The sequence below is a fragment of the Heptranchias perlo genome, chromosome 3 (genome assembly GCF_035084215.1).
Source record: "Heptranchias perlo isolate sHepPer1 chromosome 3, sHepPer1.hap1, whole genome shotgun sequence".
Lineage (NCBI taxonomy): Eukaryota > Metazoa > Chordata > Chondrichthyes > Hexanchiformes > Hexanchidae > Heptranchias > Heptranchias perlo.
This window is the reverse complement of record NC_090327.1, coordinates 11,859,300-11,931,388: the sequence shown is the minus strand read 5'-3', so window position 1 is coordinate 11,931,388 and position 72,089 is coordinate 11,859,300.

Genomic DNA, 72,089 nt, shown 5'->3' with positions numbered 1-72,089 from the left:
GCCTCCAAACCTCCACCCAGAGGACTCCCTGCCGGGAGTTCAAAGTGGAGCTTTAGAATTGCTAATTAAAGACAAACTAAGTAAGCAAATGCCTGCGTTAATCAAAGGTAGCCAACAAGGATTTATTAAAGTTAAGTTATATTTGACATATTTAATAGAGTTTTTTTTTTAAAGACATGACTGTTTGGGTTGATAAAGAGAATGCAGTAGATGTGGTGTGTATGGATCTTCTGAAAGTGTCTGTCTCACAAGAGGCTTGTTGAAAAATTCAGACGTACGGGGCTCAATTTTAAACTTAAACTGCGGGTGCGTTGGGGGCAGGGGGGGGCTGCGAAAATTGCAGAAATGCAGAGTGGGTTCAGAAGCCGGCTCCAACCCGCCGACTTCCGAGTTTCCCACAGACGCACCTGTGTACGTGCGGGGGTCCCGAACCTAGAGGTCCCGCCGGCAATTAAAGCCGGGTGGGATGGTAGTTAAAGAGCCTCCTTGAGGTACTTAAGGCACTTTACTTGTGACATATATTCGGTAGTTAGAATGATTTTTAACTTACCTGGGTGGCTTTCCCATGGCTTCTGATTCACACCCGGTGAAACCAGGCGTGAAGGGCTGGACCAGGCAAAAAGAAATAAAATAAATTAAGTAACAAGTCATTGCATAAAGTTAAAACGCAAATTCAACCTACCTTTCCACCCTGCTCCACTGTCCGATGTCTCCCTCTCCGATCTCCCCCTCTTTCCCCCACCGACGTCCCCCCATCTCCCCCCTTCACCACTGATGTCCCCTGATCTTCCACTCTCTCCCCGATCTTCCCCTCTCCCTCCGATCTTCCACTCTCCCTCAATCTTCCACTCTCCCCCCGATCTTCCACTCTCCCCCCGATCTTCCCCTCTCCCCACCCCGATCTTCCACTCTCCCCCCGATCTTCCACTCTCTCCCCCGATCTTCAACTCTCCCCCGATCTTCCACTCTCTCCCCCCCCCGATCTTCCCCACTCTCCCCCCGATCTTCCCCACTCTCCCCCCGATCTTCCCCTCTCTCCCCCCGATCTTCCCCTCTCCCCCCTGATCTTCCACTCTCCCCCCGATCTTCCACTCTCTCCCCTGATCTTCCCCTCCCCCTGATCTTCCCCTCTCTCCCCCCGATCTTCCACTCTCTCCCCTGATCTTCCCCTCCCCCTGATCTTCCCCTCTCTCCCCCGATCTTCCCCTCTCCCACCGATCTTCCCCACTCTCCCCCCGATCTTCCCCACTCTTCCCCCGATCTTCCCCTCTCTCCCCCCGATCTTCCCCTCTCCCCCCTGATCTTCCACTCTCCCCCCGATCTTCCACTCTCTCCCCTGATCTTCCCCTCCCCCTGATCTTCCCCTCTCTCCCACCGATCTTCCACTCTCTCCCCTGATCTTCCACTCTCCCCCTGATCTTCCACTCTCCCCCCGATCTTCCACTCTCTCCCCCGATCTTCCCCTCTCCCACCGATCTTCCACTCTCTCCCCCGATCTTCCCCTCTCCCCCCGATCTTCCACTCTCCCCCCGATCTTCCCCTCTCCCCCCGATCTTCCACTCTCTCCCCCGATCTTCCCCTCTCCCACCGATCTTCCCCTCTCCCCCCGATCTTCCACTCTCTCCCACCGATCTTCCACTCTCTACCCCGATCTTCCCCTCTCCCCCCGATCTTCCACTCTCCCCCCCGATCTTCCCCTCTCCCACCCGATCTTCCCCTCTTCCCCCAAATGTTCCCCCTCCCCCCCGATCTTCCACTCTTCCCCCCGATCTTCCACTCTCTCCACCGATCTTCCACTCTCTACCCCGATCTTCCCCTCTCCCCCCGATCTTCCACTCTCCCCCCCGATCTTCCCCTCTCCCACCCGATCTTCCCCTCTTCCCCCAAATGTTCCCCCTCCCCCCCGATCTTCCACTCTTCCCCCCGATCTTCCACTCTCTCCACCGATCTTCCCCTCCCCCTGAACTTCCCCTCTCTCCCCCGATCTTCCCCTCTCCCCCTGATCTTCCCCTCTCTCCCCCGATCTTCCCCTCTCCCCCTGTTCTTCCACTCTCTCCACCGATCTTCCCCTCCCCCTGAACTTCCCCTCTCTCCCCCGATCTTCCCCTCTCTCCCCCGATCTTCCCCTCTCTCCCCCGATCTTCCACTCTCCCCCTCGATCTTCCACTCTCCCCCCCGATCTTCCTCTCTCTCCCCCGATCTTCCCCTCTCTCCCTTCCGATCTTCCCCTCTCCCCCGATCTTCTACTCTCTCCCCCGATCTTCCCCCCTCTCCCCCATCTTCCCCCCTCTCCCCCCGATCTTCCACTCTCCCCCGATCTTCCACTCTCTACCCCGATCTTCCCCTCTCCCCCCGATCTTCCACTCTTCCCCCCAATGTTCCCCCTCCCCCGATCTTCCCCTCTCCCCCCGATCTTCCACTCTCTCCCCCGATCTTCCACTCTCTCCCCCGATCTTCCCCTCTCCCCCGATCTTCCCCTCTCTCCCCCCGATCTTCCCCTCTCTCCCGATCTTCCCCTCTCCCCCCGATCTTCCACTCTCTCCCCCGATCTTCCCCTCTCTCCCCCCGATCTTCCCCTCTCTCCCTCCCGATCTTCCCCTCTCCCCCGATCTTCCCCCCTCTCCCCCATCTTTCCCCCCACTCCCCCCCCGATCGTCCCCTCTCCCCCCCGAGCTTCCACTCTCCCCCCGATCTTCCACTCTCCCCCGATCTTCCCCTCTCCCCCCCGAGCTTCCACTCTCCCCCCGATCTTCCCCTCTCCCCCCCGATCTTCCACTCTCTCCCTCCCGATCTTCCCCTCTCCCCCGATCTTCCCCCCTCTCCCCCATCTTTCCCCCCACTCCCCCCCCGATCGTCCCCTCTCCCCCCCGAGCTTCCACTCTCCCCCCGATCTTCCACTCTCCCCCGATCTTCCCCTCTCCCCCCCGAGCTTCCACTCTCCCCCCGATCTTCCACTCTCTCCCCCCGATCTTCCCCTCTCCACCCGATCTTCCACTCTCCCCCCCCCGATCTTCCCCTCTCCCCCCGATCTTCCACTCTCCGCCCCGATCTACCCCTCTCCCCCCGATCTTCCACTCTCCCCCCCCCCGATCTTCCCCTCTCTCCCCCGATCTTCTACTCTCTCCCCCGATCTTCCCCTCTCTCCCCCGATCTTCCCCCCTCTCCCCCATCTTTCCCCCCACTCCCCCCCCGATCGTCCCCTCTCCCCCCCCGAGCTTCCACTCTCCCCCGATCTTCCACTCTCTCCCCCCGATCTTCCCCTCTCCCCCCCGATCTTCCACTCTCCCCCCCCAATCTTCCACTCTCCCCCCCGATCTTCCCCTCTCCACCCGATCTTCCACTCTCCCCCCCCCCGATCTTCCCCTCTCCCCCCGATCTTCCACTCTCCGCCCCGATCTACCCCTCTCCCCCCGATCTTCCACTCTCCCCCCCGATCTTCCCCTCTCCCTCCGATCTTCCACTGTCTCCCCCCGATCTTCCACTCTCCCCCCCGATCTTCCACTCTCTCCCCTCGATCTTCCACTCCCCCCCCGATCTTCCACTCTCCCCCACCCCCCCACCCCCACAATCTTCCGTTCCAGCACCGAATGACATCTCGTTCTCGCTCTCTCTCTTTCTCTCCCCCTCCTCAGTGTTGCAGCTCCTGTCAGTAGCCAGCCTGCCACCATTTCGAAATTGAGCCCACGGTGTCAGAGGAAATGTAGAAGCATGGATAGAACATTGATTGACAAACAGGAAAGAAAGAGTTCAGATAAATTGTTGTTGCTTGGATTGGAGAAGGGTTGGAAGTGGTGTCCACCAGGGAACAGTCCTTGGTCCCCTTTTGCTCCCTGTGTACACAGATGATATGGATTGGGTATAAGGAATGCAATCTTGTAATCTGCTGATGGATGATTGGTAAACAATGATGTGGATTGTGAAAGACCTTTTTTTTTATTCATTCATGGGATGTGGGCATCGCTGGCGAGGCCGGCATTTATTGCCCATCCCTAATTGCCCTTGAGAAGGTGGTGGTGAGCCGCCTTCTTGAACCGCTGCAGTCCGTGTGGTGAAGGTTCTCCCACAGTGCTGTTAGGTAGGGAGCTCCAGGATTTTGACCCAGTGACGATAAAGGAACAGTGATATATTTCCAAGTCAGGATGGTGCGTGACTTGGAGGGGAACGTGCAGGTGGTGTTGTTCCCATGTGCCTGCTGCCCTTGTCCTTCTAGGCAGTAGAGGTCGCGGGTTTGGGAGGTGCTGTCGAAGAAGCCTTGGCGAGTTGCTGCAGTGCATCCTGCGGATGGTACACACTGCAGTCACGGTGCACCGGTGGTGAAAGGAGCTTCTTGAGGACATAGGGTGAATTAGAGTCATATCAGGTACAGAAAGAGAATTAGAGCGAGGGAAAGAAAGATTGGATTAAGAGAGAGAGAAAAAAGAGACAGAAAGGAAAAGTAAGAAAGAAAATTAAATTTTAAATTTTTTAATTTTAAAACAATTTACTGCCTGTAGGAATGAGACTCCACAGTTCCAATTCTGAAAGAGATAAGCAGGTTAGTGGAATAGACAGACAGATGGAAGATGCAATTTAATGTGGATAAGTGTAAGGTAAACATTTTGGGAGGGCAAACAAGGAATGGGAATATGGTTTTCGCAGACTATTGGATAAGAGTCATGGAATTCAATCCCCAAAGCACCAGGGAAAATCCCAGTATACATTTAATAATAATCGAATTTGACTTATTCAGTCATTATAAATCAGTCACCCTGATAAACATTCTCATAAACATCTCGATTGTTATAAACTGATGTAGCCACTGACTCACAACGAGCAATGCCACAGGAGGTCTGCTCCAGTTATAAATGTTGTTTTGTAACTTCCATGAATCGCTTTCTACCATTATCAGGTACCTTGGATTCCACAGCTCGTTTGTGCAAGAAAGAGTTTGTATTTATATTGCACCTAATTACATCTCTCATGTTGTGCTGAAGTGCTTCAAATACGATGGCCCAGATTTTGCCGGAGCGGAGCATCTGGCGACATGCCCCAGTTAGTCAGACCTATTCCCTCACCCCTTCAGCTCAAAATTCTTTTGCCCTGTAAGTTGCTGGAAGTGCGAGCTGAGGGCAATGGGGCATCTGGGACCTTGGTGAACGACGGGACCAACAGTCTATCTGCTTCACCAGTGCGATTTAATGATTGAGAAATAAATAGGGGAACGATGGAGAAGGAAATAGGGTGAATTAGAATCAAATCAGGTACAAAAAGAGAAATATAGAGAGGGAAAGAAAGATTAAGAGAGAGAAAAAAAAGAGACAGAAAGAAAAAGTAAGAATAAAAATTTAAAATTTTAAAATTTTAAAAATCTCTAAGAACAATTTACTACCTGTAGGAATGAGACTCCACAGTTTCAAATGTTCCCTTTCTGGACCAGAGGGATTGAGTGGTATTGCAGGAAAATAAATCTCCTCATTAAAAGGGTCCTTATGTTGCTAAGTACCAGCTTTAACTTTCTGCGGCGACTTTAATTGGCAGTTAATGAGCAAATGCAGCAATTTCTTGAAACTCAGGGGGAGGCTGAGGGTCGAGCTTTGTCCTGGATTTCCACGTGGCTAACGGCGAAGCCGCGCAAATCGTCCAGCGACTCGTGGCGATTCGCAACTCACAGGGCATCTCTTCCTCGCCACAAATTGCTGGACAATTTACAACATTAATAACCGGCGAGCGCCATTAAACTCACCGTTACTTTACCAGCAAATTCTGGCCCAATGTTTCCCTTTTCTGATGAAGGATTGGTGGAAAATCCATTAACGTCTGGGGTTTCTGCCAATCTTCTGACAAAGCAACATCGGCCAATCAGGTGAAGTGCTGAGGAAATTCCCAGCACTTGAGTTGGAGGATTTACGCAGAATTTGAAGACAAAGATAGAAGTTGACATATTCAGATAAAGTGTTGACACGGGTAAGCAGATGAAAAAGGTTAATAATCTTGAACTATTACATTACCAACTACACTGACATCTTCTTTGACATTTTGAAAATGACTGACGGCAAAGGTCAATGCTAAAGCAGCCATCTTATTTAAGCAGACTTTGACATTCTGAAACATGATTATTAGTGCAGCTACAAACAAGCCTTTTATAGGAAATGACACAAAAAGTGTTGAACAACCGTCTCAAATTCCATCAGCTCTTATGCTTCTCTGTCATTTCTGTGCTTCACTGAGGGCCATTAATGACGAGGGGGTAATTTCCTCTGCGATGATCACAGTGGAGAATATCCGAACCTGCGGGAGGTGAGGCCGACCGCCACGAATTCCCTCCCCCTCGCCCCCTGCTCAGATTACCATTGACCACTCCTTCCCCACCTGCTAACAGGGCGAAGGGGTGGGGAACAGGTCCCCAGCTGATTTTCCTTTATTCTGCCCCACTTACCACTACTTGATGAGGCCACCAGGGACGGGCGGATCTGGAGGGATGGGCAGATGTGGAGGGACGGGCAGATATGGAGGGACGGGCAGATATGGAGTGACAGGCAGATATGGAGGATCAGGCAGATATGGAGGGATTGTGGATATGGAGGGAGGGCGGAAATGGAGGGATGGGCGGAAATGGAGGGACAGGCGGATATGGAGGGACTGGGGGATATGGAGGAACGGGTGAAATTTCAATCCTGCCGCAACTCCACCCCAGAAAGGAAACTCCCACCAAGATATCAATACTTGGGTCATTTACCTTTACACAAGTGTAACACAAGACATGTATGAAAGACTTCCCAGTGATTAATTTCTGACCGGTCATCTGCCTATGATCAAAACCTTTATGTTTCAAAAATGTCATTAGCCACATTCACTGTTGAGATCAAGTTGTGATCTAGCTACTGAAATGTAGGGATTTCTTTCACATTGTCATTGTTAAGATTTGTCCTGTGGGACTGGATTAAATAAGTTGGGAAATTTCAGTTGTCAATATTCAGAAGACAAATTTTTTAATCAATTGGTAATGATTAAATTAATAAATAAAAAGTATACAAATACAAAGTTAGGAAAGTCCACCCAATGAGACCTCTGATATCTGATTGTCCTTTGATAGTATTTGTTCAATTGTCAATGGTTTAAGCGTTAAAACAAATTGCAGCGAGAATGAAAAAGGCCATTCATCCCATCCATCCTTTGTCATACTGTGCAATCAACCCTATTACGGTTTCCACCCACCCACTTGATCTTCTGTGGAAGAAGTTTTAACATAAAACTACCCCTCTCAGCAGGTTTGTTAAACAAATTCTAGACAAGGTGCTACCTTAAAGGAGAAAGAAAGTCTGAGAGGAGTATTTTCTTGTTCAGATTCCAAAGCTTTTGTTCCATTGCATATTTGAAAACTATTTCATCAAAATATGGCCTGACATATTGAAAATGATTTTATTTTCTACGTTAGCTGAGACCTAGCATGTATTCTTTTGTCACTAGAAAAACACATTGGCACGATGGGCCGAACGGCCTCCTTCTGTGCTGTAGGATTCTATGATTCCGCTGTATCGGGTCTCTCACTCCCTGACTGCTCCAGTGATGTCACTGACGTGGGGGAATCCCATGGGCCCTGGAGAAGTCTCCATTGGTTGCTTTGAAGGTCACGACTTTGGATCTGCAGATCTGGGACCACCTGACCCCAAAGAAAAATGCTATTGGTCAAAAGGCGCTACTCATAAATGATGGCTTTCTTTACAAACCACTCAAACACCATCACTGTAACATTTTGCTTCAAACCTCATGAATAAAAATATATTTTAATGTATCACATTTTTAATGTGGAGGCCCTGGTTGATACAATCATCATACAACAACCATACAAAGCCTTTGATCCACTGGGGAAAAAATTGTACTTTGTTGTAGATATCATTTAACACTTGTGAAGGGGACGTGGAGAAGATATTTCCACTTGCGGGGGAGACCAGAATTAGAGGCCATAAGTATAAGCTGGTCACTAATAAATCCAGTAGGGAATTCAGGAGAAACTTCTTTATCCAGAGAGCTGTTAGAATGTGGAACTCACTACCACAAAGAGGCGACTAGCATAGATGCATTTAAGGGGAAGCTAGATGAACACATGAGGGAGAAAGGATTAGAAGGGTATGTTGATGGGAGGAGGCTCGTGTGGAGCATAAACACCGGCCTGGACCTGTTGGGCCGAATGGCCTGTTTCTGTGTGTACATTCTATGTAAAAGGATTTTGGATTTTTCAATACCAGTTTTAAGGAAACCAAATGATTGACTAAAACCCTGGATTAATAACCTGCTAAAAGAACTGAGTTTGGTTAAAAGAGCTGTTAAACTGACTGTTCAAGAAGGCATGCTAGGAAGATTGACCAATATCGAAAAGTGTTATGCTGACTGTCTGCAGGTTCTGGATAAGGAGGCTTTGAGAGACTGTGGGAAACCATCGTAAACACCGGGTGCTTTTTCTGTAGCATCAGTCTGTGTTAACCATGGGAAAGTGAGAGCATGGACAGTCACTCAAAAGCTTGTTTTTGTATGCAAGAATGGTATAAGGGCAGCCATTCTAAAGTGAAAAAGAGAGACAGTCCACGAGACAGACCAGAACAGAGTCCACGAAACAAATGAAAAGAACACCACGTGGGATGTCGATGGATTATTAACCTCTCAGTCTCCCAAAGCAGAAGAATTGTCCATTCTGAGTTTCGAGTTGTACCACTAACTAAGGTGGTATGAAATTCTATCTGTAAAACTTTGTATTTTAATATTAATAAAACCAATTCGGTAAAAGTTTAAAGTCTTGGTTGATCTCACCTCTGATTACCCTAAGGAACAAAGTGCATTAAAACAGAAACCCAACACTTGCTTACATGTATCTATACATCCTCAATCCTTTAATTTTCACAAACAAATCAATATAATAAGCCTTGACTTATAGATTCTTACACCCATTATCAGTGGTCAAAAGTTGTTGCTCACCGATGATACATTTCTTTATTAACCCAATCAAATACTAGAATTTTGAAATAATACTTAAAAAATCTTAAACTTGTCATCATTAGCAACCTAAATACCCTTTCAATATCCTTACCATTGCAAGCCTACAATTTTATCCTGTTACGGATATTCATGAACACTTCAATAATAATGATAATTATAACATACTAAGCCCAGCGATCTTAGTCTTTACCTGAAGCATGAAGATGAATATCGTAAAATAACTCTGCAGGATATAGGGAGCATCTTTATACCAAACTCCAAAGTGTTACTTTCCCACTACCTAATTTCTTGTCACCTCATCCTGTTCTTCTGTCCAGAACAGATGTTAGCCATGCCTCAGTGGTAGCACACTCGCCTTTGAGTCCTCTATACAAAGCTCTGGTTAGACCACACCTAGAGTACTGTGTTCAGTTCTGGGCACCACACCTTAGGAAGGATATATTGGCCTTGGAGGGAGTGCAGCGCAGATTTATTAGAATGGTATCTGGACTCCAACGGTTAAATTACGAGGAGAGATTACACAAACTAGGGTGGTATTCCCTGGAATTTAGAAGATTAAGGGGCGATTTGATCGATGTTTTCAAGATATTAAGGGGAACTGATAGGGTAGATAGAGAGAAACTATTTCCGCTGGTTGGAGAGTCTAGGATTAGGGGACATAGCCTAAAAAATAGAGCCAGGACTTTCAGGAGTGAAGTTAGAAAACAGTTCTACACGCAAATGGTGGTAGAAGTTTGGAACTCTCTTCTACAAGCGGTGGTTGATGCAAGCTCAATTGTTAATTTTAAATCTGAGATTGTAGATTTTTGTTAACCAAAGGTATTAAGGGAAAGGGGGCCAAAGCAGATATATGGAGTTAGGTCACAGATCAGCCATGATCTCATTTTATGGCGGAACAGGCTCGAGGGGCTAAATGGCCTACTCCTGTTCCTGTGTTCCTATGAATCAGAATGTCGTGGGTTCAAGTTCCACTCCAGAGACTTGAGCACAAAATCTAGGCTGACACTCCCAGTGCAGTACTAAGGGAGTGCTGCACTGTCAGAAGCCCTGTTTTCCCTCTTGGGTGGACAAAAAAGATTCCATGGCACTATTTCAAAGAAGAGCAGGGGCACTCTCTCTGGTGTCTTGGACATTATTTATCCCTCAACCAACATCTTTAAAAAAACAGATTATCTGGTCATTATCACATTGCTGTTTGTGGGACCTTGCTGTGCACAAGTCGACTGCTGCGTGTCCTACAATATGACAGTGACTACACATCAAAAGTACTTCATTGGCTGTAAAGCACCTTGGGATGTCCTGAGGTCATGAAAGGCACTATATAAATGCAAGATCTTTCTTTCTTTTACCATTTCTAGTCAAGGGAATGCAGTCACCTTGTACAGAGTGAAAAGGAATTTCTGAGACAAGTTTTCTTTGCCTGTGCAACACAGCCCTGGACAAGACGGAGTAGAAGTGGTACCAATGGTTCAGAACGATGCTGTCAGTCGCATTCTGGTGCACTGGTGCTGTAGCCACTTCTGATAAGCTTTAATATTTTTGTTTAGTCTGAGAATATTACACATAAAGAAATAGTCTGCTTTTTTATACTTCTACACCACCATTTAAATAAATCATAACCAATAAACAGAAAATCGCTTTGCAAATACCCACAGGGTTAAATAACAAAATGTAGCCATATAAGAAATTTCCATCAAATTGTAATGACTGTTTAAAAGTAGTACTTGCAGACATATTAGCTGATGTTGCAGATGTTTGATATCCACACAAACTCTTTATTTGCTAATTCGCTGCCTGAAAGAGATATGAAATGCAATATGCTTCATTCATTCTGACAACTACAAGCTGACTTTTTTTTTGCTGATAATCAGCAACAATAGATCTCTTGTGATGTTCTGCTTCCAAGAGCCAGGCTTTTCAATTTCTGCTGTTTGAAGTGTTTCTGACTGACATTCTCATCAATAGGGAGAAGCAAGCTGATAGCTTGAAGTCAGCTGGCACACAAAAAGGAAAGTGAGCTTTCTGTCTGTCCGTCTGTTCCTCCAAATATACTGTGTGGAAAGTGGCTACCCCCGGAGCAAAGGTGAAAGGTTACTATCAGAAGTTGTAAATAAGTAATAATTGCTTCCTTCACTGTCATAGCCTCGCCTCACCTCACCCAGCTTTAAGTGACAGCCTCATAAATCAACGACAGACACAAAAAAAAACAACAGAGCTTCTGGTCTAGTGAATTCATTGTGGGCTGAACCTTAATATGGTAAATGGGATCAAGCACCAAAGATCATAGGGTACATTGTGCTGTGTATGTTCTAAAAGCTTGCATATAAAGGAGCATTCTCTTCAAAGAGCTGTAAATCGGTTGACTTATATCGAATGAATAAGAAGCAGCAGGATAAAATGAACCTAACACATTGAACTTCCGAGTGCCATTATTGTGTTATGTTATTTAGAGCAGTTTCAATCTTTTTTCTGTTGCAGATATCCCATTTTAAATATCCCAGTCAGGGAGACTTTATGAAATTAATGTTTATTTCATTCCCATGTTTCAAATTGCAGCAACGGGAAAATGATGATGTTTAAAAAGTTCCTGCCTCCTTAAAAAGAAAACAGTAAAAGAGATTGATAGCACCTTATTTACAATGCATTTGCTATTGTTGGAGAATTACACAACTTTAATTAGAATGTCAAAAACTAATTAGTACACTATTAATTTAGAAAGGATGAATCATTTGAATACAGTAGAGCCACTTTTTTTGCTACAGATAATTTTGATTTACATTCTAAATATATGATTATATTAAAACCCCATTCCTTATATTTAACAAAATACTTGTAAACTAAATTTTAAAAATACAATTTTACTATCAATAAAAATTTATAGGGTTATATTATATGTTTACTTATCCTCCTGTTTTCACCAGTATTATTTCTACCAAGATTATAATTAACGGCCCCAAAGGCTTCATGCTGGATTAACAGACCGAAAATTGATTTTGCCAGTTGAGTGCTTTAATTAGCTTTAGGTCTCCTATTCCAGTATGAAACTTGTTGGCTTATTCATTTCCCATTAGTAGATAGAGCTTTCATGGTACCACTTTTGAACTGTAAGGCACATTCTAAAAACATGATTTTTTTTTTACACAGATAGACTGGTGAATACCAATTAATGATGTATGATTTTTACCTAATGTACTTCACTTTAATTTCTGTACACTGAAGTAGTTTTTAAACAGTGGTAAAGAAGGAGAATAAGAAACTAAGGCCCATGTTTCCTTCAGTTTAAGAAAAATTCTGTTTTTCATCAAAATTAATGACCCGTTGATGAAATCATGAGAGTGCATGGTTTAGGGACGTGATTCGAAAGAATATGATTTCATTAAGTGGGAATGTTAACAAAACAGCTAATCATAACAAGCCAGCAATAAGAATCCTTTGACATTTCTCAACGAAAAAATGTCAAAAGGTCTTTTTTTTACAGACCAGGCCCTAGAGTCACTGGTCACCACTGGAGTTGAATGATGTGAACAGATTGTGGGTGGGGGAAGAATGGCCCTAACAATATAGCACAGCAGGAAGTTACAGGTTGCATCAATGTGGTCTCAATGACTCTGACGCAAAGTGGGAGGTACAGATGAAGTCACATGGCTTAAAAAGGGCACAAATTTTACTGTAAATTAGGAGGACAGGCCTATGGCCAAAACAGTCGTGCCTAGCACAAAGGAAGATGGTAGTGGTTGTTGGAGACCAATCATCTCAGCACCAGCACATTGCTGAAGGAGTTCCATCATAAGGTCAGAAACAGGGATGTTTGCTGATGATTGCACAGTGTTCAGTTCCATTCGCAACCCCTCAGATAATGAAGTAGCCTGTGCCTGCATGCAGCGAGACCTGGACAATATCCAGGCTTGGGCTCATAAGTGGCAAGTAACATTCGTGCCAGACAAGTACCAGGCAATGACCATCTCCAACAAGAGAGAATCTAACCACCTCCCCTTGATGTTCAACGGCATTACTATCACCGAATCCCCCACCATCAACATCCTGGGGGTTACCATTGACCAGAAACTTAACTGGACCAGCTACATAAATACTGTAGCTACAAGAGCAGGTCAGAAGCTGGGTATTCTGCGGTGAGTGACTCACCATCTACAAGGTCAGGAGTGTGATGGAATACTCTCCACTTGCCTGGATGAGTGCAGTTCCAACAACACTCAAGAAGCTCGACACCATCCAGGATAAAGCAGCACACTTGATTGGCACCCCATCCACCACACTAAACATTCACTCCCTTCACCACTGGTGCACCATGGCTGCAGTGTGTACCATCCACAGGATGCACTGCAGCAACTCGCCAATGCTTCTCCGACAGCACCTCCCACACCCGCGACCTCTACCACCTAGAAGGACAAGGGCAGCAGGCACATGGGAACAACACCACCTGCACATTCCCCTCCAAGTCACACACCATCCCGACTTGGAAATATATCGCCGTTCCTTCATCATCGCTGGGTCAAAATCCTGGAACTCCCTTCCTAACAGCACCGTGGGAGAACCTTCACCACACGGACTGCAGCGGTTCAAGAAGGTGGCTCACCATCACCTTCTCAAGCTGGATAAGTAAATGAGGAAGAAAGGAATAGAAGGATATGCTGATAGGGTTAGACGACGTAGGGTGGGAGGAGGCTCGTGTGGAACATAAACACCGGCATAGACCAGTTGGGCTGAATGGCCTGTTTCTGTGCTGTAAATTCTATGTAATTCAATGTGCTGTAGGAAAGAATCTCCTGCAGTCAAATCACCTTATCTCAGTACACTCTGCTCTTACGTTTAAAGACTAAAGGGCACAGCATACAGTAAGTAGGTGGTGGTACCCCAAGTCTAAGGCAGCTGATTCCTTATGAAGGAAAACAAGAATGAGCTATTGGGAAGGAAAGCTTAAAGGCAATGAGCCTTTGGAGCTTGGAGAACAGTGTAGAACTTGTGTATATACTCTGCTGATAGAGCTTTCTCAGAGTCAGGCAACTCTGCAGTGGCCCCTACACAGATCTTGTGGGCCTTATTATAACCTGTTGAGCTGTTCCAAGCCACATGTGGTCTCTATTCATAAACAACATCAACAGAAGAACTCTGGAGGACCAAAATGTAGGTTCCTGGTTGGTCATAGCATTATTATTCTTTAAATGGCAATGAACATGCCTATAAAGATCTGGACTTGTATTCCTCTGAGTATAGAACATTGAGTATAGAACATCTAACTGAGGTGCCTAAAGTGCTTAAGGATTTGATAGGGTAGAAAGAGAGAAACTATTTCCACTGGTGAGGGAGTCCAGAATAAGGGGACATAACCTTAAAATTAGAGCTAGGCAGTTCAAGGCTGCTGTCAGGAAGCACTTCTTCACACAAAGGGTAGTGGAAATCTGGAACTCTCTCCTCCAAAAAGCTGTTGAGATTGGGTGTCAATTGAACATTTCAAAACTGAGACTGCTAGATTAGGCAAGGGTATTAAGGATTATGGAACCAAGGCGAGTAGATGGAGTTAAGATACAGATCAGCCTTGATCTAATTGAATGTCGGAACAGGCTTGAGGGGCTGAATGTCCTAATCCTGGTCCTATGATCCTATGGTATAGTTTTCACACAGACATTGAGGAGTACTTTGAACAAAACAAAATTCTCCTAGACTGTACTTCACCTTTAATTTTTTTTACAAAAATTGTCAATAGCAATTAATTCGATGTAAGTTGATGAATAACAAGTACATAGTGAAAAGAAGGAAAGCACTTGTATTTATTTATATAGCACCACTTACATCCTTAGGATGTCCCAAAGCACTGCACAGTCAATTAAATGTAGTCACTGTTGTAATCTAGGCAATCGGGGCATACAACTTGCAAACAGTAAGGTCCCAAATGGCAATGACATAAATAACCAGATAATCTGTTTTGATGGCGTTGATTGAGGGATAAATGTTAACCAGGAGAACTCTGCTGCTCTTCTCCAAATAGCACCCTGGGATCTTTTGCGTCTTCCTGGAGCAGGTACATAAACCATGGAGCGTTATTTCACCTGCCATCCTTGTCCCCTCATGAACTCACCTTCCTCCTTCAAATCCAGGAGCAGCATTGGGATCCCCAAAAGAATTCCCGTGGCGCTCAATTTCCGCCAGACGGAGGGAATTAAAATCCCGCCTATAAGCTAGCGGTTACTGTGATATTAGTAGACAAAAGCTTGATGTGTTTATATAACATTCCTCTGTCTGCTATTATAATAAATGGGCATGATGTGGAGATGCCGGTGATGGACTGGGGTGGACAAATGTAAGGAGTCGCAAAACACCAGGTTATAGTCCAACAGCTTTATTTTTTCACCTGACGAAGGAGGAAAGCTCCAAAAGCTTGTGATTTCAAATAAAGCTGTTGGACTATAACCTGGTGTTGTGCGACTCCTTATAATAAATGGGATAACACATGTGGTAAAATGGCCAGCAGAGGAATCTATTACCAACAAATGAACTGGGCTGGGACCAGTGTCCTGGTGAATCGATTAACTAGGGCTGTAGATAGGGCTTTAACCTAAAAAGGTGGGGGACGGGACAGGTGAGGGGAAATTTAGAAATCTAATGAGAAAAGTTAAGACAATAGAACAGTGTAGTGACTTGGGTAGAGATAAGCAGAGTGTGGCAGGAAGGGACAGAGAGTTTACCAATAATAGTGCAACAACAAGTAAGGTCAAAGCAGGAAAAAATGGTAAAAACTCAAAATTAAAGGCTCTTTATCTGAATGCATGGAGCATTCGTAACAAGATAAATGAATTAGTTGCACAAATAGAGATAAATGGGTTTGACCTAATAGCCATTACAGAGACATGGTCGCAAAATGACCAAGGTTGGGAACTAAATATTCCAGAGTACATGACATTTAGAAAAGACAGGCAGAATGGGAAAGGAGGGTTTGTGGCCCTAATAATGAAGGATGACATAAGGACAGTGGTGAGAAAGGATCTTGACTCGGAGGATAATGAAGTAGAATCAGTATGGGTGGAAATTAGAAATAACAAGCGGGCAGAAAACACTGGTGGGAGTAATTTATAGACCCCCTAATAGTAGCTATACCGTTGGACAGAGTATTTATCATGAAATAATAGGTGCTTGTAACAAAGGTAATGCAGTAATCATGGGGGAATTTAATCTGCATATAGACTGGGCAAATCAAATTGGCAAAGGTAGTTTGGAAGACAAATTCATGGAATGCATTCAAGACAGTTTCCTAGAACAATACGTCATGGAACCAACCAGGGAACAGGTTATTTTAGATCTTGTATTGTGTAATGAGATATGGTTAATTAGTAATCTCACAGTAAAAGAACCTCTGGGGTAGAGTGATCATGATGTGATAGAATTCTACATTGAGTTTGAAAGTAACATAAAGTCAGAATCTAGAGTCTTAAACTTAAATAAAGCCAAATACATTGGTATGAGGGGTGATTTGTCAAAGGTAGTTGGGAAATCAAATTAAAGGGTTTGACAGTTGAAAAGCAATGGCAAACAGTTAAAGAAATATTTCAATATTCTCAACAAATATACATTTCATTGAGAAATAAAAATTCCATGGGAAAAGTTACTCATCGTGGCTAACTAAAGAAGTTAAGGAGAGTATTAGACTGAAAGAAGAGGCCTATAATGTTGCCAAGAAGAGTAATAAGCCTGGGGATTGAGAGAGTTTTAGAAACCAACAAAGGACAACCAAAAAATTGATAAAAAGGAAGAAAATAGAATATGAAAGTAAACTATCAAGAAATATAAAAGGTGAAGGTGGAGAGGGCAGGGGAGAGTGGTTTAAGAAGATGGTTTGTAGTGGAGGAGAGAAGCCGGGAGTTATCTTTGCATTCCAGGATGATCCTGGAATAGTGAGCAGATTTGGTAAATGAGAGCAGGACCCGATAGTGCTTTATTTGGTCCAGCCAGATCTGGCAATGAATGGCATAAATGTTCAAGTCTGCATTGCTTGGACTTAAGGGAGCAGAGATGAACATAGGAACATAGGAACAGGAGTCGGCCATTCAGCCCCTCGTGCCTGCTCCGCCATTTGATAAGATCATGGCTGATCTGTGATCTAGCTCCATATACCTGCCTTTGGCCCATATCCTTTAATACCTTTGGTTGCCAAAAAGCTATCTATCTCACATTTAAATTTAGCAATTGAGCTAGTATCAATTGCTGTTTGCGGAAGAGAGTTCCAAACTTTGAAGGGTTCTCAAAATTCCCACATTTTTCATATCATCAACAAGGATATGACTTTTGGACTTTTATGGCAGAGGGCCCAACTGCTGGGTTAAATGTAGAACCCTGCAGACATGAGGTTAGGCCCATGAGGGCCTGGGACTTGACATGCCCGGGCTTGTTGGGTGCAGTGTGGATTGTTGCCTGAAACCAGACAACGAAAGGAGACAGAATACGCATTCTTCCCTTTAAAACAATCAACCCAGAGAAAGACTTCATCTTACATGAAACTAAAGCCCAACAAAACCCTGCATAAATAATCACTACTAGCTACTAAGGTAGGAAGGTAGCAATCAATGCAATTATGCGAACCCATCAATACTTCAAATATACAATGGCTTTCAGTTCAAGACTAGTTACAGGGACAGGAAGACAACGATAAACATTATGCGAGCCCATTAAAAACAACGAGACAACAATCACCTGAAGAAGCCCACCAAAATCAGACAAAGAACTAACCCTGATTTGGATTCAGATAAGAAATTCGAAAAACAGCATAACTGGGCCACCAGTTACGAAGGGGCAGGGTGAGCAGTTTTGGAGCAGGTTTTAAGCAGAGGTTGTAAGCAGGTGTTAAGCGGTTGAAGCAGAGTTTAAGCAGGGAGAGGTAGCTGAGCCAAGCGGAGGAAGGAGATCCGGAGGTCCGCAGGCCCGCAGGCAACATCACGGCGAGGGGCACAGCATGGCAGCCTCAACCGAAGACAACAAGGCCGCAACTGCAGCCCTCCACGAAGATCGACCACCCACAACCGTGCCTTACCGCATCAGCGGACTCCACCCAACTGAAGAACCTTTGCAGATTCCACAGACCAGGACCACGTGGGGACGGCAGGCCCCAAAGAACACAAAGAGCGTACCCCAAAACTGCAACCGGCTTACCTGGCTGGATTTCGAACTGTCAAGGAACCCTGGTTGGTGAGCATGATCCCTGACCTCTCCTAGTTCAATTTAGTTAGGTATTGGGGGTGGGACAAGGGTAAGGGGATTAGTAGCGTGATTTTCCCTCATTATGCCGTGAGTTCCCCATTCTTAACTAAGTGTACTTTGTAGGTCTGTATAATCTCAGTGTAATCCTAATGTTATAAGTTCATTTGTGACGTCAATAAACCCAGTTGCTCTTGCACCAAAACCAGTTGTCTGCTGCACTTTGTCACAACCCCCAAATAAGTCCAAGGGCTAGAACCCAGGGAGTTGGAGCGATTCGAACCGCTCAGAAGTCAGAGGCAAAGCTGACACACACCACCACCCCCTACAACTTCTACCACCCTTTGTGTGTAGAAATGTTTTCTAACCTCACTCCTGAAAGGTCTGGCTCTAATTTTTGGACTGTGCCCCCTACTCCTAGAATCCCCAACCAGCGGAAATAGTTTCTCTCTATCCACCCTATCCGTTCCCCTTAATATCTTATAAACTTCAATCAGATCACCCCTTAACCTTCGAAACTCTAGAGAATACAACCCCAATTTGTGTAATCTCTCCTTGTAACTTAATCCTTGAAGTCCGGGTATCATTCTAGTAAACCTACGCTGCACTCCCTCCAAGGCCAATGTGTCCTTCCGAAGGTGCGGTGCCCAGAACTGCTCACAGTACCCCAGGTGCGGTGTAACCACGGTTTTGTATAGCTGCAGCATAACTTCTGCCCCCTTGTACTCTAGTCCTCTAGATATAAAGGCCAGCATTCATAGGAACATAGGAACAGGAGTAAGCCATTCAGCCCCTCGTGCCTGCTCCGCCATTTGATAAGATCATGGCTGATCTGTGATCTAACTCCATATACCTGCCTTTGGACCATATCCCTTAATACCTTTGGTTGCCAAAAAGCTATCTATCTCAGATTTAAATTTAGCAATTGAGCTAGTATCAATTGCCGTTTGCGGAAGAGAGTTCCAAACTTCTGCAACCCTTCCATTTGCCTTCTTGATTATTTTCTGCACCTGTTCATGACACTTCAATGATCTATGTACTTGAACCCCTAAGTCCCTTTGGACATCCACTGTTTTTAACTTTTTATCATTTAGAAAGTACCCTGTTCTATCCTTTTTTGATCCAAAGTGGATGACCTCACATTTGTCTACATTGAATTCCATTTGTCACAGTTTTGCCATTCACCTAATCTATCAATATCCCTTTGTAATTTTATGCTTCCATCTACACTGCTTACAATGCCACCAATCTTTGTGTCATCGGCAAACTTAGATATGCGACTTTCTATGCCTTCATCTAAGTCATTAATAAATATTGTGAATAATTGAGGCCCCAAGACAGATCCCTGCGGGACTCCACTAGTCACATCCTGCCAATGTGAGTAGCTTCCCATTATCCCTACTCTCTGTCGCCTTTCATTCAGCCAACTTCCTAACCAAGTCCGTACTTTTCCCTCGATTCCATGGGCTTCTAACTTAGCTAACAGTCTCTTACGTGGGACCTTATCAAATGCCTTCTGGAAGTCCATATAAATAACATCCATTGACATTCCCCTGTCCACTACTTTAGTCACCTCTTCAAAAAATTCAATCAGGTTTAGCAGGCACGACCTACCTTTCACAAATCCGTGCTGGCTCTCTCCGATTAACTGAAAATTCTCAAGGTATTCAGTCACCCTATCCTTAATTATAGACTCCAGCAGTTTCCCCACAACAGATGTTTGGCTAACTGGTCTATAATTCCCCAGTTTCCCTCTCTTTTTTTTTAAAAGCGGAGTGACATGTGCAATTTTCCAATCTAGAGGGACAGTTCCTGAATCTATAGAACTTTGAAAGATTATAGTTAGGGCATCTGCAATCTGCTCACCTACTTCCTTTAAAACCCTGGGATGGAAACCATCTGGTCCTGGGGATTTGTCACTCTTTAGTGCTATTATTTTCTTCATTACTGTTGCTTTACTTATGTTAATTTTATCGAGTCCCTGTCCCCAATTCAATATTAGTTTTCTTGGGATTTCTGCCATGCTATCCTCTTTTTCTACTGTAAATACTGACGCAAAGTAATTATTCAACAAGTCCGCCATTTCCCCATTGTCAATGACAATATCCCCACTTTCAGTTTTTAAGGGGCCAACAATGCTCCTGACCACCCTCTTTTTCCTAATGTAAAACTTATAAAAGTTCTTCGTATTGGTTTTGATATCCCTTGCAAGTTTCTTTTCATACTCTCTTTTTGTAGCTCTTACTATCTGTTTTGTGACCCTTTGTTGATCTTTGTATCTTTCCCATTCACCAGGATCTGTGACATTTTTTGCCTTTTTGTATGCCCTTTCCTTATGTCTTATACTGTCCCTTACCTCTTTAGTTGTCCATGGCTGTTTTTTTTGGCAAGTAGAGTTCTTACCCCTCAGGGGTATAAACCGGTTCTGTATCACGTTAAATGTTTCTTTAAACATTTCCCACTGTACCAAGGGGAATGACCAGGGTGAGAGAGAGTAATGGGGATAAGGACATCAAAGGTGGAGGTGAGGGTGTTATTGAGCAGATCAGTCGCTGCAGAAATGTCATGGTGAATGGAAGGCGAAAGGCTAGACAGATGGAAATTTGAAAGTGCTGTTGTAAGTGACCTGGTGGAGAGTTTTTTCCAGGGGCGGACACAGTAGGAAGTGGGTTTAGGAGGGGGAAGGGGGATGTGGGTGGAGAGGGATACAAGGAAGTGATCAGAGATGGCCTTATCCATGATTGACATGATGGGAGTAGAGAGGCCACGTGAGATGGCAAGGCCAAGGGGGTGGCTGTGAATATGGGTGGGGGAGTTTATATGGAGGGAGAGATTAAGGGAGGATAGGAGGGCAGTGAATTCAGAGTAGAGCGAGCATGATGTGTTGAGATAGAGGTTGAAATCACTGAGGATGAAAAGTCGCTCGGCACAGTGGCTGAAGGAGGAAAGCAGTGAAGATATCTCGGTGAGAACCTTGCCATGGTGCTTGGGTGGTGGTAGAGAACGAGGATTTTAAAGGAGAAGTGAGAGGCGAGGAACAAGGTGAGATGTCATAGAGTCATAGAGTCATAGAGTTATACAGCACGGATAGAGGCCCTTCGGCCCATCGTATCCGCGCCGGCCATCAGCCCTGTCTACTCTAATCCCATATTCCAGCATTTGGTCCGTAGCCTTGTATGCTATGGCATTTCAAGTGCTCATCCAAATGCTTCTTGAATGTTGTGAGGGTTCCTGCCTCCACAACCCTTTCAGGCAGTGAGTTCCAGACTCCAACCACCCTCTGGGTGAAAAAGTTCTTTCTCAAATCCCCTCTAAACCTCCTGCCTTTTACCTTGAATCTATGTCCCCTTGTTATAGTACCCTCAACGAAGGGAAAAAGCTCCTTAGTATCCATCCTATCTGTGCCCCTCATAATTTTGTACACCTCAATCATGTCCCCCCTCAGCCTCCTCTGCTCCAAGGAAAACAAACCCAATCTTCCCAGTCTCTCTTCATAGCTGAAGCGCTCCAGCCCTGGTAACATCCTGGTGAATCTCCTCTGCACCCTCTCCAAAGTGATCACATCCTTCCTGTAGTGCGGCGACCAGAACTGCACACAGTACTCCAGCTGTGGCCTAACCAGTGTTTTATACAGCTCCATCATAACCTCCTTGCTCTTATATTCTATGCCTCGGCTAATAAAGGCAAGTATCCCATATGCCTTCTTTACCACCTTATCTACCTGTTCCGCCGCCTTCAGGGATCTGTGAACTTGCACACCAAGATCCCTCTGACCCTCTGTCGTGCCTAGGGTCCTCCCATTCATTGTGTATTCCCTTGCCTTGTTAGTCCCTCCAAAGTGCATCACCTCGCACTTTTCCGGGTTAAATTCCATTTGCCACTGTTCCGCCCATCTGACCAACCCATCTATATCGTCCTGCAGACTGAGGCTATCCTCCTCGCTATTTACCACCCTACCAATTTTTGTATCATCAGCGAACTTACTGATCATACCTTTTACATTCATATCCAAGTCGTTAATGTAGACCACAAACAGCAAGGGACCCAGCACCGATCCCTGTGGTACCCCACTGGCCACAGGCTTCCAGTCACAAAAACAACCTTCGACCATCACCCTCTGCCTTCTGCCACTAAGCCAGTTTTGTATCCAAAGTACCAAGGCACCCTGGATTCCATGGGCTCGTACCTTCTTGACCAGTCTCCTGTGCGGGACTTTATCGAAGGCCTTACTGAAATCCATGTATACCACATCCACTGCGTTACCCTCATCCACACGCCTAGTCACCCCCTCAAAAAATTCAATCAAATTAGTCAGACATGATCTTCCCTTGACAAAGCCATGTTGACTATCCCTGATTAATCCTTGCTTCTCCAAGTGGAGACTAATTTTGTCCTTCAGAATTTTTTCCAATAATTTTCCTACCACTGATGTTAGGCTCACTGGCCTGTAGTTCCCCGGTTTTTCCCTACTCCCCTTCTTGAATAATGGTATTACATTAGCGGTTCTCCAGTCCTCTGGCACATCCCCTGTGGCCAGAGAGGTTCTGAATATATGTGTCAGAGCCCCCGCAATCTCCTCCTTTGCCTCACACAGTAGCCTGGGATACATTTCGTCCGGGCCTGGGGATTTATCCATTTTTAGGCCTGCTAAAACCGCCAATACCTCCTCCCGCTCGATATTAATATGTTCGAGTATATCACAGTCCCCCTGCCGTATTTCTATGTCTACATCGTCCTTCTCCATAGTGAAAACAGATGCAAAAAATTCATTTAGAACCCCTCCTACATCTGCCGGCTCCACACACAGATTGCCATTTTTGTCCCTAATGGGCCCTATTTTTTCCCTAGTCATCCTCTTACCCTTAATATACTTATAAAACATCTTAGGATTTTCCTTTATTTTGCTCGCCAGTGTTATTTCATGGCCCCTCCTTGATCTCCTAATTTCTTTTTTAAGTATCCCCCTGCACTTTTTGTACTCCTCTAGGGCTTCCTCCGTCTTTAGCCTTTTGTATCTGCCAAAAGCCCTCCTTTTTTTCCTAATCCATTCTCGTATATCCCCTGACATCCAAGGTTCCCTGGAGTTCTTGGAACCACCCTTGACCTTTACGGGAACATGTTGCCATTGTATGGTCTCAATCTCCCTTCTGAAAGACTCCCATTGCTCCGATGCGGATTTTCCTACAAGCAGCTGATCCCAGTCCATTTTGGCCAGATCCTGCCTTATCCTATTAAAATCGGCCTTCCCCCAATTTCGAACCTTTATTTCCGGCCCCTCCCTGTCCTTTTCCATGACCACCTTAAATCTCACCAAATTATGGTCACTGTCACCAAAGTGCTCACCTACTAGCACTTCTTCCACTTGGCCGGCCACATTCCCTAGAATTAGGTCCAGTACCGCCCCCTCTCTTGTAGGACTTTCTACATGCTGGCTCAAAAAGCTCTCCTGGATGCACGTTAAGAATTTTGTACCCTCTAAGCCTTTTACACTCTGAGTATCCCAGTTAATATTGGGGAAGTTGAAATCCCCCACTATTATTACCCTATTATTTGCACAATTTTCTGAGATTTGCCTACATATCTGTTCCTCTATCTCCCCCTGACTGTTTGGGGGCCTATAGTACACTCCCATCAAAGTGCTTGCCCCCTTTTTGTTTTTAAGCTCCACCCATATGGCCTCATTAGAGGAACCTGCTAATATATCATCCCTCCTTATGGCAGTAATTGATTCTTTAATTAATATTGCGACCCCCCCCTCCTCTTATACCTCCCCCTCTGTCTCGCCTGAAGATTCTGTACCCCGGAATATTGAGCTGCCAGTCTTGCCCCTCCCTCAACCATGTCTCTGTGACAGCAACAATATCATACTCCCATGTGTTTATCAACACCTTCAGTTCATCCACCTTATTCACAAGACTCCTTGCATTAAAATAGATGCCATCCAGCCTTGCCCTCACATATTTGCCCTGTCTTCCAAGCTGACTTGTTTTTTTCTCTATATTTGGCTGCACATCACCCCCTATTGTAGCTCCACTCTGTATCCCATCCCCCTGCCAAGTTAGTTCAAAGGAAGAGAAGGCACCAGAGGAGTAGGGGACAGGCCAAAGTGTGATTTGGTGATAAGGGCCACATTGCTACCGCAGCAGTCTGGGTGGGGCAAGTGGTGGAAGGCATAGCCAGGCGGGGAGGCTTCATTGAGGGGGAAGGTATGATCACCTATCAGGCATGTTTCTGACAAGGCCGTGATTTCAATGCAATCATCCACAATAAGTTCATGGATGGCAAGGACCTTGTTCACAAGCGATTGGACATTCTGGAGGGAGATGCAGAGAGGGGCGGTGATAGCTGATCCGCTGGCAGAATCCACAGGGTCAGCGCTGGGAGGGGTGAGTGGGACGGGAAGGAGATTGGCAAGATTAGCCCCTAGCGGGCGCGCTGAGCTAGAAAGTTGGCGAGGGAGTGGGATCGGACAGTTGGGGTTACTGCATGTAAGAAGAACAATCCCAGCCTCTCCAATCTCTCCAGATAACTGAAGTCCCTCATCCCTGGTATCATCCTGGTAAACCTCCCCTGTACCCTCTGCAAGGCCTTGACCTCATTCCTAAAGTGTGGTGCCCAGAATTGTACACAATAACTCCAGCTGAGGCCTACCTTTTAATTGATGTAACATTAGGGTCTGTTTCATCATCACAAACTAAACATTGGCCCAGGAATCTTGACATTCCCTGGAGCTGCCAGACAGTCAAACTGATTTCACTGTGAGTCCAATCTTAAGTTTAACCTAACCTGTTCTAATTTAAGCGCGACACTTCCACTCTCAGTTCAAAGAAAAACACGGCAACTTTTTCTCCCCTTATTCTCTCTGCCCTCCTCCCCTGAAGGCGCTGACTCCGACTGGGGTTACGGGTTCCATAGGCACTATCTGATATCCGGTACCTCACCTAAGTGACTGTTCCCCACGTGAGCCTGGGCGGTAGGTGTTAGCAGGATACTCGAGAGTGGGGACATGACAACCAAGGCCTACCCTGTCTTCACTGATGTTAGTCTAGCTGGCTCACTTTGCCCTTTTGGTCAGATACGTTAAGGAATCTTGGTTCAATCAAGCCTGGGATTCTACTGTCTCATTGAAATTCTGCTTATTTCCCCCAACATTTTGGTCAGTTTAAATCATTATCTTTGCTTGTAATTGCTGCGAATGAACTTTAGAGGTGCTAAAACAGTCATTCTGTCTTCCTCTCCTCCGGTAACTGTTCCATTTTGTCCCTTGCCAAAACCATCCATCATAATTTGTCTGGATACTCATTTCCACCCTTCCTTCATCTAACAGCCCAGTTCCTACTTTCCCTGAAAAGAAGTGTTGATCTTTCTGGCTCATTTTTCTCCTCTAACTCTAATCTGATGACCTTGCTGAAGAACCTCCCTCCATTGCTTCATTCTGTTTAATTATTGCAACTGACATTAAATTTAATCCAAACCAGAACTGTTGGATCCATCCTGTCCTCAATATGTATGTCGTCCACACTTAATTCTGTCCTGAGCCATCTCATCAATCTCTCTTACTCCTCATCAACTATTGCCTTTCTTTTGAAATTTGCACATGTTGACTCTGTCCTTAGGAAAGATGATCTCTCCTACTCTTCACTCCACCCAATTTCCCTTACATCAATCGATTCTCAACAACAAAAACAACAACTTGCATTTGTATAGCGCCTTTAACATAGTAAAACGTCGCAAGGCGCTTCACAGGAGCGATTATCAAACAAAATTTGACACCGAGCCACATAAGGAGATGTTAGGACAGGTGACCAAAAGCTTGGTTCAAGAAGTAGGTTTTAAGGAGCATCTTAAAGGAGGAGAGAGGTGTAGAGGCAGAGAGGTTTGGGGAGAGAATTGCAGATCTTAAGGCCTAGGCAGCTGAAGGCACGGCCGCCAATGGTGGAGCGATTAAAATCGGGGTTGTGCAAGAGGCCAGAATTGGAGGAGTGCAGAGATCTCGGACGGTTGTAGGGCTGGAGGAGGTTACAGAGATAGGGAGGGATGGGGCCACAGAGGGATTTGAAAATAATGATGAGAATTTTAAAATCGAGGCGTTGTTGGACCGGGAGCCATGTAGGTCAGCGAGCACAGGGTGATGAATACAAGAGATGCTGCTAAATTTCAAATTATCCGTTGTCTTGAACATTATGTCTTAATCCCTAATTGCCAGCATAGTTTTAGGGAGGGCTGTTCCACTGATAACTCTGTAACTACTCTTGAACACTTTGGGAAATCATCTGTCATTGCCTTGTACATCTCCAATGGCTTTGACACAGTCTGAAACTGTACACTTCCAAACAAGTTAGCATACATAGCCTCTCACGAGGGCTATGGTCATGCCTATCTAACTTCCTCTCAAACCACTCTGTTCTAATTTATGGTTTGTCCTGTGATTCTTTTTCCATTAACTCAGAGGTTCCCCAGGGCTCTGTCTCCTCTCCCACTCTGTTTCATTTTACATATCAGTGACATTTATCATCTGTCACTGGCCATTCTTTTACTGAGTGATTCCTGTAGAAAAGTCCATGCACGTGGACATCAGGTGAGGAAAAGGTTGGGCACGGTTTTGATGCTGCTCACAGTTGAATAGCCTTCTAACACGCACTCTTACATGAATGATGACTGCTTTGTTGGCTTTGAAGGGCTTTGCAGATGTAAAAGTCGCTATACGACGTAGAATTACATAGAAATTACAAAACAGAAACAGGTCATTCGGCCCAATCAGTCAGCGTTGGAGTCTATCTTCTACATGAATTAGTAGTCCTACCCCCATCTGTCCACCCTGCTCACATATCCCTTCCTCCGACTTCTTTTTTACTTTTTTATTGTGGAATAGTGCTGGAGGGACTCAGCCTCATGGAATAGCACCACAGCAGGAATCAATGGGGGAAATTATCCTCTTCACTGTCTGGGCAGGTATTTGGCGGAGCAGATCACAGACCCTGTTAAAGAACCCGTCCGATTATCATTCCACTGAAATCAATAATGAGCAGTTTAACGCACTCCGTCAATTTCACACCCATGTGGCGAAGACAGAAATTCATCCCAATGTCTTCACGGGAGAAACAGGGAGAAATTGTAAAAAAATTACCTCAAAAATTTGGGGTTGTTCTCCTTAGAGCAGAGAAGGTTAAGGGAAGATTTGAATAGAGGTGTACAAGATCATGAACGGTTTTGATAGAGTAAATAAGGAGAAACTGTTTCCACTGCCAGGAGGGTCGGTAACCAGAGGACACAGATTTAAGGTAATTGGCAAAAGTACCAGAGGCGAGACAAGGAGAATTTTTTTTTTATGCATCGAGTTGTAATGATCTGGAATGCACTGCCTGAAAGGGTGGTGGAAGCAGGTTCAATAGTAACTTTCAAACGGGAATTGGATAAATATTTGAAGGGGGGAAATTTGCTGGGCTATGGGGAAAGGGCAGAGGAATCGGACTAATTCAAAGAGTCGGCACAGGCACGATGGGCCGAATGGCCTCCTTCTGTCCTGTATCATCCCATGATTCTGTGTAACAGCAAATGGAGACTATTCTGGAAAACATTCCTGGCTGTTGATCTGTGGAGACTATTCCTGGAATAGTCACTTGTAACCAAATCAAAGAAATGTTATTTAATTTTAAGGCCAGATTTTAATTAATATACATAAATTAATAACATCAAGGTATTGTGATGTATGAACCTTGGACTTGCCCTGAAACATTTCCTCTTATATTGATGTTATGGAGCTCACTCATCAAGCTATAGGTGTAAATATTGAATAAGATCCTAGGAGTTTTTATGAGGAATTGAACTCTGCCTGGAATATAGAACATTTCACAGCCTCAAGGTTTGCAGCTTTTAGTGTGTTTTACGTAAATAGTTTGCAGCAAATCTCCATGAGTATCTTCCTTGAGGAATTGTCATTTGTATTAATGCAATATTGCCTGTGGGCCATTTCATCCCTGACTACTGGAGCCCTTGTAAGCTGCATGTTTAAATATATTCTGCTGTAAACATCTGATCAAACTGACCCATTAATTGTGGCCAATTGGAACAGAGATTTTGCCTTGCTCATTCTTTCAATTCCATAATGGGAATAAAGGCTATTTTTCTCTGGACTATGATTTCAAAACCATCACAACCCTTTTTCCCTGCTGGTGCACTGTGGACATACAGAATCATAGAATCATACGGCACAGAAGGAGGCCATTCATCCCATCGTGCCTGTGTCGGCTCTTTGAAAGAGCTATCCAATTAATCCCACTCCCCTGCTCTTTCTCCATAGCCCTGTAATTTTTTTCCTTTTCAAGTATTTATCCAATTCCCTTTTGAAAGTTATTAGTGAATCTGCTTCCTCCGCCCTTTCTGGCAGTGCATTCCAGATCATAACAACTCGCTGCGTTAAAAAAAAATTCTCCTCATCCCCCCTCTAGCTTTTTTGCCAATTACTTTAACTCTGTGTCCTCTGGTCACCGACCTTTCTGCCAGTGGAAACAGTTTCTGTGACGAACTTGTACCTTACAGACTCCTGTGTGTTCCTCTGAGGAATTTATGTTTAGCCGCTAGGAAGAATGAACTTATTTATTCCTCAGATCTCCTTGTTATGTTGTTTACTGTGTGTGGCAGGTGAGATTGTGCTTGTCACACTTGTACACTTTCTCAGTATAAGCTCCGAGCATCTACTTGTTAGTGAAAAGGTCAGTGAACTCTTGTTAGACGTCTTGTTTGTAGACTGGGTCTGCGTTGCTAGACCTGAGCTTGAGATGATTTAGATGCCTTTGATCAGTGTATTAGACATTAGACTGTCATTATGGATTGTCCGTCCCTCAGATAGCAATACTTATACGAGGCTAAAAGGGACTCACAATAATAGAGAAAGGCTCACAAAAAGATTTCCTAATGTTAAGTCAGCTAAAAAGTGAAAACCCTAGTGCTATCTTCCAGAATTGGAAAGTTTATTTTTAACATTTTTTAATTTTTTGAATCGTGTGATGACCCCAAACTATCCAAAGTAAATACAATTAACTGCTATGGATTATTTCTAATTCTCATTATAGAATTAATCCATCTGTGCTTTGATCATCGGCGTTCTGCATCTTCCTATCTATCTGTTTTGATGAAGGATAAATGAAGGATAGGGGACGAATTCCGGGTCGCAACTGCCCCGCAAATGAGCCGGCCGCCATATTGAAAGTGGGTGCCTTTTAGGTGTCCAGGACACCTGCCTGAAACAGGCGTTTAGGTGCCTTGCACATGCAAATCAGGGTCCCAATGCTGGTTCTAGGGCACCAATGCAAATGGGCGGAGCTTACGTCATGCAAGCTCCAACTAGTTGTACCAAGTCTTGAGCGGCCTACCGCTGAGCCTTAAAGGGACTGCTGGAGGCCCTTCAAGAAATGGGCACCGAACTTTTTGTGGAGCCAGGAGGAGCAGGAGTAAAATACTGCGAACTGCTGCAGGCCCAGGCTCGTAACTACTTCCAAGGCGAGCTATGTTACTTCAAGCTGCTGATGCTGGGGTGCAGGTGCCATTGAGAGGGCACGGAAACCTTTCGGGTGGCCTGGCTTGCCAAGTATCCCTCCCCAGCTCCTCCTCCTCCCTCCAAACATCAGTTCTCTCATGTTTGGAAGAAGAAGAAGGTGAGGGGGAATCAATGGGGTGGGATGATAGCCAGGTAAGGCTGCAAGCCAGCTAGAGATGACAGACAATTGACAGACAATTAGTGGAGAAGGTGGGTCATGTCCCATACGAAACTGGGACAGCAGGCCCAATAACATAAGAACATAAGAAATAGGAGCAGGAGTAGGCCATATGACCTCTCAAGTCTGCTCCGCCATTCAATCAGATTGTGGCTGAACTTCTACCTCAACTCCACTCTCCCGCCCTATCCTCACATCCCTTGATTCCCTTTGTGTCCAAAAATCTATTGCTCTCAGCCTTGAATATACTCAACGACTGAGAATCCACAGCCCTCTGGGGTAGAGAATTCCAAAGATTCCGAGGGAATTTTTTTTTCCTCATCTTGGTCCTAAATGGCCGACCCCTTATCTTGAAATTATGACCCCTAGTTCTAGACTCTCCAGCCAGGGGAAACAGCCTCTCAGCATCTACCCTGTCAAGCCCTGTCAGAATATTATAGGTTTCAATGAGATCACCTCTTATTCTTCTAAACTCCAGAGAATATAGGCCCATTCTACTCAATCTCTCCTCATAGGACAACCGTCTCATCCCAGGAATCAATTGCCTCAACTACTCCTTGTGGTCCTCAACTACTTCAGCTTCTCCAATAGCTTTCACCAGAAAGACATGTAAAGGCCTAACTATCTGTAATGCTTGATGCTCCCTTGGAAGCCTCCTAATTATAGTACATCATGCTTTCACTGGTATTGGATCAACAGAGGTGTCCTAGAGAGTTCATCAGCCAGCATAGCCTGATTGGCCTCACCCACCAAGACTCACCAACCATTTCTGCAGGTATGGTTGCACTTGTCTGGAGATGACCAAGAGGAACCGTCTTCACTGAGTCTGAGTCTTCAGAATGCCAGAAGGCAGAGCTGTGCCATCTGCTGCTAGGACACCTACAGCCACCATGCTGCGTAAAGCTGGCACAGCCAATAGCCCTACAGGTCAGCTGTGGCCATCAACCTCCCTCCACCTCCTTGCAGCTGGCGCTGAATATGGGGTCGGTGCCTTGGAGAGCCAAAGAGGGCACCCTCCTCACAACCATCTCAAGTAACACCTCCCACTTCAGCAGTCATCAAACAGGGGGTGGGGTCATCTCCAGGCTTATACCTCTACTGTGGGTTTCCTTTCACTTCACTGTTGCCTGTGCTGTGCTATCCCCTTCAGCTTTACATAGAATTACATAGAATGTACAGCACAGAAACAGGCCATTCAGCCCAACTGGTCTATGCTGGTGTTTATGCGCCACACAAGCCTAATTCCACCCTTCCTCATCTAATCTGATCAGCAAATCCTTCTATTCCTTTCTCCCTCATGTGTTTAACTAGCTTCCCCTTAAATGCATCTACGCTATTCCCCTCAACTACTCCTTGTGGTCCTCAACTACTTCAGCTTCTCCAATAGCTTTCAGAATTTTGTCACCCTATTCTTCCACTTTCCTTAAATTGCCCCGCTCCCTTTGAATTGCATGTACACGTAAGTTTTCACACCCGCTATTGGTGCCCCTCCTGGGGCTGCGCTAATGTGCTGACCTTGGAGAATTGGAAAGCAGCTCGCTTCCTTTTATCCAGGATACATTTAACAATTAAAAACTTATTATTCTTGATCTTGTTGCACTAATTCCATGTAAATGCCCAAGGCCAAAAACACTACGGGCAAAGTTCATTAATTAATTAAACTATTGGCTGGCACTCTGAAGGTGAGGTGAAGGGCAGGAGATAGAGCCGGAATGTTCTGGTGGCACTGACAGTCTCAATAATTTGCAAAGAAACTGTGTTCAATTCTGGGCACCACACTTTAGGAAGGATGTCAAGGCCTTAGAGAGAATGCAGAAGAGATTTACTTGAATACTAGGAGAGGGAGTTCAGTTATGTGGAGAGACTGGAGAAGCTGGGGTTGTTCTCCTTAGAACAAAGAAGGCGAAGAGGAGATTTGATAGAGGCGAATGGTTTCGATAGAGTAAATAAGGAAAAACTGCTTCCAGTGGCAAAAGGGTCAGTAACCAGAGGACACAGATTTAAGGTGATTGGCAAAGGATCATGAGGAAACATTTTTTTACGCAGCGAGTTGTTATGATCTGGAATGCGCTGCCTGAAAGAGTGGTGGAAACAGATTCAATCATAATTTTCAAAAGGGAATTGGATAAATACTTGAAGGGAAAAAATTTACAGGGCTATGGAAAAAAAGCAGGGGAGTGGGATTAATTGGATAGCTCTTTTAAAGAGCCGGCACAAGCATGATGGGCCGAATGGCCTCCTTCTTTTGTGTACCATGCTATGATACTATGAAACCATCAGAATATTATTTTTTTATGTATTTACAGTAGTTACTCTGACTGGACCGGGCCATAACCCAGGATAGTAACACAGAATAAGGCACAACGCTAAGCACAAGGGATGTAATAATCGAGAAGGACGAATAGACTGATTCCACAATCCTGCACTCTTAGTGGGGAGCTCATCGCGGGAAATAGTAGGAATGCAGACCATAATTTTCTGCCCTTTAAAATCAATGGATGGAAAATCACAGGCTGCATGCCTCAGGATGCAATTCCTGCAAGTATGGCTTCCCACTGGAATTACAGACTTGGCCTTCGAATATGTCGCCTTTGGACATCCTAGAAAAAGCAAAGAGCAGGCCAGAGATGGTGTATCTTAAAAAGTTTTCTTTATGAGAGACGTAACTATAATCAAAGTGCCTCAGAGGACATGTCGTGGAGTTTTATAGTAAGAGTCGAGCGCAGCTTATAAAATAAACCGTGGGTTTGATGCTACTCTCGGTTTTGGCAGGCTGAGGAAGAAATTCCCTCGGTTAAATCATGTGAATCTTTCTGTTTTGTATTGTACTCCTGCAAAATGTTTCTCGAACAAAAGCCTGCAACTCATTTCCAATTTAATCAAAGGGGATTAGTACTGTGAAGATCATCTTAATAGCTGCATATTAATTTTGACATCCACCTCGCCCAGCTAACTAAAATATGGAGAAATATTATCCATGATGTAAATGCTGACAGGATGACATGTCGTATCATCTCATTATCACAAATTTAAGAAACAAGAAATGATGCATAAAATTAAAAAGGCTAATGGCAGAAATGATTGCAGAAATGCTGCAGTTAAAGAAGATGAGCAATCATTACAGCATTGTGGTGGAATTATACCCAGTGTATCAAATATCATCTGATGATCTTGTGGCAGCGCTAGGTTCAAAATCAACAAATTACAGGGCAACGTGTCTACAAAGATATACCTCCCATAAATGAGGCTGTTCTCACGTAAAAATGTCAAAAGATTTACAATATTTCTCATGACCCTCATGCAACGCTTTGAGATGAAGCTGAAATTATGGAGGAGTGCAGATCCTTGCCAGGCTTTAGGGGCAACCGGAACTTAACAGTTCTAGTTGAAGAATTCCAAAATCATCCAAGGCTTGATCTTCTTCCCGAGATGTCAGGCTAAAATGACTGATCTACAGGAACATTCATGCCACACAAACTTCCAGATGACTTTTATGCATACAAGGACTTTATTAAGCATGTTTGCAAATAACGGATTGTAACTGAGCATTGGCTGCATTAATTCCACCCGTTCACTGTGGGTGTTAGATAGTCATGTGAATGTAGAAGGGGGGTCTTATAGGGATTGAGACACTTTTATGCAAATCAATTTAAAATTGCTGATGGAGTTTACTTTCGCAGCAGCACGTCACTGTATTGCTATGTTATAACAGTGATTACACTTAAAAAGTACTGTTGCAAATATGTTATTATTAATGCTACCAAGGGTTATTACTCCTTCTTAATAATGACTTCCACGATGATTCAGGCCCGAGTATTACCAAACATGGATGCTTTCTTTTAGACACAAGAACAATGTTCTAACGCAGTTATATCAAATAATAAATATTAATTCAACAACGTTCTAATACAGTAAAATCAAGTAAACAAAGAGAGTACGAGAATAGAATGGTGGCCAACATAAAAGGGAATCTAAAAGTCTTCTATTGGCATGTAAACAGTAAACGGGTAGTAAGAGGAGGGGGTTCGGGCCGATTAGGGACCATAATGGAGATCTCTCATGGAGGCAGAGGGGATGGCCGAGGTACTAAATGAGTACTTTGCATCTGTCTTTACCAAGGTAGAAGATGCTGCCAGAGTCTCAGTAAAGGAAGATATAGTTGAGATACTGGATGGGCTAAAAATTGATAGAGAAGAGGTATAGAGTCATAGAGTCATAGAGTTATACGGCACGGATAGAGGCCCTTCGGCCCATCGTGTCCGCGCCCGCCATCAAGCCCTGTCTACTCTAATCCCATATTCCAGCATTTGGTCCGTAGCCTTGTATGCTATGGCATTTCAAGTGCTCATCCAAATGCTTCTTGAATGTTGTGAGGGTTCCTGCCTCCACAACCCTTTCAGGCAGTGAGTTCCAGACTCCAACCACCCTCTGGGTGAAAAAGTTCTTTCTCAAATCCCCTCTAAACCTCCCGCCTTTTACCTTGAATCTATGTCCCCTTGTTATAGAACCCTCAACGAAGGGAAAAAGCTTCTTAGTATCCATCCTATCTGTGCCCCTCATAATTTTGTACACCTCAATCATGTCCCCCCTCAGCCTCCTCTGCTCCAAGGAAAACAAACCCAATCTTCCCAGTCTCTCTTCATAGCTGAAGCGCTCCAGCCCTGGTAACATCCTGGTGAATCTCCTCTGCACCCTTTCCAAAGCGATCACATCCTTCCTGTAGTGCGGCGACCAGAACTGCACACAGTACTCCAGCTGTGGCCTAACCAGTGTTTTATACAGCTCCATCATAACCTCCTTGCTCTTATATTCTATGCCTCGGCTAATAAAGGCAAGTATCCCATATGCCTTCTTTACCACCTTATCTACCTGTTCCGCCGCCTTCAGGGATCTGTGAACTTGCACACCAAGATCCCTCTGACCCTCTGTCTTGCCTAGGGTCCTCCCATTCATTGTGTATTCCCTTGCCTTGTTAGTCCCTCCAAAGTGCATCACCTCGCACTTTTCCGGGTTAAATTCCATTTGCCACTGTTCCGCCCATCTGACCAACCCATCTATATCGTCCTGCAGACTGAGGCTATCCTCCTCGCTATTTACCACCCTACCAATTTTTGTATCATCAGCGAACTTACTGATCATACCTTTTACATTCATATCCAAGTCATTAATGTAATGTAGACCACAAACAGCAAGGGACCCACTGGCCACAGGCTTCCAGTCACAAAAACAACCTTCGACCATCACCCTCTGCCTTCTGCCACTAAGCCAGTTTTGTATCCAAAGTGCCAAGGCACCCTGGATTCCATGGGCTCGTACCTTCTTGACCAGTCTCCTGTGGGGGACTTTATCGAAGGCCTTACTGAAATCCATGTATACCACATCCACTGCGTTACCCTCATCCACACGCCTAGTCACCCCCTCAAAAAATTCAATCAAATTAGTCAGACATGATCTTCCCTTGACAAAGCCATGTTGACTATCCCTGATTAATCCTTGCTTCTCCAAGTGGAGACTAATTTTGTCCTTCAGAATTTTTTCCAATAATTTTCCTACCACTGATGTTAGGCTCACTGGCCTGTAGTTCCCCGGTTTTTCCCTACTCCCCTTCTTGAATAATGGTACTACATTAGCGGTTCTCCAGTCCTCTGGCACATCCCCTGTGGCCAGAGAGGTTCTGAATATATGTGTTAGAGCCCCCGCAATCTCCTCCTTTGCCTCACACAGTAGCCTGGGATACATTTCGTCCGGGCCTGGGGATTTATCCATTTTTAGGCCTGCTAAAACCGCCAATACCTCCTCCCGCTCGATGTTAATATGTTCGAGTATATCACAGTCCCCCTGCCGTATTTCTATGTCTACATCGTCCTTCTCCATAGTGAAAACAGATGCAAAAAATTCATTTAGAACCCCTCCTACATCTGCCGGCTCCACACACAGATTGCCGTTTTTGTCCCTAATGGGCCCTATTTTTTCCCTAGTCATCCTCTTACCCTTAATATACTTATAAAACATCTTAGGATTTTCCTTTATTTTGCTCGCCAGTGTTATTTCATGACCCCTCCTTGATCTCCTAATTTCTTTTTTAAGTATCCCCCTGCACTTTTTGTACTCCTCTAGGGCTTCCTCCGTCCTTAGCCTTTTGTATCTGCCAAAAGCCCTCCTTTTTTTCCTAATCCATTCTCGTATATCCCCTGACATCCAAGGTTCCCTGGAGTTCTTGGAACCACCCTTGACCTTTACGGGAACATGTTGCCATTGTATGGTCTCAATCTCCCTTCTGAAAGTCTCCCATTGCTAGCTGTACTTAAAAGTAGATAAGTCAACCGGTCCAGTTAGGATGCGTCTTAGGTTGCTGAGGGAAGTAAGGGCGGAAATTGCGGAGGTACTGGCCATAATCTTCCAAACATCCATAGATATGGGGGTGGTGCCAGAGGACTGGAGAATTTGCAAATGTTACACCCTTTTTCAAAAAAGGGTGTAAGGATAAACCCAGCAACTATAGGCCTGTCAATTTAACCTCAGTGGTGGGGAATCTTTTAGAAACGATAATCCGGGGTAGAATCAACCGTCACTTGGACGAGTGTGGATTGATTAGGGAAAGCCAGCATGGATTTGTTAAACAAGTTTTTTGATGAGGTAACAGAGAGGGTACATGAGGGCAATGCAGTTGATGTGGTGTATATGGACTTCCAAAAGGCGTTTGATAAAGTGCCGCACGATAGGCTCATCATCAAGATTGCGGCCCATGGAATAAAGGGGGCAGTAGCAACATGGATACAGAATTGGCTAAGTGACAGGAAGCAGAGTGTAGTGGTGAATGGTTGTTTTTCAGACTGGAGGGAGGTGTACAGTGGTGCTCCCCAGGGGTCGGTGCTGGGACCACTGCTTTTCTTGATATATATTAATGACTTGGACTTAGGCATACAGGGCACAATTTCAAAATTTGCAGATGACACAAAACTTGGAAGGGTAGTAAACAGTGAGGAGGATAGTGGTAGACTTCAAGGGGATACAAACAGGCTGATGGCATGGGCGGACATGTGGCATATGAAATCTAACGCAGAAAAATGTGAGGTAACACATTTCGGTAGGAAGAACGAGGAGAGGCAATACAAACTAGAGAGCACAAATCTAAAAGGGGTACAGGAACAGAGAGATCTGTGCACAAATCTTTGAAGGTGGCAGGGCAGGTTGAGAAAGTGGTTAAAAAAACATACGGGATCCTGGGCTTTATAAATAGAGGCATAGAGTACAAAAATATGGAAGTCATGATGAACCTTAAAAAACACTGGTTCGGCCACAACTGGAGTATTGTGTCCAGTTCTGGGCACTGCACTTTAGGAAAGATTTGAAGGCCTTAGAGGGGGTGCTGAAGAGATTTACTAGAATGCTTCCAGAAAAGAGGGACTTTAGTTATGTGGATAGACTGGAGAAGCTGGGGTTGTTCTCCTGGAACAGAGAAGGTTGCAAGGAGATTTGATAGAGGTTTTTTATGTTCATGGGATGTGGGAAACGCTAGAGCGGCCAGCATTTATTGCCCATCCCGAATTGCCCTTGAGTAGGTGGTGGTGAGCCGCCTTCTTGAACCACTGCAGTCTGTGTGGTGAAGATTCTCCCACAGTGCTGTTAGGAAGGGAGTTCCAGGATTTTGACCCAGCGACGATGAAGGAACGGCGATATATTTCCAAGTCGGGATGGTGTGTGACTTGGAGGGGAACGTGCAGGTGGTATTGTTCCCATGTGGCTGCTGCTCTTGTCCTTCTAGGTGGTAGAGGTCGCGGGTGTGGGAGGTGCTGTCGAAGAAGCCTTGGCGAGTTGCTGCAGTGCATCCTCTGGATGGTACACACTGCAGCCACAGAGCACCGGTGGTGAAGGGAGTGAATGTTTCGGGTGGTGGATGGGGTGCCAATCAAGCGGGCTGCTTTGTCCTGGATGGTGTCGAGCTTCTTGAGTGTTTTTGCAGCTGCACTCATCCAGGCAAGTGGAGAGTGTTCCATCACACTCCTGACTTGTGCCTTGTAGATGGTGGAAAGGCTTTGGGGAGTCAGGAGGTGAATCACTTGCTGCAGAATACCCAGCCTCTGACCTGCTCTTGTAGCCACACTATTTATGTGGCTGGTCCAGTTAAGTTTCTGGTCAATGGTGGCCCCCAGGATGTTGATGGTGGGGGATTCGGCGATGGTAATGTCGCTAAATGTCAAGGGGAGGTGGTTAGACTCTCTTGTTGGAGATGGTCATTGCCTGACACTTGTCTGGCGCGAATGTTATTTGCCACTTATCGGCCCAAGTCTGAATGTTGTCCAGGTGTTGCTGCATGCGGGCTCGGACTGCTTCATTATCTGAGGGGTTGCGAATGGAACTGAACACTGTGCAATCATCAGCGAACATCCCCATTTTTGACCTTATGATGGAGGGAAGGTCATTGATGAAGCAGCTGAAGATGGTTGGGCCTAGGACACTGCCCTGAGGAACTCCTGCAGCGATGTCCTGGGGCTGAGATGATTGGCCTCCAACAACCACTACCACCTTCCTTTGTGCTAGGTATGACTCCAGCCACTGGAGAGTTTTCCCCCTGATTCCCATTGACTTCAAATTTAGTAGGGCTCCTTGGTGCCACACTCAGTCAAATGCTGCCTTGATGTCAAGGGCAGTCACTCTCACCTCACATCTGGAATTCATCTCTTTTGTCCATGTTTGGACCAAGGCTGTAATGACGTCTGGAGCCGAGTGGTTCTGGCGGAACCCAAACTGAGCATCGGTGAGCAGGTTATTGATGAGTAAGTGCCGCTTGATAGCACTGTCGACGACACCTTGCATCACTTTGCTGATGATTGAGAGTAGACTGATGGGGCGGTAATTGGCCGGATTGGATTTGTCCTGCTTTTTGTGGACAGGACATACCTGGTCAATTTTCCACATTGTCTGGTAGATGCCAGTGTTGTAGCTGTACTGGAACAGCTTGGCTAGAGGCGCGGCTAGTTCTGAAGCACAACTCTTCAGCACTGCAGCCGTGATGTTGTCAGGGCCCATAGCCTTTGCTGTATCCAGTGCACTCAGCCTTTTCTTGATATCACATGGAGTGAATCGAATTGGCTGAAGACTGGCTTCTGTGATGGTGGGGATATCGGGAGGAGGCCGAGATGGATCATCCACTCGGCACTTCTGGCTGAAGATGGTTGCAAACGCTTCAGCCTTGTCTTTTGCACTCACGTGCTGGACTCTGCCATCATTGAGGATGGGGATGTTTACAGAGCCTCCTCCTCCCGTTAGTTGTTTAATTGTCCACCACCATTCACGACTGGATGTGGCAGGACTGCAGAGCTTTGATCTGATCCATTGGTTGTGGAATCGCTTAGCCCTGTCTATAGCATGTTGCTTCCGCTGTTTAGCATGCATGTCGTCCTGAGTTGTAGCTTCACCAGGTTGGCACCTCATTTTTAGGTGCGCATTGTGCTGCTCCTGGCATGCTCTTCTACACTCCTCATTGAACCAGGGTTGATCCCCTGGATTGTTGGTAATGGTCGAGTGAGGAATATGCCGGGCCATGAGGTTACAGATTGTGCTGGTCTTGCTGCATGCAAAATCATTTCAAAATCATGAAGGTTCTCGACAGAGTAGATAGAGAGAAACCATTCCCATTGGTGGAAGGGTGAAGAACTAGCGGACATAGATTTAAGGTGATTGGCAAAAGAACTAAAGGTGACATGAGGAAAAACTTTTTTTACACAGCAAGTGGTTAGGATCTGGAATGCACTGCCTGAGGGAGTGGTGGAGGCAGATTCAATCATGGCCTTCAAAAGGGAACTGGATAAGTACTTGAAAGGAAGAAATTTGCAGGGTTATGGGGATAGGGCGGGGGAGTGGGACTAGCTGGATTGCTCTTGCATAGAGCTGGCGTAGACTAGATGGGCCAAATGGCCTCCTTCCATGCTATAACAATTCTATGATTCTATGATTCTATGAAACAAGGATGGTACAACCTGTCCCACGAAATATCAGGGTGATCAGTCCTGGTTCTTAGGGTATACGGACCTCTCCCAGTCCCAAGAAGCTGCTTATAACTTTTAGTGGGACAGCGCCCCAGCTCTTATGTCTTTCTGAAGCACCTTTACTTTTAGTAGCTTTACAACACTAGCCCCATGATGTCATCTGTCCAGGACATCTTCCCCCCAGGGTGCCCATTGTTCCAGGCATCTATCAGATATCCATTCTATGATGTTAACTGTTTGTCAATTCCATTTAGTTTAGGGGGGAGGGACATGCCCTCATCTTTGCTTGTATTTGGATTGTTCGGATGCAAATATTTAAGATGTCTCATCCATCCTGTGTATGCCAATCATGATGGTTACCTAATTATCTGAACAAATCTCCTGCAATTAACATAAGAGGATTGGTCTGTGTCCAGGTCCTGAGTCTTTGATTATGCCTTGGGACTTCTTGTTATCTGTTTCTGATAATTGGTCTTCGTTGTGCCTGTTTCACACTTCTATCGCCTCTGCAATATTCCTAATCACTTTGCCTGATGGCCTGATATCAGATATATCATTTCCTGTGGAATGTTGGCTCTCCTTGTCTCATAGCTGCACGGTCTGCGTTTCCCACAGCATCGCTTTTTAGCCAAGTGCCTGAAGGATGGGATGCATGGTTATGATTTGGTCTCGAACTCATATTCCTTACAAGTACTTAATTGGCTGTAAAGGACTGTGGGATGACCCGAGTTCGTGATAGGTGCTGTCTAAATGCAAGTCTTTCAAGTCTTTCTTTTTATTAAACCTTGAAGTAATACAAGATGAAAGGAGGATTCCATTGAGATCAGCTGGCCCCAGAACTGAAGTGAACTATACTACACACACCCTCCATTATGATGCCAACTATATCTGCAGGACCTGGCACACCTACCTGGCATTCATTGAGAGCAACAGCCTCTATAAACTCCACACAGTGGCAGCAACAGATCCGTACCATCTGCTATATGGACACTTGCAGGCAGCTTCCACCATGGAGGAAGAACAATCAGTGGTGAACAAGTTCATCGCCCTCAACTACCACTTCCTTCCAGGTTGGCATCAGGGTCATCTGCAATCTCAGCCAATTTGTTGCCTAAAATTGTATCAAGAAAGAAAAGAAAGAAAGATTTGCATTCATACAGTGCCTTTCACGACCTCAGGTCGTCCCAAAGCGCTTCACAGCTGATGAAGCACTTTTCACCAGCGTAGTGACTGTTGTAATGTAGGAAACGCGGCAGCCAATTTGCGCACAGCAAGGTCCCACGAATAGCAATGTGATAATGACCAGATAATCCAGTCATTATCACAAGGCGCAGCAAATGAAAATCAGCCCCAATATGTGAGATCAACTCACATTACAGTGCGAGTGTGAGATGGGCAATTGTTCGATGATTTCATTTGGAATGCTTGCTACTGCATTTTCTGGAAACAGATTAACATGTTGCTTGGAATTGTTATAATTTGAGCATTTTCACCACAAAAGGGAGCTTCAATAGACGAGGCCTCATTCTCTGTGATCTGAAACTTCACCTTATGCCTTTTTATATTTGGCTTCTATCGTGTTGTGATGCAAAAAGTCCTCCCTTCTATTGTAAACTAGCTACTGGATAGTACGTGGCATTCCACTATACTTCACTTAGATGATGGGTAATATCAGCCATACCAAACTCTTTTTGTAACAGGCTAAATAGGTGGCTTCATGAAGAGAACTATTTAAAACTCCTTGACCGAGTGTTGCAGACTGGCACATTCCGAGGTCCAGGACTACGTGCTCAGGGACGCACTGAGGATGGGTGCAGCCACTGCAAAGGCTCTGTGGGGAAAGCAGACAAGATCCCGAAAGGACTACAGATCACGAACCTACTCAAGTTGACATACAACTCGGATTACGCTGAGCGACTCTGCCGTCGTACCTCTCGCACACTCCGCAACCATCTCGTACACCAACGCTACAGCAGACGCCGCAACCTCGAAACCAAGATAGAGTCCATACTCTCAACCTGTACTCAGGACACAGCAGACCAGTTACGAGACACCACCAAACAGACGAGGCAACAGAACTACGCCGCCCACATGAAAACCAAGAGCAGGAAGCTTGAGAAACTCGGCATCACCACCAGCCGTGTACCACGGTTGCAACCACAGGGAAGTCTATCGTCAATTTGTCCGACCACACCCTTCAACCAGACGAAATCGAAGTTCTCAGCCGAGGGCTCAATTTCTGCCCCACCACCAAAATGGACCCCATTGGTCTCGCGGCGGACACAGAGGAATTCATCAGGAGAATGAGACTCCGGGAATTCTTCCACAAATCCCAAGATTTCAGCAGCGAACCCAATGAGACAATCAACGATCCGGAAAAGCAGACAGAGGGATCCGCGGTACAGCAACCGAAGAAGAAAGAGTCAAACTGGACTCCTCCAGAGGGTCACTGCCCTAAGCTTGACATATATGCTCAAGCTGTCAGGAAATGCGTCAATGCCAGATTCATCAGCCGCACTCACAAGACAGTCCAGAATGTCACCCGAGCACAACGCAACGCCATCAACGCTCTCAAGACCAACCGCAACATCGTCATCAGACCAGCGGACAAAGGAGGAGCCATCGTCATACAGAACAGAACGGACTATTGCAAAGAAGCATACCGACAACTGGACAACCAGGAACACTACAGACGGTTACCCACAGACCCGACCAAAGAACACACCCACCAGCTCAACAAACTGATCAAGACCTTCGATCCAGACCTTCAAAGCATCCTACGCGCTTTCATCCCACGTACTCCCTGCTTGGGAGACTTCTACTGCCTCCCAAAGATACACAAAGCCAATACACCCGGACGTCCTATCGTATCAGGCAACGGAACCCTGTGTGAGAACCTCTCTGGATACGTCGAGGGCATCCTGAAACCCATCGTACAGGGAACCCCCAGCTTCTGTCGCGACACTACAGACTTCCAACAAAAACTCAGCACCCATGGACCAGTTGAACCAGGAACACTTCTCACCACGGTGGACGTCTCGGCACTCTACACCAGTATCCTCCACGATGACGGCATCACTGCAACAGCCTCAGTACTCAACACCAACAAAAGCCAATCTCCAGACGCCATCCTACAACTCATCCGCTTCATCCTGGATAACTATGTCTTCACCTTCGATAACCAGTTCTTTACCCAAACACACGGAACAGCCATGGGGACCAAATTCGCACCCCAATACACCAACATTTTCATGCACAAGTTCGAGCAGGACTTCTTCACTGCACAGGACCTCCAACCAACACTATACACCAGATACATCGATGACATTTTCTTCCTATGGACCCATGGCGAAGAATCACTGAAGAGACTACACGATAACATCAACAAGTTCCATCCCACCATCAAGCTCACCATGGACTACTCCTCAGAATCAGTTTCTTTCTTGGACACACGAATCTCCATCAAAGACGGGCACCTCAGCACCTCACTCTACCGCAAGCCCACGGACAACCTCACGATGCTCCACTTTTCCAGCTCCCACCCTAACCACGTCAAAGAGGCCATCCCCTATGGACAGGCCCTGCGAATACACAGGATCTGCTCAGACGAGGAGGAACGCGATGGACACCTACAGATGCTGAAAGATGCCCTCGTAAGAACGGGATATGACGCTCGACTCGTCGATCGACCGTTCCGACGGGCCACGGCGAAAAATCGCATAGACCTCCTCAGAAGACTAACACAGGACGCAACCAACAGAGTACCCTTCGTCGTCCAGTACTTCCCCGGAGCGGAGAAACTACGCCATGTTCCCCGCAGCCTTCAACATGTCATCGATGACAACGAACACCTCGTTAAGGCCATCCCCACGCCTCCACTACTCGCCTTCAAACAGCCACCCAACCTCAAACAGACCATCGTTCGCAGCAAATTACTCAGCTTTCAGGAGAACAGCGTCCACGACACCACACAACCCTGCCACGGCAACCTCTGCAAGACATGCCAGATCATCGACACAGATACCACCATCACATGAGAGGACACCACCCACCAGGTACATGGTTCATACTCCTGTGACTCGGCCAACGTTGTCTACCTCAAACGTTGCAGGAAAGGATGCCCCGGAGCATGGTACATTGGCGAGACCATGCAGACACTGCGACAACGGATGAACGGACACCGCGCAACAATCGCCAGACAGGAGGGTTCCCTCCCAGTCGGGGAACACTTCAGCAGTCAAGGACATTCAGCCACCGATCTTCGGGTAAGCGTTCTCCAAGGCGGCCTTCGAGACACACGACAACGCAAAATCGTCGAACAGAAATTGATAGCCAAGTTCCGCACCCATGAGGACGGCCTCAACCGGGATCTTGGGTTCATGTCACGCTACACGTAACCCCACCAGCGAAAAAAAGTTATCTGTTTTTAACACAACGGGTCATTCTCTGTCTTTCTCTTTCTTTCGGATGTTTCTCTCCCTCTCTCTCTCTGTTTTTTGTTCTGGCCGTTTGTGTATTCGGTGGTCCTGTAGGTAACATCACTCTGTCTGAACACTTTGATTGCCTTGACAACGGGCAGTTGGAAAGATTATCTGTAATCACCATGTGGAGATGCCGGTGATGGACTGGGGTTGACAATTGTAAACAATTTTACAACACCAAGTTATAGTCCAGCAATTTTATTTTAAATTCACAAGCTTTCGGAGGCTTCCTCCTTCGTCAGGTGAACGATGTGAAAATGAAATCCTCGTAATCACCAGGTTCTCTGAATATAAATGCAGTAACCTTCCATGGAATCCCACACTCGCTCACCTGACGAAGTGGATAATCTCCGAAAGCTTGTGATTTTCAAATAAAACAGTTGGACTATAACCTGGTGTTGTCAGATTCCTTACATCTGTGGGGAAAGGCAACCGTTTAGAGCCTTCCCACCATTGTATACCGAGGGGCTGCAATCAAGGAAAAACCCCCTCGGGCAGAATGTAAAATTCAAATTGCTGCAATGTACCTGTAATGAATCTGTAAGCAATAATCTGTATTGAGTGTAATGCAATGAGTGTGATGAACTGTAATTATGTACAATGTATTCACTGAACTGTACTTGATGTAACCTGCAAATTGTATAATCTGTATTGTGTATGTTTGGAATGTGATATGACAACTGTATTGTATGTTTTTTGCTACAAATTTTATGAATAAAGTATGTTTTTTGAAAAAAAAGAGAAGTATAGACAAGGTATTGAACACTGTAATACTGTACCAGGCAACTGGTAACGGATTCCAAGGAGTTAATCAAACAGAGCAGTCAGGAAAGTCCCTTTGAATTCTTCTTGAGATGACTTTGAGATGAAACACTTTTGAGAAGGAAGCAAGCAATCTTGTTGCTCAGCAATAACAGAATACCGTCTTTGTATGTTATATGAAATTGCAAATTTATAGAGTTAACCCTTTCCAATGTGCAATGGCGAGACAAACCCAATCTGAAGCATTGTTGGCAGTCTCTAACATTTGTTAGTTTACCTTTAGGTAATTCTCAGTAACCTATCCTCATGAGATAATATGATAAACACACTGGGCCTGATTTTAGCAGGCCTGCGGGTTTCCGGCGGGTTGGGTTTCGGGTGCGTGGCCTCCGCGCCCGGTGAAATTAGTGGGTTGCCCGCGCGATCGTAGCAGGCAATCCACTAATTGGAGCCACTTACCTGCTCCTCCGGGGTCCGCACTGCTGGTCTGCGCGTCGGGCGGGCTGCGCATGCGCAGTACGATCTGTCAGCTGGAGGCTCTCTACTTAAAGGGGCAGTCCTCCAATGACAGATGCTGCAACCAATGGAACAAATTACAGCATGGAGCAGCCCAGGGGGAAGGCTGCTCCCAGTTTAATGATGCCTCACCCCAGGTATCATCAGATGGGGTGAGGAGGAGGGGGAGGACAGAGATCTTCCACCCGGCGGGCGGGAGGAAGCGGCCTGCCTCTGCCACCAAGAAGGCCTGGCTCGAGGTGGCAGAGGGGGTCACCTGCGCCACCAACATATCGCCCACCTGCATACAGTGCAGGAGGCGCTCCAATGACCGCAGTAGGTCAGCCACAGTGAGAACACGTAGTCTTTCCCCTACACTCCGTCTGCCACAACACTGCCCCCACCCCACATCTCCTTCGGCACCGCCAACACTACTCTGTCACATCACCCCTCATACCCACTCAAACCCCATCCTCATCTTACCTGCACCTACTCACCTCGCCAGTACTCACCCGCCACTAACACGCAACCCAATCCTCATACAATCTCATGGCTCTATCCCATACTCACCCTCTCGTCCATCTCCCTCACGGCCAGCCTCACTCAACCTGCCACCACCTGTGCTGCAGCCACAGAGCATGCATCACATATGTGCAGTAGGCAGCGTAAGGCAAACGTGTCGTGAGCATGAAGGGGATGCACAAGGGTGTCTGAGGGTTTGCCATGGGTGTTACCTATATTGAATTGCAGAGCAACAAACATCACACATTATATTGGCACCACCACTGCCATGTCTCCGCGAATCCTGTCTGTTGTGTCCAATAATGCCCGCTCCTGGGTATCACTATTTGGACCCACCACTGATGCCACCCATTGTGTTACTGCAGAGTAGGTGCAGGTGTATTTGCAGGGCTCTTCCGCGCAGACGACTGAGAGACATCGGCGGTGTAGCCGGCTGCACCCTGGAAGGATGCGGAGGAGAAGTTGTGGAGGGCAGTGGTGGCTTTGGCAGCGACAGGTAAGCAGATGGTGCTGGGGCCAGCCAGGAGCAGCTCGGCATGAAAGAGCCTGCAGATCTCCACGACTACATGTCGAGTGAATCTGCGCCTCCGTGTGCACTGCTGCTCGGAGAGGTCCGGGGAGCTGCGCCTCGGTCTGTGGACCCTGTGGCGAGGGTAGTGCCCTCTGCGATGCGTCTCTCCCTGCGGTTGCCCTCCCTCCTGCTGTGCAGGTGGGCGTGCAACAGCACCGTGTTGGGGGGCTCCACGTCCCTGCGGCGGACGGCGTGGACTGCGAGGCTGCTGGGGCTGGTCATGCTGTTCGTCCTCCGAGGGTGTCCATGCACCACCCATCTGGCCGTTGTTGGTCTGAGGGGTTGTGCAGGGTAGGTGGGTGGTTCCTCGGACTGGGGCTGCGGTTTCGCGTCGGTCTGTCCTCTGGCTTGGCGGGGGGTGGTGGGGGGCAGGGGTTGCCCTATGTGACGCGGTGGCCTCCTGCGTGGGTGAGGGCTCTCCCCCCCCCCCACCCCCGTGGAGTGCACCTTGGCAGCTGCCACAGGCTGCTGGCTGCAACACGCCTGGTTGGAGGGAGACTGTTTCCCCCAGTGTGTGAAACACTCTGCGTTGAATGTAAAATCCCACACTTCCTGTTTTGACAGCTGATTCAGCTCATTTAATGACCTCAACGAGCAAGTTAAGTACTCTCAAGTGGAACCCCGCTGGCTTTAATTGCCTGCGGGATTCCCACCAGCGGGGGCCACGCACGCAGCCCCGCACGTCATCGGGGAACCCGGAAGTGGTCGGGATCGTGGCGCGATCCGGTCACGTGACTGGATATCGGGATTTTCGGGGCCCCCCCGCTGGAAACCCACAGGTAACCCGACGGTAAAATCGAGCCCACTATTTACAAAACAAATCAACAAGGGAACAAGGGTCAGTCTTGCAATTTCAATTGATGGGTGATTGATACAAACAGTTAACAGGAAGTGTTGTGATGCCTCAACCCTTAACTTTACAATCAAAGCACTCGCATTTCACAATATTTTCTCCATCACAAATGGGAACAGCGGCACAGAACCAGATATCTCATCTATGGGCAAACATGCTGACTGTTAATTAACATGCTACATTCATTTTAGGTGTTGTGTTTAAATTTGCTATTTAAAACTATCAAATCCCTCCATGGCCTCACCAACCCCCCCCCCCCATCTCTGTAACCTCCTCCAGCCCTACAACCCTCCGAGATCTCTGTGTTCCTCCAATCCTGGCCTCTTGCGCATCCCCGATTACCTTCGACCCACCATTGGCGACCGTGCCTTCAGCTGCCTCGGCCCTCAGCTCTGGAATTCCCTCCTTAAACCTCTCCGCCTCTCTAACTCTCTCTCCCTGTTTAAGACGCTCCTTAAAACCTACCTCTTTGACCAAGCTTTTGGTCACCTGTCCTAATATCTCCTTATGTGGCCTGGTGTCAAATTTTGTCTGATAATCACTCCTGTGAAGTGCCTTGGGACGTTTTGGTACTTTGCTAAGTTCCTAATGTGATATAATTCCCATTTTGTCCACAAATGCCATTGTAGCACTGGAGGCTGATTTAACAGTTGCTTTGAACGTGCAGTGAAGAGTAGTTTATTTTTTTTCCTGCGGAAATCTCGGTCGAAAAATAAAATGAGTCCGCCTGCAATTTTTCAAAGGATTTTTGAGAACATAAACAAGCCAAAGTTGTGAACCAAAAGGGAAATATTTTTGTAAATGATTTTTCATTTGGTTTTTTGCTTGCACTGTTGTACTAAATTGGTCGGTGCCGACAGGAATCATTGTTCAGGGCTGTCAGGAGTTGAATCAGGATTTTCATCACACCGCTGCAGATACATCATGAATTACACTTTACGCTCTGTCAAAAAGGCAGAATTAAGCAGCCGGAAGCAAGGTTATTTGTTAACAACCAGTGCAGTGGCTGTGCTTATGCCTCATGATCATTCATGATTCAATGGGCCTTCCTGAATAAATCAGATACCCGACAGTCTGAGAAAGGCGACTGGTAGAAAAACTGCAACGTGAAATATAATTTGCTGCTAAATTCAAGAATTCTGCGCTCCTCACCTCACTGGGCCTTAAAGCTGCAACTTTCCTCTGCCAACAATCTACTGGTCAATTTCAAGCCAATTTCATATATTCAGAGTACAGAGAGTACAAAATAATCCAGCTCTCCTCCTCCTCACTTCAAGGAGTTCCATCGTTAAAAGTTGGCAAAAATAAACAATGACAACATTTCAAACTGCAAAGTTTAATTTGTCTCATGTAACATTTTGTATTTGTTGAATAAACAATACTTGAGTGTAGTATCATAGAATCGCATAATCATACAGCACAGAAGGAGGCCATTCGGCCCATCGTGCCTGTTCCAGCTCTTTGAGAGAGCTATCCAATTAATCCCACTCCCCTGCCCTTTCCCCATTGAGTAACGATTCCATTATTTTTTCACTGACATTAAGCCAACTGGTCTATAGTTCCCTGGACTTGTTCTTTCTCCCTTTATAAAATGCAGGAATAACATTAGCTGTCCGCCAGTCCTCTGGCACTGTTCCCTATTCTAGAAGGAATAGAAGGAGATGTTGATCGGATGAAATGAAGTAAGGTAGGAGGAGGCTCGTGTGGAGAATAAACTCTGACACAGCTGGGTCGAATGGCCTGTTTCTGCATTGAGAAAAATACCCCCAGCCTGTCCAGTCTTCCCTGATAGTTATAACCTCTCCGTTCTGGTAAAATCCTTGTATATCGTTTTTGCACCTTCTCCAATGCATCGATATCCTTTTTACTTGCTAGGTCTGGAGAGAAAGAACCTCCTTCAATGTGCAGGTTAGCAATACTCTTGCTGCTATCTGCAATAAACACGTGGTGTAAGCACAAAACAGGGAGGTATTGCTGCAGTTATATAAGGTATTGGTGAGACCGCACCTGGAATACTGCATACAGTTTTGGTGTCCATACTTTAGAAAAGACATACTTGCTCTCGAGGCAGTACAAAGAAGGTTCACTCGGTTAATCCCGGGGATGAGGGGGCGGACATATGAGGAGAGGTTGAGTAGATTGGGACTCTACTCATTGGAGTTCAGAAGAATGAGAGGCGATCTTATTGAAACATATAAGATTGTGAAGGGGCTTGATCGGGTGGATGCGTTAAGGATGTTCCCAAGGATGGGTGAAACTAGAACTAGGGGGCATAATCTTAGAATAAGGGGCTGCTCTTTCAAAACTGAGATGAGGAGAAACTTCTTCACTCAGAGGGTAGTCGGTCTGTGGAATTTGCTGCCCCAGGAAGCTGTGGAAGCTACATCATTAAATAAATTTAAAACAGAAAGAGACAGTTTCCTAGAAGTAAAGGGAATTAGGGGTTACGGGGAGCGGGCAGGAAATTGGACATGAATTTAGATTTGAGGTTAGGATCAGATCAGCCATGATCTTATTGAATGGCGGAGCAGGCTCGAGGGGCCGATTGGCCTACTCCTGCTCCTATTTCTTATGTTCTTATGTTCAAATAAGACACTCAGAATGAGTAATGTTTGGTCTCCAGCTGGAATGATAGAAATATAGTCTGGGGTCTGTTCTATGCATTGCTCCCAGTATAAGCAACCTGATGTGCCAATACATTCTTCCCACAGGCACTGTACAGTCAGATTGTTCAGTGACCCCATAAACCACATATAGAAATGTACACCTTCATGAAATGTGTGTGATTGTACACCTAAATATACAATGGCTTGTAAAATATATATGTGAATGTAGCATTAATTGTACAATAGCTTCATAAAATATATGTAAATGTATATGCCATGTTTCTGAATTGATTTTACCATTATCCCACAGAAAGGATTTGAAAATAATTCCTTTAATGTTTTTAAGCGAAGTGTATTCTCACAAGTTTAAAAAAAAGACACCTGGACAAAAGGTGGTTAATTTGATAAATGGGAGTTGTTTTCTCCAGAACTAAACCATACGTCATTTGTTAGCTTCTCTGCATAATTTTCAAACGTCTCACACCCATTGTGATGGAAAGTCCTTAGACCCCTGTCTGTGAAGCGAAAGATTAAGACGAGATTGTCATAGAACGCAAGCAGACAGGTTTTTTAGGGACAGGAAGGCTGAAAGAGCAGTCAGGATTTTAAACAGAGAGCTGCAAAAACTTTTGGCAGGCTCAGAAAGTCAGAACTGCAGGAGGAAACAGAACTCACCGTGTTTAAGTCACTGGTGGAGGGAAGCGTGGCATTTTCTTTTCTTTTGTATCATTGTACAAAGATAGTTGTACTTATTCAGCGACCTGAATCTGATCATAAATGCTGCTCAGTATGTTCATTCACTGTGAAATAAAGCAACTTAATGGTTTGTACCGAGCCTTTGCCTCATAAAGTATTTCCTCTGTCTGCCTTTGGAGAGATTGAAGAAGTACATGTGACAAAAGAGAGGAAAAGAACTTGCATTTATAGAGCGCCTTTCATGACTTCAGGACGTCCCAAATCACTTTACAGCCAATGAAGTATTTTTGAAATGTCTGAAACGCAACAGCCAATTTGCGCACAGCAAGGTCCCACAAATTGCAATGTGATAATGGCCAGATTATCTGTTTTTTTTTCAGTAATATTGGCTGAGAGATAAATATCGGCCAGGGAGAACTCCCCTACTCGTTTTCAAAATAGTGCCATGGGATCTTTTACACCCACCCGAGAGGCTGGGCAGGGCCTTGGTTTAAAGTTTAATCCAAACGTCAGCACCTCCAACAGTGCAACGCTCCCTCAGTACTGCACTGAAGTGTCAGTGTAGATTATGTGGTCAAGTTTCTGGAGTGGAACTTGAATCCACAGCCTTCTGACTCGGGTGTAAGTGCTACTAACTGAGCCACGGCTGACACCCAAATAAAGGACACAAATATTCAGTCCGCATCACAAGTGGATGCAATTGTTACATGCCTGGGTTATGTTATTATCCAAGTAGATGTATGGCTCTGTGAGTCAACATTATTAAAAAATTCATTGGCAAGGCTGGCATTCATTGCCCGTCTCTAGTTGCTCTGAAAAGGTGGTGGTGGTAACAGTAGAGTGCTCAGATTGCTGGCACCAGCAACTGACACCACTGAAGCCAAGAAGATATCTACTGGAGACCCAGGTTAACAGTACAGCTATATTGGATAACAGCTTCATGAATTATATGTATGAATGTATATCCATATGTATAATAACCTTATAGAATGTGAATGTACATTGTTAAGAGCCCCAAAAAAAGGGGGGGGGGAGAAATGTCCGAATTAAAGAATTCTGTTATCAAGCTGGAGAAGATATACTATTATTGGAAAATTTCAATTCATAACTACAACAACAACAATAACAACTTGCATTTATATATTGCCTTTAACATGGTAAAATGTCCCAAGGCGCTTCACAGGAGCATTATCAAACAAAGGAGATATTAGGACAGGTGACCAAAAGCTTGGTCAAAGAGGTAGGTTTTAAGGAGCGTCTTAAAGGTGGAGAGAGAGGTGGAGAGGCGGAGAGGTTTAGAGAGAGAATTCCAGATCTTAGGGCCTAGGCAGCTGAAGGCACGGCCGCCAATGGTGGAGCGATTAAAATCGGGGATGCGCAAGAGGCCCGAATTGGAGGAACGCAGAGATCTCGGAGGGTTGCAGGGCTGGAGAAGGTTACAGAGATTGGGAGGGGCGAGGCCATGGAAAAGAAACATTCAGAGCCAAAAGTATACTACCAGATCGAACAGCAACATTTTTTAACAACAGCAGGATATGTAACAATGCAATTAAGGTCGTTCACACAAAAAGGAAAGTGAATGTTGCTGAGAATCAAGTTTATACTCTCTAACACTTTGTATGTTAAGCGTTTTTCCAGATCAATGTCGTATATCTTCATGTCTTACAGCTTAATATTTTATGGTAACGTGACGTCACGAATATTACTTCGGAAAAAAAAAATCACATTATGCAAGGCTACAATCAGGACACTGTTTTATTAATAGGAGCCTGTTTATAAACCGTAAAAATGCCACATGCCAGACATGTCACACATAACAGATGGGAGCAGGAGAAACTCTCTCGGTATGCAAGGTTAAACATTCTTATGTTCTGCCTCCTGAACATGGATATTTTTCCAGTGTTAAGATGATCATCCCTTGGTTACTGCACTCTAAATGTACAACGCAATTCATCAGCATCAACATAATGTGCCACCCATGCATATTATATTGATTTGCCTCTAAGTTTTGCATTTATGTATTCTGTTCCCACGACCTAGACGAGGTGAAATTTCTCAGTGCCTTAGGATGCACTAATGTGTAGTAATTTGGTGTGTTAGCGTCAAACAACCACTTGTACATTTTTGTCCATGCTCTTAAATTTCCCCTGGGGAGTATCCAGATTAAAGTACATTAATCCACATGCTCTGCATTAACAGTTTGTTAATTTGTTAAAGGCTTAAAAGGCGCCAATTAAAGGCAAGTATCTCAGTCACAGGCTGCATGATTTTGTCAAATTGGTCATACAACGGTGGCCTCTAGATTTTTGTGGCAAGGTCCTACATTTGCCATGACAATCCTGCTTTCCGCAGTCTTTTATCTCCAATTACAGTGGAAGAGACGTAAATCATACTTAATTACAGATGTCTTCTACCAAAGATACATTGAGAAATTAGCTCTGCAAAGCTAAATCAGAACCACAGGCATTGCTGTAATCATCAGGCAAGCCTTCAAAGCTGGTCTGTAAACATGTTTCTTCAGGCAGATCTTACTCTGAACTTCAGGTATGCTCTGAACTCTGACTTCTGGACAGGCCCAGTACTTCAGGTGAACTTTGATCTCCATTCAACACTAGTTTCCAGGCAACAACAACAACTTGTATTTATGTAGTGCTTTTAGAGCTGAACAATGACCTCCAAGGATGGACTATGGCTCTGTATCAGTTCCCCAATATGATTTACAAGGAGGCCCTGACCCCAATCTTCAGGTAAAAAAGAAAGAACTTGCATTTATATAGTGCCTTTCACGACCCCAGAATGTCCCAAAGCACTTTACAGCCAATGTAGTACCTTTTGAAGTGTCACTGTTGTAATATAGGAAACGTGGCAGCCAATTTGTGCAAAGCAAGATCCCACAAACAGCAATGAGATAAATGACCAGATGATCTGTTTTTAGGTGTTGGTTGAGGGATGAACATTGTCCAGGACACGGGGGAAAACTCTCCTGCTCTTCTTCAAAATAGCTCCATGGGATCTTTCATGTCCAACTGAGAGGCCAGGCAGGGCCTCGGTTTAACGTCTCATCCAAAAGACAGCACCTCCAACAGCGCAGCATTCCCTCAGTACTGCACTGGAGTATCATCCTAGATTTTGTGCTCAAGTCTCTGGATTGGGCCTTAAACCCACAACCATCTGATTCAGAGGTGAGAGTGCTACCCACTGAGCCAGGGCTGACACCAAACATTGGTAGGCAGTGAACGTAGATCTCCTTGGACACCAAATCTCCAAGAAAGCCACCAAAACAAAGCCTGCACCAACCTAAGCAATTCCTGACCTTGTTACATAGTGAACTGTTAGTGTTATGATTACTGTTTGCTCCTAGCATGTGCTCATTGCTTCAGGTCTGTGCTTGTCTACTTTGACTTACCTTTCTCTGCCCCACTTTGATTCTTTGCCTTGTCTCCTGCTCTTCACTTCATGGCCTCTGCCTCTTATATTCCCGTCAATGCATATAGTCCCACCTACAAGAACTGCTCAGTGCCCCCCACTGCCCTCAATACTCATGCCCCGAAGCGCATATTCTGAGAGGAAAGATGTCAGGGGCATGCAATCCCCCTGGAATATTAAAAAAATATTGGTAAAATTGCACAATATGGCAGATGCATTTTCCAATTCTTTTTATTTATTTCCCAGGGGCCAGTCATAACATGTAAAATATTTCTCCAAGGCCCACTTGCACTTACCAAGGTCATCTTCAATCATGACTTTTAAGAGGTCAACAGAAGCATCTCTCTTGCTCAGTAGTCCTCCCCCTGTACCTGTCACTCTCTCTTTTCCTCTATTTTTCTGTTACTTTAATTACTTTGGGTTAAATTACGAGGAGAGATTACACAAACAAGGCTTAAAGTACCTGGAATTTAGAAGATTAAGGGGTGATTTGATCGAAGTTTTCAAGATATTAAGGGGAACTGATAGGGTTTTTTTTTATTATTCGTTCACAGGATGTGGGCGTCGCTGGCAAGGCCAGCATTTATTGCCCATCCCTAATTGCCCTTGAGAAGGTGGTGGTGAGCCGCCTTCTTCAACCGCTGCAGTCCGTGTGGTGACGGTTCTCCCACAGTGCTGTGAGGAAGGGAGTTCCAGGATTTTGACCCAGCGACAATGAAGGAACGGCGATATATTTCCAAGTCGGGATGGTGTGTGACTTGGAGGGGAACGTGCAGGTGGTGTTGTTCCTATGCGCCTGCTGCTCTTGTCCTTCTAGGTGGTAGAGGTCGCGGGTTTGGGAGGTGCTGTCGAAGAAGCCTTGGCAAGTTGCTGCAGTGCATCCTGTGGATGGTGCACACTACAGCCACAGTGCGCCGGTGGTGAAGGGAGTGAATGTTTAGGGTGGTGGATGGGGTGCCAATCAAGCGGGCTGCTTTATCTTGGATGGTGTCGAGCTTCTTGAGTGTTGTTGGAGCTGCACTCATCCAGGCAAGTGGAGAGTATTCCATCACACTCCTGACTTGTGCCTTGTAGATGGTGGAAAGGCTTTGGGGAGTCAGGAGGTGAGTCACTCGCCGCAGAATACCCAGCCTCTGACCTGCTCTCGTAGCCACAGTATTTATATGGCTGGTCCAGTTCAGTTTCTGGTCAATGGTGACCCCCAGGATGTTGATGGTGGGGGATTCGGTGATGGTAATGCCGTTGAATGTCAAGGGGAGGTGGTTAGACTCTCTCGTGTTGGAGATGGTCATTGCCTGGCACTTATCTGGCGCGAATGTTACTTGCCACTTATGAGCCCAAGCCTGGATGTTGTCCAGGTCTTGCTGCATGTGGGCTCGGACTGCTTCATTATCTGAGGGGTTGCGAATGGAACTGAACACTGTGCAGTCATCAGCGAACATCCCCATTTCTGACCTTATGATGGAGGGAAGGTCATTGATGAAGCAGCTGAAGATGGTTGGGCCTAGGACACTGCCCTGAGGAACTCCTGCAGCAATGCCCTGGGGCTGAGATGATTGGCCTCCAACAACCACTACCATCTTCCTTTGTGCTAGGTATGACTCCAGCCACTGGAGAGTTTACCCCTGATTCCCATGGACTTCAATTTTACCAGGGCTCCTTGGTGCCACACTCGGTCAAATGCTGCCTTGATGTCAAGGGCAGTCACTCTCACCTCACCTCTGGAATTCAGCTCTTTTGTCCATGTTTGGACCAAGGCTGTAATGAGGTCCGGAGCCGAGTGGTCCTGGCGGAACCCAAACTGAGCATCGGTGAGCAGGTTATTGGTGAGCAGGTGCCGCTTGATAGCACTGTCGACGACACCTTCCATCACTTTGCTGATGATTGAGAGTAGACTGATGGGTCGGTAATTGGCCGGATTGGATTTGTCCTGCTTTTTGTGGACAGGACATGCCTGGGCAATTTTCCACATTGTCGGGTAGATGCCAGTGTTGTAGCTGTATTGGAACAGCTTGGCTAGAGGCGCAGCTAGTTCTGGAGCACAAGTCTTCAGCACTACAGCTGGGATGTTGTCGGGGCCCATAGCCTTTGCTGTATCCAGTGCACTCAACCGTTTCTTGATATCACGTGGAGTGAATCGAATTGGCTGAAGACTGGCTTCCGTGATGGTGGGGATATCGGGAGGAGGCTGAGATGGATCATCCACTCGGCACTTCTGGCTGAAGATGGTTGCAAACGCTTCAGCCTTGTCTTTTGCACTCACGTGCTGGACTCCACCATCATTGAGAATGGGGATGTTTGCAGAGCCTCCTCCTCCCGTTAGTTGTTTAATTGTCCACCACCATTCACGACTGGATGTGGCAGGACTGCAGAGCTTTGATCTGATCCGTTGGTTGTGGAATCGCTTAGCTCTGTCTATAGCATGTTGCTTCCGCTGTTTAGCATGCATGTAGTCCTGAGTTGTAGCTTCACCAGGTTGGTACCTCATTTTTAGGTACGCCTGGTGCTGCTCCTGGCATGCTCTTCTACACTCCTCATTGAACCAGGGTTGATCCCCTGGCTTGCTGGTAATGGTAGAGTGAGGAATATGCCGGGCCATGAGGTTACAGATTGTGGTGGAATACAATTCTGCTGCTGCTGGCCCACAGCGCCTCATGGATGCCCAATTTTGAGCTACTAGATCCGTTCTGAATCTATCCCATTTAGCACGGTGGTAGTGCCACACAACACGTTGGATGGTGTCCTCAGTGCGAAGACGTGACTTCGTCTCCACGAGGACTGTGCGGTGGTCACTCCTACGAATACTGTCATGGACAGATGCATTTGCGACAGGTCGATTGGTGAGGACGAGGTCAAGTAAATTTTGCCCTCGTGTTGGTTCGCTCACACACCTGCCGCAGGCCCAGTCTAGCAGCTATGTCCTTCAGGACTCGGCCAGTGGTGGTGCTACCGAGCCACTCTTGGTGATGGACATCGAAGTCCCCCAACCAGAGTACATTCTGTGCCCTTGCTACCCTCAGTGCTTCCTCCAAGTGGTGTTCAACATGGAGGAGGACTGATTCATCAGCTGAGGGAGGACGGTCGGTGGTAATCAGCAGGAGGTTTCCTTGCCCATGTTTGACCTGATGCCATGAGATTTCATGGGGTCCAGAGTCAATGTTGAGGACTCCCAGGGCCACTCCCTCCTGACTGTATATCATTGCACCGCCACCTCTGGTGGGTCTGTCCTGCCGGTGGGACAGGACATCCCCAGGGATGGTGATGGAAGAGTCTGGGACATTGGCTGAAAGATATGATTCTGAGTGTGGCTCTGTCAGGCTGTTGCTTGACTGGTCTTTGGGACAGCTCTCCCAATTTTGGCACAAGTCCCCAGATGTTGGTCAGGAGGACCTTGCAGGGTCGACTGGGCTTGGTGTTTTTTTTTTGCCGTTGTCGTGTCCGGTGCCTAGTGGTCCGATGCCGGGTGGTCCGTCCGGTTTTATTCTTCTTATGACTTTTCGTAGCGAGATTTTACAACTGAGTGGCTTGCGAGGCCATTTCAGAGGGCAATTAAGAATCAACCACATTGCTGTGGGTCTGGAGTCACGTATAGGCTAGACCGGGTAAGGACGGCAGGTTTCCTTCCCTAAAGGACATTCGTGAACCAGATGGGATTTTACAACAATCCGGTAGTTTCATGGTCATCATTACTGGTACTCGTATTTTAATTCCAGATTTTTATTTAATTAATTGAATTTAAATTCACCAGCTGCCGTGGCGGGATTTGAACTCATGACTCAAGATTTCAGTCTAGGCCTCTGGATTATTAGCCTAGTAACATAACCACTAGGCTACCGCACCCGGCCCAGATGGAGAGAAACTATTTCTGCTGGTTGGGGAGTCTAGGACTAGGGCACATAGCCTAAAAATTAGAGCCAGGACTTTCAGGAGTGAAGTTAGAAAACACTTCTACACGCAAAGGGTGGTAAAAGTTTGAAACACTCTTCCGCAAACGGCAGTTGACGTTAATTGTTAATTTTAAATCAGAGATAGATAGATTTTTGTTAACCAAAGGTATTAAGGGATATGGGGCTAAGGCGGGTATATGGAGTTAAGTCACAGATCAGTCATGATCTCATTGAATGGCGGAACAGGCTCGAGGGGCTAAATGGCCTACTGCTGTTCCTATGTTCCCACGTCCTCTCTTGCTGGTGCTGAAATTCCCATTTTTTGAAATTTTTGTAAAAATAACTACAATAGAAGCCTAAAACAGCATTTCATCCAATGAATGTAGGAAATGTCACCCCCTTCCCATGTCTTTGTTACGCTTTCCCTGTCTCTCTCTCTTATTCTTCCCATTTCTTGGTCTGTTTTTGGCCCCGTTGCTTTCTTTGACTGCTCCCGATCCTTTCCGTAGTATATGGAGGGTGAAATATTAAGGAGCTCTTCCAAATGTGTCCTTTTTCTCCGATGATCTCCAACTGCAGCCTTTTCTAGCAATCTCTCTCATTTGTGCCGCTGAACCTCGTAAGATACTCCTCTGCTCTCCAGATCCCTAAACAGCTGATAAGTGTGCACTGACCTTTGCCCCCAAGCACTGCCGCAGCCAGTACGAGTCAAAAGATTTTGGGTACGTGGGCCCAACAAGCAACAGCTGGAACTATGTCATAACCTCTAACAAAATAGAAAGGTAAATAAGAATACGCTACAGATTTATAGAGTTCAGTATTAGAGGCCAATCAAGTTGGAGAGCAGGTCCCTAACGCTCCCCTCCTCACTCTATAAATCCTGTGTCAAACTCCTACCCCATTTGTTGCTACTCCTCCATTGAAGATCTATGCTGGATGGACTCCCATCGTTCAAACTCGGACATCCTCCACAGCACCAACACGTTGCTGACTCTTCCCGAGTAGTTATCCTTTTGCCTTATCCTATTATTTGCCCACTGTTTTACATTCCGGGGGATTAGCTTCTTCAGCTTTCGTTCCATCCTCTATACCCCCCCCTACCCCCACACTGCCCGTAGTCTACCTGACATCCCCAGTGAGCTTTCCTATAACTCCTCCAAACCCCTCCTAAGAAAATTTCTGTCTGTCCACACCCATATTGGTGATATTTCCAAGTTTGCTGATGACAAAAAACTGGGTGAGAATGTGAGTTGTGAGGAGGAAGCAAATCAGCTTTAAGGGGATATAGACAGGCTAAGTGAGTGGGCAAGAACACGGCAGATGGACTATAATGTGGAAAAATGTGCAGTTATCCACTTTGGTAGGAAGAACAGAAATGCAGAGTATTTTTAAAATGGTAATATATTGGGAAATGTTGATGTTCAAAGGGACCTGGGTGTCCTTGTACATGAGTCACTGAAAGCTAACATGCAGGTGTAGCAAGCAATTCGGAAGGCAAATGGTATGTTGGCCTTTATTACAAGAGGATTTGAGTACAGGAGTAAAGATGTCGTACTGCAATTATACAGGGCCTTGGTGAGACCGCACCGGAGTATTGTGTACAATTTTGGTCTCCCTACCGAAGAAAGGATATAATTCCACAGAGGGAGTGCAACGAAGGTTCACCAGACTGATTCCTGGGATGGCGGGATTGTCATATGAGGAGATATTGAGTAGATTAGGCCTGTATTCTCTAGAGTTTAGAAGAATGACGGGTGATCTCATTGAAACATACAAAATTCTTACAGGGCTCGACAGGGTAGAAGCAGGGAGGATGTTTCCCCTGGCTGTGGGGTCTAGAACGAGGGGGCACAGTCTCAGAATAAGCGGTGGGTCATTTAGGACTGAGAGGAGGAGAAATTTCTTCACTCAGAGGGTGGTGAATCTTTGGAATTCTCTACCCCAGAGGGCTGTGGAGGCTCAGTCACATGTTCCAATCCATCCTCAGTCTGAAATGACCACAGAGGCAGTAAGTAGCCTTGCAATCATCTTGAGACTTCACCCTCTTCTAAGCATTTTCTTCACACTCAAGCACCCCACGCTTTACCACCCTTCCCACTTCTTCAAGATCCTCATTGTTTACGAAACCTGACTGAAAATCTGTCTCTTTTGACCTCCTGATCCTCGGTGGCTTTAACATTCACCTCGACCCATACTGCCCTATCTCCCCTCAGTGTCCTTGACCTTCTTGCCTCTTTAAAGTTTCATCCCCACCATGTAACCTCTGCCTCCTGTACACATGACGATCATCACAAGGCCCCACAGGTACTGGCTACTGATGAGTCATTTCACAATCACTATTTCATCTCCTTCTCCTAATGTGCCACCCCCATTCGTCTCCACCGTGGGTTGCAAATGATTTGATAATTGAAATGAGTTTTGGCTGAAATTCCCGTTTGTTTTTCGTTTAATTTATGGTAAATAGTTTCGTAGTTTTAAGTAAATATTATTTTCCGAATCTTAAGAAACCTTTGCAGCAGATCTCATTTGTTGGTAAGAATACCCTATAGATTTTGGGCCAGATTTTGCTTTGAGCAGCGAACGAACGGCACCAATCATTTGTTAGACTTGTCCTTGCCCATAGACTTTCTATAAGCTTCTGCAAGGCGAGATACTCTAAGTTAGAGATCCAAACAGCGCAGCGTCCTCTACAGGGCATCTGGGACCTGTGTGAACAGGGCAAGCCGCTGTGTATCTCCTTAACTAATCAGATTGAAGAATCGTTAATGAGCAGCGCAGAGACTGAACCAGGAAGTGTACGTTAGAATAGTGAATTCAATGTCAAATCAGGTACAGAAAGAGAAATAGAGAGAGGGAAAGAAAGATTAGATTAAGAGACAGAGATAAAAGAGACAGAAAGAAAAGGTAAAAACATTTTTTCTTATTGAAATTTTTTTTTTAAATGTCTAACAATAATTAAAAGATGAAGGAATGAGACTCCACATTTGTAAAAGTTAATTTTCAGTGTCAGGGAGGTTGTTTGGCAGTAATTAAGACTTACCACCCCATTGAAAGGGTGCTTACACTGGAATGGACAAGGCCTAACTTATTCTGGCGAGTTTAGTCCATATCTACGTCAGTGCAGGAACTTCACGCCAGATGGCGAGATGCCGTTTTCACACAGCTTTTGGAGAAGCAGGGAATCTCGGGCAGCAACTATCCGATTTCCGTGTTTAAAGGAGTCAATGTGGATTGATTGGGGAAAGCCAGCAAGGATTTGTTAAAGGCAAATCATGTTTAACTAACTTGATGAGGTAACAGAGAGGGTAGATGAGGCAATGCAGTTGATGTGGTGTATATGGACTTTCAAAAGGCATTTGATAAAGTGCCACATAATAGGCTTGTCATCAAGATTGAAGCCCATGGAATAAAAGGGGCAGCATGGATACAGAATTGGCTAAGTGACAGGAAACAGAGAGTAGTGGTGAACGGTTGTTTTTCGGACTGGAGGGAGGTGTACAGTGGTGTTCCCCAGGGGTCAGTGCTGGGACCACTGCTTTTTTTGATATATATTAATGACTTGGACTTGGGTGTACAGGGCACAATTTCAAAATTTGCAGGAGACACAAAACCTGGAAGTGTAGTGAACAGTGAGAAGGATAGTGATAGACTTCAAGAGGATATAGACAGGCTGATGGCATGGGCGGACACGTGGCAGATGAAATTTAACGCAGAAAAATGCAAAGTGATACATTTCGGTAGGAAGAATGAGAAGAGGCAATATAAACTAGAGGGCACAATTCTAAAATGGGTACAGGAACAGAAAGATCTGGGGGTATATGTAGATAAATTGTTGAAGGTGGCAGGGCAGGTTGAGAAAGCAGTTAAAAAAACATACGGGATCCTGGCCTTTATAAATGGAGGCATAGAGTACAAAGGCAAGGGAGTCATGATGAACCTTTATAAAACACTGGTTCGGTCACAGCTGGAGTATTGTGTCCAGTTCTGGGCACCACACTTTAGGAAAGATGTGAAGGCCTTAGAGAGGGTGCAGAAGAGATTTACTAGAATGATTCCAGGGATGAGGGACTTTAGTTATGTGGATAGACTGGAGAAGTTGGGATTGTTCTCCTTAGAACAGAGAAGGTTGAGAGGAGATTTGATAGAGGTATTCAAAATCATGAAGGGTCTAAACAGAGTAGATAGAGAGAAACTGTTCCCATTGGCAGAAGGGTCAAGAACCAGAGGACATAGATTTAAGGTGATTGGCAAAAGAAGCAAAGGTGACATGAGGAAAAACCTTTTTACACAGCGAGTGGTTAGGATCTGGAATGCACTGCCTGAGGGGGTGGTGGAGGCAGATTCAATCATGGCCTTCAAAAGGGAGCTGGATAAGTACTTGAAAGGAAGAAATTTGCAGGGCTTACGGGGAAAGGGCGGGGGAGTGGGTTTAGCTGGATTGCTCTTGCATAGAGCTGGCGCGGACTCGATGGGCCAATTGGTCACCTTCCGTGCTGCAACCTTTCTATGATTCTACAATTCTATGATAACTGAGTATGTGCGGTCTACAGATGTTACTGTCAGATTTACACATGAATAACGGTGAGTGCTGTCAGCCTCAACATTATTTTTACAGTAAAATCCAGCCCATTATCTTTCAAACAGAAATGGATGTGCGTCTTAAGGTCTTGCACAGTAGTTTGAATACAATATTGACAATAATCAATACATTTCCCAGAGCTGTGCATTCTTAACAAATCATCAAATTAAAACACATGAAAAATACAATTATTATGTCAATTATCACCCCTGTTCAAAAAGGGGAGAGGGATAAACCTGGCAATTACAGGCCAGTCAGCCTAACATCATTAGTGGGAAAACTTTTAGAGACAATAATCCGGGACAAAATAATTTGGCACTTGGAAACGTATGGGCCATTAATTGAAATTCAGCATGGATTTGTTAATGGAAAATTGTGTTTGACTAACTTGATTGAGTTCTTTGATGAAGTAACAGAGAGGGTTGATGAGGGTAGTACGGTTGATGTTGTGTAGATGGACTTTCAAAAGGAATTTGATAAAGTACCACATAATAGACATGTCAGCAAAATTAAAGCCCATGTGATTAAAGGGACGGTGGCAGTGTGCATACAAAATTGGCTAGGGGACAGAAAGCAGAGAGTAGTGGTGAACGGCTGTTTTTCAAACTGGAGGGAACTATACAGTGGTGTTCCCCAGGACCACTGCTCTTTTTGATATATATTAGTGACATGGACTTGGATATAGAGGGTATAATTTCAAAGTTTGCAGATGATACAAAACTTGGAAATGTAGTAAACAATGTGGAGGATAGTAACAGACTTCAGCGGGACACAGACAGACTGGTGAAATGGGCAGACACGTGGCAGATGAAATTTAACACAGTGAAGTGTGAAGTGATACATTTTGGTAGGAAGAATGAGGAGAGGCAATATAAACTAAACGGTACAATTTTAAAGGAATGGAGCAACAGAGAGAACTGGGAGTGCACATACACAAATCTTTGAAGGTGGCAGGACAGGTTTGAGAAGGCTGTTAAAAAAGCATCTGGGATCCTGGGCTTTATTAATAGAGGCACAGAATAAAAAAGCACGGAAGTTATGCTAAACCCTTATAAAACATTGGTTAGGCCTCAGCTGGAGTATTGTGTTCAATTCTGGGCACCATACTTTGAGAAGGATGTCAAGGCCTTAGAGAGGGTGAAGAAGAGATTTACTAGAATGGGACCAGGGATGAGGGACTTCAGTTATGTGGAGAGACTAGAGAAGCTGGGGTTGTTTTCATTAGAACAGAGAAGGTTAAGGGGAGATTTGATAGAGATGTTCAAAATCATGAACGGATTTGATAGAGTTAATAAGGAGAAACTGTTTCCAGTGGCAGAGGGTCAGTAACAGAGGTCACGGATTTAAGGTGATCGGCAAACAAACCAGAGGCGACATGAGGAAACATTTTTTTACGCAGCGAGTTGTAATGATCTAGAATGCACTGCCTGAAAGAGTGGTGGAAGCAGGTTCAATACTTAAAAAGGAGAAATTTGCAGGGCAATCGGATAAGAGCAGGGGAGTGGGACTAATTGGAACACTCTTTCAAAGAGCCAGCACAGGCATGATGGGCCAAATAGCCTTCTCCTGCACTGTACCTACAATGATACTATGATACTATCCTGTAATCAGGGCTTATTAGCAATCTATTATCAATTTAATACCTACTTATACTACAACCACTAAGGAGATTACATTTGAGTCATTCATCTGAAATGAATACATTTAATAATTGTTTCAAAATGTGTTTAGATGTAAGTTTAAATTGTTCACTATTTGTCTATGTTAAATATTTGGCTGTTCCTGGATCAGACTGTGTAATTTCATTTGCTGTACTCCATATATCTTACTGCAAGTAGTTTAAAAAAACATTGTTCATTTTTGGGATGTGGCATCACTGGCAAGGCTGGCATTTGTTGCCCATTCCGAGTTGCCCTTGAGAAGGTGGTGGTGAGCTGCCTTCTTGAACCGCTGCAGTCCGTGGGGTGAAGGTGCTCCTACAAAACTTTTAAGTAGGGAGTTCCAAGATTTTGACCCAGCAATGATGAAGGAACGGGCCGATATATGTCCAAGTCGGGATGGTGTGTGACTGGGAGGGGAACTCGGAGGTGATGGTGTTCCCATGTGCCTGCTGCCCTTGTCCTTCTAGGTGGTAGAGGTCATGGGTTTGGGCGGTGTTGCCGAAGAATCCTAGAGATGGAATACACTGCAGCCATGGTTCGCCGGTGGTGGAGGGAGTGAATGTTTAGGCTAAAAGAAAATAAATTCATAACATCTTACATCACCCCGAACCGTAAATCAGAATATCTGCAGTATGTCGTGTACAGTGCATTTTTTATGTTAATCAAATATGTCTGATAAGTGAATAACATTTGGAAGGAGGGGGGAGAATTATGCAATTAATGTAAAAGTGTTGTTACATTTTGTAGTGTTATTCCTTTAAAATCTACTCGTTGCTCACCAGTGGCATTGTCCAAGCTGAATCAGAGTTTTCATTATCGGAAGGGGCGGGGACTTCAAGGGTTAAGTTACGAGGAGAGATTACACAAATTGGGGTTGTATTCTCTAGAGTTTCGAAGGTTAAGGGGTGATCTGATCGAAGTTTATAAGATATTAAGGGGAACGGATAGGGTGGATAGAGAGAAACTATTTCCGCTGGTTGGGGATTCTAGGAGTAGGGGGCACAGTCTAAAAATTAGAGCCAGACCTTTCAGGAGCGAGATTAGAAAACATTTCTACACACAAAGGGTGGTAGAAGTTTGGAACTCTCTTCCGCAAATGGCAATTGCTAAATTTAAATCTGAGATAGATAGCTTTTTGGCAACCAAAGGTATTAAGAGAAATGGGCCAAAGGCAGGTATATGGAGTTAGATCACAGATCAGCCATGATCTTATCAAATGGCGGAGCAGGCACGAAGGACTGAATGGCCTACTCCTGTTCCTATGTTCCTATGTTTCTATGTTGTGCTGTGAGAGGGGGAAGAGATATGTCCTTGAAAGAATTCGGAAAGAATTTTGTGAGGGGTGTGCTAAAAGGCCGTCAATAAGTATTTTTTGATGGGTTGCTGGAAAATAAATAAACCTTGAAAACCTGTGGGGCTGGGGGGAGAGGGCACATCCTTGTGTAGATGTCGAGACTCATCCGACCACGACCTCTGCTATTGACCACTCTGTTAAAATGCGGCTGCCGCATTGAAAGGTTTAGGCTCAGCTGGGCTGGGTTAGTGCCAAAATCTTTAATGGGGCGGAACCCTCTACCAACCTATTAAGATTCTATTGTGGCTATGTGGTAGTTGCTCGATTTAAATTACCGCTGGAGTTAAAATACACAGGTCTTTTTCGGAGTATATTACGTTACCACTGAGTGACACCCTCTGACCTGTTATCAGAATAGTATAAAGGGTTTTACATCCTGCAACTCAGATTATGCCCCAATCACTGCACTTCATCTTTGACTGAAAGAAAGAAAAAACTTGCATCCAGAAAGTGCCTTTCACAATCTCAGAATGTCCCAAAGCACTTCATAGAAGTATTTCTAAAGTGTAGTCACTGTTGTAAAGTAGGATATTAAATTCGACATTAGGTGGTATAAGGTTACGCTGAATGAAATGTACTGCAAGTGAAGATTGTAATGTTGGTGCACCAAAGGTCAGTTCATTCAAATATCGTTTATCATTTTGGCCTTTTTTACAAGTTTTTATTTGATAGGAAATATTGAATGACTCAAGCACAAATAGTCAGACAAAATTCATCTGTAGGGTAGAAAATATTTGGATGAGAACAATAATCGTCATTTTTGGCATAAACAAAATACTTGATTGTGCACCAGTAAGAATAGAAACCTTGCTGGGGATTGATCAGACATGGAAACATATTGCACATATCCCCTTGAGCCTGCTCCGCCATTCAAAAAGATCTTGGCTGATCTTTGATCTCAACTCCACTTTCCCGCCCGATCCCCATTTCCCTTGATTCCCCGAGAGTCCAAAAATGTATCTATTTCAGCCTTGAATATACTCATCGAATCAGCATCCACAGGCCTCTGAGGTAGAGAAGTCCAAAGGTTCACAATTCTCTGAGTGAAGAAATTCTTCCTCATCTCAGTCTTAAAATGGCTGACCCCTTACCCTGAGACAATGCCCCCTAGTTCTAGACTCTCCAGCCAGGGGAAACAACCTCTCAGCATCTACCCTGTCAAGCCCCCTCAGAATTTTGTATGTTTTAATGAGATGACCTCTCATTCTTCTAAACTTCATAGAGTATAGGCCCATTCTACTCAATCTCTCCTCATAGGACAACCCTCTCATCCCAGGAATCAATCTAGAGAACATTTGTTGCACTGCCTCTAAGACAAGTATATCCTTCCTTAGGTAAGAAGACCACAACTGTACACTGTTGAGGTCTCACCAAAGCCCTGTACAATTGTAGTAAGACTTCCTTACTCTCGTACTCCAAATCCCTTGCAATAAAGGCCAACATGCCATTTGCCTTCTTAATTGCTTGCTGTACCTGCATGCTAACTTTTTGTGTTTCTTGTACGAGGACACCCAACTCTCTCTGAACACCAAAATGTAATAGTTTCTCACCATTTAAAATATATTCTGTTTTCCTAATCTTCTTACCAAAGTGAATAACCTCACATTTCCCCACACTATACTCCATCTGCCACCTTCTTGCTCACTCACTTAACCTGTCGATATCCCTTTGCAGACTCTTTGTGCTGTCCTAACAGCTTACTTTCCCACCTACCTTTGTATCGTCAGCAAACTTGGATACATTACACTCGGTCCATTCATCTAAGTCATTAATATAGATTGTAAATAGCTGAGGCCCAAACACCGATCCTTGCGGCACTCCACTAGTTACAGCCTGCCAACCTGAGAATGACCCGTTTATCCCTACTCTCCGTTAACCAATCCTCTATCCATGCACCTTATCAAATTTCTTTGAAAATCTAAATATACTACATCCACTGGTTCCTCTTTATCTACCCTGCTAGTTACATCCTTAAAAAACTCTAATTAATTTGTCAAACATGATTTCCCTTTCATAAAACCATGTTGACTCTGCCTAATCATATTATGATTTACTAAGTGGCCTGTTACCACTTCCTGAATAATGGATGCCAGCATTTTCCCGATGACTGATGTCAGGCCAACTGACCTGTAGTTCCCTGTTTTTTCTCCCCCCTTTCTTGAATAGCGGTGTTAGATTTGCTACCTTCCAATTCGCTGGGACCATTCTAGAATCTAGGGAGTTTTGAAATATTATAACCAATGCATCCATTATCTCTGCAGCCACCTCTTTTAGAACCCTCGGATGTAGGCCATCAGGTCCACGGGATTTGTTAGCTTTTAGTCCCATTAGTTTCTCCAGTACTTTTTCTCTACTGATATTAATTGCTTTAAGTTCCACACTCTCATTAGCCCCTTGTTCCCCACTATTTCTGGTATGCTTTGTGTCTTCTAATGTGAAGACAGTTACAAAATATTTGTTTAACGTCTCTGCCATTCCCTGATTCCCCATTATAATTTCTCCTGTCTCAGCCTCTACGGGACCAACGTTTACTTTTGCTACTCTCTTCCTTTTTGCATACTTGAAGAAGCTCTTACAATCCATTTTTATAAATCTTGCGAGTTTACTTTCATATTTTATTTTCTCCCTTTTTATCAATTTTTTTGTCATCCTTTGCTGGTTTCTAAAGCTCTCCCAATCCTCAGGCTTACTACTCTTCATGACAACATTACAGGCCTCTTCTTTTAATGTAATACTATCCTTAACTTTAGTTAGCCATGGATGAATAACTTTTCCCATCGAGTTTTGTTTGCCATTGCTATCTACCGTCACACCCTTTAATCTAATTTCCCAATCTACCTTCGCCAACTCGCCCCTCATACCTATGTAATTGGCTTTATTTAAGTAAAAGACTCTAGTTTCTGACTTAAATACGTCACTCTCAAACTCAATGTGAAATTCTATCATATTATGATCACTCTTCCCCAGAGGATCCTTTACTGTGAGATTACTAATTAATCCTATCTTATTACACAATACAAGCTCTAAAATAGCCTTTTCCCTGGTTGGTTCCATGATGTATTGTTCTAGGAAACTGTCTTGAATGCATTCCATGAACTCGTCCTCCAGATTACCTTGTCAATTTGATTTGCCCAGTCTATATGAAGATTAAAGTCCCCCACGATTATTGCATTACCTTTGTTACAAGCTCCTATTATTTCTTGATTAATACTCTGTCCAATAGTATAGCTTACTGTTAAGGGGCCTATAAACTACTCCCACCAATCTTTTCTGCCCCTTGTTATTTGTTATTTCGACACATACTGATTCTAATTCCTGAACTTCCGAGCCGAGATCCTTCCTCATCACTGTCCTTATGTCATCCTTTATTATCAGGGCTACACCCTCACCTTTTCCAATCTGCCTGTCTTTTTGAAACGTCAAGTACCCTGGAATACTTAGTTCCCGATCTTGGTCACCTTGCAATCATGGGCAAGATTTTAATAAGGTGGTGGGATGGCAGCGGGAGGGTCAATGGGCGTGCGGCAAACGTGAATAATAAAAACATACTGTTCCCCACAGGATCGCGATTTCATTGCTGTCCATTAATCTTGTTTCCGGGTTTGCGGTCCGAAAACTGCACAGTGGGCGGACTGCGCACCCGCATGTCAGGCTGTCTGCTGGGGCATCTGGATTTAAAGGGCCATTGCTCCAATAGATTTTGCTGGAGACCCAATGGAGCAGCACAGGGGCAAGGCTGCTCCAAGATTCAGCGATGCCTCACTTCAGCTGCTGCTGACCGGGGTGAGGAGGAGGAGGGAACTATTTTACCCGGCCGACAGGAGGAAGCACCCTGTCTCTGCCACCAAGAGGGCCTGGCTCAAGGTGGCAGAGGTCACCAGCAGGAACAACATCTCCTGCACCTGGGTCCAGTTCAGGAAGTGTTTCAATGACCTAACTAGGTCAGCAAAAGTGAGTACACTTACTGATTTTCCTGCATTCCATAATGCACATCACTGCACCCCACCCTCCAAGTCATTCTGCACTGCCAAGACTACTCCATCACATCACTCCTCAAACCTACTTGAGTCATCCTCAACTTACCTGCACTTCCTGAGCACTTCCTCACCTCCCCATTTGTGACCCCACCACGACCGCTCACCCCAATCCTGATCCAATGTGATGTCTCTGTCTGATACTCACCCTCTGATGCACCTCTTTCACAGTCAGCCTCACCCAAACCAATGCATTCATCAGCTGACCACTTCACCCTCACTCACTCACACGTCTGTACTTTCTCCCCTTCTAGGAGAAGAGAGCGCAAAATGCACGGGAGAGGGCGAGGACTGGAGGGGGGCCACAACAAATAGTGGTCCTCACAGAGGCGGAGGAGGAGGCCCTGGAGATCAGCCGCACCCTCGAGTACCTGTCCATCGGGGACGCCGAGACTGGCACCTCACAAATGGTCTGGTGACACAACTTTAACATTCATCACACACAACATGAATTGACGTTAACAATGCTTGGCATGTTGAACACCTCAGTATGCTCATCGCAACATGACACATCTATGATGAATCTTAATATTGCCTTCTGTTCTCTTATGACCACAGTGATGGGGAGGGCGATTCCTCAGAGGAGCTCGTGGCCTCTGAGGGTGCACCGTCACATCTTAGCGAGCCATCCACCAGCGCAGATACTCACCTCGGTGGGTCCTATTAGTCAGTTAGTTGGGTTGGCACCTGGAGAGTCACCACACACAAGTGAGCACGAGCAGACACTGGTGGCAGGGGCAGCTGTGGAGAGTCTGCGTAGGTGGGCGCACTCCTCTCCAGGCTCTGCTCAGATGGACACAGATGCTGAACCCCGGGGGGCCATCCTTTAAAAGGAGAATGATCGAGGGACAGCAGCACATTTGCGAGGTACTAGAACAGGTGCCACGCACACTGTACGCAATAGTGCAGAGGATGGAGGAGTCCAACTCCTGCATTAGTGAAATGGTGGCACAGGTACGGGAGGGAATCTCTGAGATAGTGTCGCAGGTAACTGCGGAAATATCTGAGATAGTGTCGCAGGTAAGTGCGGGAATATCTGCGATGGAGAGAAGGCTAGCCTCTTCTGAGCTTCAAGCACGGCTCACAAATGAGTCCATTCAGGCCCTGACAACAGCCGTTCGGACTCACGGTGAACAACGTTCTGCTGCCTTAAACAGGCTGACAGAAACTTTACGACTGGGCTTCCAAGGCATCATCATGTCCCATCGGGTCCACGCTGGCTCTATGCAAGAGCAATCCAATTAGTCCCACTCCCCCCGCCCTATCCCCGTAGCTTTGCAATTTTTTTCCTTTCAAGTACTTATCCAGTTCTCTTTTGAAGGCCAAGATTGAATCTGCCTTCACCACCCCCTCGGGCAGTGCATTCCAGATCCTAACCACTCGCTGTGTAATAATGTTTTTCTTCATGTCATGATTGGTTCTTTTGCCAATCACCTTAAATCTATGTCCTCTGGTTCTTGACCCTTCCCGCCAATGGGAACAGTTTCTCTCTATCTACTCTGTCTAGACCCTTCATGATTTTGAATACCTCTATCAAATCTCCTCGCAACCTTCTCTGTTCCAAGGAGAACAAACCCAGCTTCTCCAGTCTATCCACATAACTAAAGTTCCTCATCTCTGGAATCATTCTATTAAATCTCTTCTGCACCATCTCTAAGACCTTCACATCTTTCCTGAAGTGCCGTGCCCAGAACTGGACACAATGGGCTCGATTTTAGCACCCGCGGTCGGGTGCGTTGGTGGCGGGGGGTCGGGGGCTGCGAAAATCGGGGATTCCCGGGGCGGTTCGGGAGCCCGGCTCCAACCCGCCCACTTTGGGTTTCCCACTGACGCGCTGACGTGCGCGCGCAGCCCCCACATGTGGGACTCCCGCCGGCAATTAAAGCCAGCGGGGTGCCACTTAAGGTATTTATTTAGGTATTTCAGGGCGTTTAGAGACCTGATTAACATGATATTTCAGGAGGGGTGAGATTTTGCAAACAACTGGGACTGTTTCCCGTACTGGGGGAAACACTCCCAGTTGAAATGGACGTGTTGCAGCCATCAGCCTGTGGCAGCTGCAAAGGTCCATTTGACAGGTTGGGGGGAGAGACCCTCACTCATTGCAGGAGGCCACTCTGTCACTTGGGACAAAGTTTGGCCTCCACCACCCTCCTCCTAACAATAAAATTCACCAACTTGCACACTTACCCCGGTGTCCAGACACATTTACCTACCTTGTGGACCCCCTCAGATGTTCATCTTCCGAATGGGGGCCGCCGTAGCTGCAGTCATGACCTCCTCGGAGG